The following is a 72,089-nucleotide window of genomic DNA, read 5'->3' as shown; positions in this document are numbered from 1 at the left end:
GAGGATATCGTTCGTCTTAAAATTAGGAAGGAATGCGCTGAAGGCCGGGTGTTGGGGCCGTTCTCGGCCCCTCCAACGCCTAATTTTAGGGTTTCTCCCCTGGGCGTTGTGCCTAAGAAGGCAGCGGGTGAGTTTCGCCTCATCCACCACCTGTCATACCCCAAAGGCGACTCAGTTAACGATGCCATACCCGGGCATCTATGCTCAGTGCGGTACACTTCATTTGACCAGGCGGTCAAGGTGGTGCGCCGGAACGGTGTGGGGGCGGAGATGGCGAAATGCGACATCAAGTCTGCCTTTCGGCTTCTCCCTGTCCATCCTGACGATTTTGAACTCTTAGGGTTCGCTTTTGAGGGGGCATATTATATGGACAGGGCTTTGCCAATGGGGTGTTCTATCTCCTGTTCTGCCTTTGAGCGCTTTAGCTCGTTTCTTGAATGGGAGGTGCGACGTCGGGCGGCTTCCCGCGATACGGCGCATTATTTAGATGACTTCCTGTTCGTTGGGCCAGCGGGGTCTGGACAATGCACCAGGCTCATGGCTACGTTTATGGAAGTGGCAGATGAGCTGGGCGTCCCACTGGCTCACGAAAAAACGGAAGGCCCCTCCTCGGTTTTGACTTTCCTGGGGATTGAGTTGGACTCCGTCCAACAGTCCCTGCGATTGCCGATGGAAAAGGTCGTTGAGATGAGGGCACGGGTGCGAGAGTTCAGGAGCCAGCGTAAGGCCTCCCTTATTGAGCTACAGCAGCTAGCTGGTTACCTGAATTTTGCCTGTAAAGCAGTCGCCCCAAGGCGGGCCTTTTTGCGTCGCCTTTGTGACGCTATGTCGCGCCTACGGGCCCCCCATCACCGTTTGAGGGTGTCCATGGGTATGAAAGAGGACTTGGCTGTTTGGGAAGAGTTTCTTACTGAGTTCAATGGTGTCACCTTGTGGCGGGACGTGTTGTTACTTGAAGCTGAGCTTCAAGTCACGTCGGACGCCTCTGGATCCACTGGTTTCGGGGTCTATTTTCATGGGCACTGGTGTGCTGAGCAGTGGCCTCCCGATTGGAGGGCTTCTGTAGTGGTGCGGGACCTCACGTTTTTAGAGTTCTTTCCCATTTTAGTTGCAGTTCATTTGTGGGGTCCGGAGTTAGCAAACCATACTGTCCACTTCTGGTGTGACAACCAGGCAGTGGTGCAGGTGGTGAACTCCTTGACTTCCAGGTCCCCTAGGGTAATGGTGCTGGTGAGGGAGTTTACTCTGCTTTGCCTCCGGCTGAATATTTTGTTCAGAGCTAAACACGTTCCAGGGATCGATAATGAGGTGGCAGACGCTTTGTCTCGCCTACAGATGGAGCGTTTTTGGCGGCTTGCTCCGGAGGCCGATCGGCAACCGGTCCGGATGCCGGCGGAGCTGTGGCAGCTTGGGAGGTTGAAGCGTCGCGGGCCATTCAACTGGCAATCGCGCCCAGCACACGGAGAGCGTACCGGAGAGCGGTAGGCCAGTTAGGGGTCTTCAGGAAGGCCGCTGGGCTGGCGGGCAGTTGGCCAGTGCCGGTTGAGCACATTATTCAATTTTGTATTTATCAGAGGGGTAGGGGTATGGCAGTTAGGTCCATTCGGGGGCAATTAGCGGCCCTGGCTTTTGCCAGCAAGGCCCGGGGATTGCCTGAGGCCACGGGCGATTTCCGGGTTCGGAAAATGTTGGAAGGATGGGCCAGGGAAAGTTCCGCTCGTGTGGACACTCGGGAGCCCATTTCCCCGGCAGTCCTTCGGGGCCTTAGGTCGTCTTGGAAGGAGGTGTGTAGTTCGCGTTACGAGGCCATACTTTTCCATGCGGCCGCTTTGACGGCCTTTTTTGGGGCTTTACGGGTGAGTGAACTCGTTGTGCAGTCGAGACGGGATGCCTCAGGTCGGGCTCTGATGGTTAGGGATCTGAGGTTTGTCGATGGCTCAGTTGAGCTTACAATCCGTTGGTCTAAGACGGACCAGAGGCGGAGGGGCATAGTGGTTCGGTTGGGGTCTTGCCAAGAGACGGACTTGTGCCCGGTTAAGGCCTTGCGGAGCTACCTGAGGGCACGTGGTGAGGCCGAGGGTTTGTTGTTTTTACACCAGGACGGGGCGCCTTTAACACGCTTTCAGTTCTGGGCGGTGACCAAGCGCGCTTTGGCTAAATTGGGCTTAAAGGGTGTTAATTTTGGGACCCATTCTTTTCGGATTGGGGCCGCATCCACGGCGGCGGCTATGGGATATTCAGCAACAGCCATTCAGAGGATGGGCAGGTGGAAATCTTCGGCTTATCGTTCTTATGTGCGTCCTTTCCCTCATATTTGAATGTTACTAATTGATTGTTTCCTAGGTCCTGTGCGCGGTTGCAAGCAGCGGATCCTGATTTGTGGACACAGTTTTGTTTTCTGGGCTGCCCATCAAGCGAGACGGACGTCTGTGGGGTCTCAGCTCGGGTTAAGTGAAAGGGCTGTTGTTGAATGGCAGGGTCGTCGCGGCCTTCGGTGGTCGGGCCTGTTGCCTTTGCTGTTTGGGGGAGGGCTGACGGAGCCTCCCCATATACTGGTTTTGCATTTAGGGGGCAATGATCTCGGGATGCTGCAAGGAAAGGCCTTGTCTGCGCAGGTGCAGTCAGACTTGCACCTCATCAGGGCGCGCTGGCCTGGGGTGCTGATCATGTGGTCAGCGATGGTTCCCCGCCTCGTATGGAGGGAGGCGGTGAGTCGCCAGGCCATAGAGCGGGCTAGGATGAAGGCTAATCGAGCCATTCAGAAAGCATTAGAGGAGGGGTTGGGCGTCTATTTGCCCCATCCCCGGATCAGGGCCGACTGTCCCGACCTCTACAGAGGTGATGGGGTGCACCTATCTGAGGCGGGCAACCAAATTTTTTTGGAGGATTTGCGGCAGGGGCTTAAGTTGGCCTTAGGCTATCAGTGGGGCGCCAGGGCCTAAGCAGAGGCTTGGCCCTGGCGTTGGCAGGTTTGGGGTTAGTTAAGTGCGGGACGGTGAGCACCCTTGGCGCTTCCCCATAGTGGGAAGAGGGGCCTGCCTGGGGGCCTGGTACTGCTTTGACGGCTGCCAGGGGTAGGGCAGGCTGCCTTTGGAAACCCCCGCTTGTGAGACCTTCCCTCACTGCTATACGGCTGAGGTGGTAGGAGCTTATTAGGGGGGTGACCACGTTGCCTGGCCGGCCGGGTCCGCGCCATCCATTGGATGGGTCGCACCCGGGGCTTCGGGGCTTGCCCAGATGAGTCAAGGCGGTGGTCTGTGGGACCCCGTGGCTTGACTTGTACCGCTGTAGGCCCTTGCCGCTGTTATTAGTATTGTATGTATATAGTTAATAAAGTGGCCCTTAGATCCAACTTGGTGTCTGCCTCTTCATTCCGACTAGGGCGGCAATGCGGCACTTACCTGGCTCGCTGCATGCAGCGTCAGCCGGGTGCCGTTAATTGCCGCGCTGGAAGGAGGGAGGCTGCACCAACACCTCCCCTCCCTTCCTTATCTGGGTTGGCTGGGCGGGGCGGGGCAAGAGCCTTAGAGGCTGCGCCGCCCGTGCCCAGCCGCAGTTGCAACAGTTGCTCGGCCCGCCCTCCGCTCCCTATTGGTGTAGGATTAGCTGGCTGCTGTTACAGAGCCAGGTAGGAATTTTTTCCCCTCTTCCGTAATTGGCCAATGGGAGGAGGGGTTTTTCGCCTACCTTGCACCGATGTATGGGAGTGGTGATTGGCTTAGGGTGAGGCCTCTTAGTGCTGTCCTGGCAGGTTTGGGGTTAGTTAAGTGCGGGACGGTGAGCACCCTTGGCGCTTCCCCATAGTGGGAAGAGGGGCCTGCCTGGGGGCCTGGTACTGCTTTGACGGCTGCCAGGGGTAGGGCAGGCTGCCTTTGGAAACCCCCGCTTGTGAGACCTTCCCTCACTGCTATACGGCTGAGGTGGTAGGAGCTTATTAGGGGGGTGACCACGTTGCCTGGCCGGCCGGGTCCGCACCATCCATTGGATGGGTCGCACCCGGGGCTTCGGGGCTTGCCCAGATGAGTCAAGGCGGTGGTCTGTGGGACCCCGTGGCTTGACTTGTACCGCTGTAGGCCCTTGCCGCTGTTATTAGTATTGTATGTATATAGTTAATAAAGTGGCCCTTAGATCCAACTTGGTGTCTGCCTCTTCATTCCGACTAGGGCGGCAATATTATACAGAGTTTCAGCCGGAAAATGCCTTGATCAGAGGTTATATCTGGTTTCCTCGGTTGTTTCTTTTGATTTATTTGGCAGCCACAGTTTCCCTCCTCCATATTTTTTTCAGTCCTTGATCGTACTCATGCCAGTGATCAACACGTCATGAGAAGTGAGGCTTGAATGAAGAATCTGTTGGCAGTCAGGCCTGTAGAATTTTTAATTTTTATATGTCATCTTGTAGAGCTTTTAAGTTAAAGTGTTTTATTTTTCAGGGTCAAAGGCTGCTGTACTACTGATGCACGGTCTGACTATGGAAGGCAGTGTCTGGTTAGCAAACCTGCCCAATAGTAGCCTGGGATTCATGCTAGCAGATGCAGGATATGATGTGTGGATTGGAAATAACAGGGGCAATTCCTGGTCTAGAAGACACAAATTCCTTACAGTAGACCAAGAGGAATTTTGGGATTTCAGGTAAGTTCATTTGGTGAGAATTAAGTGAAATGTGTCATTCAAGGAACAAATTGGTTTTAATTCAAAATGTATTCTTTGACAAACTTTACTTCTGCTTGTATCCCATTGGTAGCTAGCATAAAATTTAATGTAATCCCTGTGAGTTTATTTTTGAATAATTTTAAATCTCTCTGTGCCTAAAATAGTTCACGGGATCGTAACGGCCTTTCATGGAAAGAGGTTCCCTATTTCCTATTTCTGATTTTGCTTACTTAGAATAAGGCTTGCTGGAAAGTACATTTATAAAACTTAAAAACAGATACATAGTAAATAACAAGTTAGGATCGAGACATGTCAGTAGACTCATATCTGCTAGTCTGTTTCCCATTGCAGAGTTTCCCTGGCCCTTTTTCTTTGTTGATCATCTGAGGAGAAAGAGGTAAATGCAAACAGTTGGAAGAGGAGCGAGCATAGCTGGAAGAGGCATGGCCTCCAGGGAAACTGGACATGAGCTAGGTGACAAGAGATGTGTCATAACTAGAGATGGGCACGATCCGCATTACGATCGAAAAAAAACCACGATAATAGGGATCGCGCTATCGTGAACCGGCGGATCGTGATCGTCCACGGCCAATGATCCAGCGGTCGGGAGAGGCCTGGATTGGGGCGATCGGGCTTGGATTGGGGATCTAGACACTCAGGCACCAGCAATCTATTCCCCTGGCAACGGAGCCAGGGGAATGCCTGAGCTCTGTTTGCCCTCCTTCTGTCACCCTGGAAACCCAAATGGAAGCCCAGCTTTACTTGATCAGCGGGGCTTCCTTCCAACCATGGAGCAGCAAAGCAATCACCAGTTGGGAGAAGACACCCAGGGGAGGGAGGGGTAAGGGGGTGTTCTGTAGCCATGGGCACTCCAATCTCATCCCTGCAAACCCTGATAGGCAGCTCTGATGGCCAAACACAGATGAGCGGCCAGACCCCCCGCCCCCTGAGGGGCGGGAGCTCGTCACCGCCTCCCCATGCCCACCAGGCCCGGCGGCTGCCGGCACCACCCACCTTCCCACATAATACCAGCGTGCCCCGCTATGGTCTCCACGATCCACTGCTCGGGAACGGGAGATGATCGGCGCGGATCGTTATTTCGGGATCGTTGTTGATGCCGATCCACAATCCGCTGGATCATTAAATTTTTTTGGATTGTGCCCATCTCTAGTCATAACTACTGCAGTGGGGGGGGGGAGGGTTAAGGAGTCCTGGTAAACATGTGGGACAGGAAATGTCCTATTAGGTCAACTGAGCTGTTCTTTGTTGGCAAGCCTAGAGGGTTGTGTATATGAAAAGGATCCTTGTCTTACATAAGAACAAATGCTTAGGTATTTGAATCTTGTTAACTTTTCTCTTCACTTACACTAATATCTTTGCTAGTGCATACTGGAGACAGAGCCAGTTTACACAAACTATTAGGAACTCCTTTCACTGAGGCGTGTGTGTTTGTTTGCTTTGTTTTTCAGTTTTCATGAAATGGGTATTTATGACCTTCCTGCCATGACAGACTTTGTTCTTCAGAAGAGCAGACAGGAGAAAATCTATTATGCTGGCCATGCTCAGGGAAGTACCATAGGTACATGGAAAGCATTCAAGTATGCAGAAGAAAAACTTTGGTTCTTGGCTATGTCTATATTCTATTGAAATACAACAAAGGCAGCTGTAATAGAGAGGAAGGGCTGTGAGGTCTGTTCCACTGTGAATATCAGATTTAGTGAGGCACATAGAGTTAGGGCTAACAACCTCCAGGTGGGACCTAGAGATCTACTGAAATTACAACTAATCTGCAGATGACAGAAATCAGTTCCTCTGGACAAAATGGCTGCTTTAGAGAGAGGGCTGTATGGCATGAGATGCCACTATGTTCCCTCTCCTGCCCAAACCAGGCATTCATCAGGCTCCATCTCCAGTCTCCAGAATTTTCTAACCCAGAGTTATTCCTGACTGAGGGCCAAGCTACACATGACGAATGACACTTGAATGGCAAGTTTATTTCTCCCTGTTCACTTGCCCTCCACTCAATCCACTTGCCATTCAAGTGTCATTTGTCATGTGTAGCTTGGCCCTAAGTGCTGAATGCAGATTCTAGCATATGAATAACACCATCCATTGTGTAGTATTCATCTAAGGCCCCTAATTCAGCATAGGCTTCAAATAATGTGACCATAATGAGTTCTCTTCTTCTCCTGCCTTGTTTCCCCTTCCTTACTGAAATAGGTTTCCCTTTCACGACTATTTTCTCCAAAAGATTTTAGAGGTTACAGTTTTGTTTTCTAGAAGCTAATGTGTTTTTGCCTTTCAGATTCCTCTTCAAATTAATTTTGTTAATCATCTGAGGAAAAATCCCACTTTGGTTGCACTTCTTTTGGGGTTCAGAGATGTAGCTCAGCAACTTTGTCCTTTTAGGATATCATGAGGCCATGATGTCTCCAAAACGCAGCCACGTTAACAATGTCTCCAAAATGCAGCCACTTCTCATTTACAGCTTGATTTCTGTAAATAAAAAGTTACATGTGGCATAAAAACACCCCAGAAATATATTGATTTTGCCATTGAGGCACTTTTTTTTTTACCTCAGCTATTGGCATAAAAATAAATATCCCATGAGTTTATATTGAAAGGAAAACTAATCCTGGAAGGCATTGCAGTGAGGGGTCATAGTTGTCATGTTGGCACAAACCATGGGGTTTCCTGAAGAACACTTACCTCATTGCAGAAAGATACGTGCTAGGGTAGAAAAATAACAGGGGTGTTAGTGATTAATCATGACAAATTTCCTTCACATTTTGAATCTTTATGTTTGTTTTTTATTATCTTGGGTTTTTTCTTTGTTTCAAAAAAAAAAATATAACTTTATAAAGTAACATAACTTGTATTAGTTATTCAATATTCAAAGGGGAAGGAGTAAGCATTTACTCAAAGGCAGCATTCCACCTCAGGTAAAAATGCATATTCTTGCTCCGGTGATATGATATTGTTTAACAGTTCTCAGCCATAATCTTGTTTTCGTTCTGTAGTGGATATTATTATTGTTATTTTTGTTTTCAAGAATCTCTCCTCTTTTTCTAGCTCTTGTGGCATTTTCTGAAAAGCCTGAACTAGTTTCAAAAATTAAAATGTTTTTTGCCTTGGGACCTGCATATACATTTCAATATAGTATAAGTCCTATTATACAGCTGGCACGCTTTCCAGAATCATTGCTGAAGGTTTGTGTGAATAACAACATTTTAAAATTAATATTAAAGACAACTTGTATGCAGGGGAGCCATCTTCTCCACTACAGTGGGTGATCTTCTGGCAATTCTCCTCAAACTCCTGAACATTGACAAGCATTAAAAAAAACCCCAAATCACTGCATTTGAAGTTCCATAGACTATACCATCACTAATAGACAACTTTACATGATGGAAGGAGCCTTCAATAGGTGGATAGACTGAGGAGTCACAAGGACCAAGGATACTGTGTTTTGCCAGTTGACAGTCACTTGCTTTATTTGGAGGCATCAGTCAGACATTAGCCTACCAAACAGGTTTACATCAGTTTTTTTGCAAAACTGCACATGCTATTACTCTGTCTAGGGACTACTTAGATGAACACTGATGTATATGATTTGTGACTGACTTAATTGTCTGTATTGCCTGCCTGCTGACAGCAGTTATGTGAGAACATTCTAGCAGCGCTGGATCCAGAGTTGCCCACGCCCGGGGCAACCCTTGGCTTACTGCTTCGCGTGCGTGCGCAGCGTGCGCACGCTCCCCATGCTGCGTGATGACGTCACTTGGTGATGTCATCATGCAGGGTGGACGGAGGCAGCATGTGGGGCTGAGAAGCTGCCCACCCCATTCGCCTCCCCGCAGGCGAATGGCGCGGGCGGCCTTGCAGCCCCCCGCGCTGCTTTCGCCTGCTCTGTAGGACGGGGCAGCTGGCTTGCCACACACACCCTGCCCTCTAGGGCAGGCGAAAGCAGCGCGGGGAGCTGCAAGGCAAGAGGCAGTGCGGCTCCCCACGCTGCTTTCGCCTGCACCGCAGTACAGGGGGCAGCCGGCTTGCTGTGCACCCCCTGTGCTCCAGGGCAGGCGAAAGCAGCACGGGGGGCTGCGAGGCTGCCCGCACCATTTGCCTCCCCGCAGGCGAATGGCGCAGCTGGCCTTGCAGCCCCCCGCGCTGCTTTCACCTGCCCCGCAGGACAGGGGGCGGCCGGCTTGCCAGGCACCCCCTGCCCTCCAGGGCAGGCAAAAGCAGTGCGGGGGGCTGTGAGGCTGCCCGCGGCATTCGCCTCCCCACAGGACAGGGGGCGGCCGGCTTGCCGCGCACCCCCTGCCCTGCAGGGCAGGCAAAAGGCAGACCGGGGATTGCGAGGCTGCCCGCACTGCCACCTGCGCGCTCCGGCAGCTGGGAGCTGCTCCCAGCGCCCCCTCCCTGGCAGCACCGGGGGCAGACTACCCCCCCTGCCCCCCCCCGTAGATCCGGCCCTGCATTCTAGTGCAAAAAGCTAATTGCATGCTGCTGTATAGGTAGGAAGGAATATAGTTAAGCAATATGCAAACAACCATACATCATCTATCATCTCCCTGTTTGTGGCTTGTGAACAGGATATGAGATGAACTGGCATGAGTTTGAGCATTCCTAAGTACTCGAAGGAAGAGAGGACAATTTAAAACTCCTACCCCAACCCTCAAAATCTTCTCAGCTGGTGGTAGGCAAATTAATTTTTCCTCTCTCCCATCCCCTTTAACAGACCATTAACTTGACAGAGAATGAGCAGAAGTGTAATAACAGCCAGGTGCCACTAATAGTTCTGTTAGGGGCAATACAGAGTGTCCTTGAATCACTAGTTCTCTGATAAGTTCAGGACACTGAAATAAGGGCTTCACTTTTCATGTCAATAGCCAGACAGCTTAATGTGTGCAAGGGAGGAGTGTGCTAAAAGTGCACCCAAACACCGGGGGGGGGGGGGCAGCCCTCTTGCATGCAGCTGCATATGTGCCAACATCAGGGAAATAAACCAAATTACTATTTTAAGAAAAAGGCCCTTATGACTCAGCTACAATAATGCATCTACTACTGTATTAAGAAAAGTATTTGAATGATGCAGACTGTGAAGAACGTTTCTTTTTTATGCAGATTATATTTGGCACAAAAGAGTTCTCCCTGTTGAGTCCAAGAATCAGAGCATTTGTGGCCCAAAGCTGCAGCCACCAACTACTTGATGTTCTCTGCAAGCAAGCTCTTCTTATTATTAGTGGATTCAATGAGAAAAATATAAATGAGGTATTTTTGTATGCTTCTAAATCAAATACGTATTTTTAGTGTGTGAAGGAATGGACTCACAAGCGCCACTCCCTTGGGTCCCAGTCACTCAGAAAAGCCCTGCAGCCATGCAAAGCCTCATCTTGGAGGCATCACCCTTTGCCTTGGATCTCTTGTGGGCCTCAGGAAATAGCAGCTGGAACAAGTTGGTTTTCTTTGACTGACATGGCTAAGATTTCTGCAGCTTGTCTTTTCATAGCAAGACACCTAGGCTACATTTCGCCTTGCTAGTACCCAGGTTTAAAACACACTGTGAGCTTGATTCCTGACAGGGAATTCATGTCATTGTCAGGTTTTTGTATTCCTTTAGTTAATGTTAATTCATTTAACAGTTGTTTTTCTAGTCTAGGGACTAGAAATGGGCATAAACCAAAATTCATCACGAACCAGGCCTGTTTGTGGTTCACGAACCAGTGGTTCATCAGAGCCCATTTCTGATGAACTGCCACGAACTTTAGGCTGGCTCGTTGGGTTAGGTTTTTGGTTCGTCACTGCAGACAGCCTGGTGCCAGTCAGTTTCCTAGGCAACAGGGGATGGACTTCCTGCAGACCTTCTGCTGACCCAGAAGTGGCCTTCTGCTGGCCCGGAAGTGACCTTCTGCTGACCTGGACATGACGTTTTGCTAACCTGGACATGACATTTTGCTGACCTGGACATAACGTTTTTGTGAACCAGGGTAGGTTTGTGAAAGTTCATGGTTCGTGGTTCATGAAATGCAATGAACCACGAACTGCATGGTTTGTTTTTTTTCTGGTTCGTGCCCATCCCTACTAGGGACTACTTAGATGAACACTGTGCACAGCACACTTGCTTCTAAGCTAGCAAATCTCCTAGAACTTCTAGAGTTTCTATTCCTCTTACATTTTGTTTATTTATTTAGAAAATTTATATGAGAACTCTCCAGTCCTGCTCAAGGTGGCTCACAACTATAGAAAAAATTCAAGAGTACAAAGAAACCAAGTATACAATAAAAACCAATCAAAACAAGTCATCATAAAAACCTAATAAAACTATCAAGATCAATACTACTACTACTACTACTACTACTACTACTACTACTGCTGCTGCTACAACTCCAAAAATAAAAATCACATGTAATGATATTTAAAAAAACAGTCCTCTGACTAGGAGCAGACCATGGAACAGCTTTAAAAATGGAACCCCTTACTTAAAAGCTCAAGCAAAGTTTTTGGTCCATATTTTGGTCAGGCATCTCAAAGAAAGTAAGGCTAGGTGCTAGGTATCCTTCAAGGGGGAGGACATTCCAATGGGAAATTGCCACCATGGAAAAAAGCCCAGTCACTGGTCACTGCCTTGTATGATTCCCACTTTGCAGTCGCTCCATTGTCCTGACTCACATTCAAAGCCCTTCCTTCCCATATCGGTGCGACTGTCTCTCCCCCTATTTTCTGTCATGGCAGCTTTGCTCATCCAAATAGGGCCTTCTGCAGATACCACCCTGCAGTTGGGCAAAATCACCAGCTGCCTGCAGTCGCGCTTTCTCTGTGGTGGCTCCCACCTTATGGAATGGAATCACCTCCCTGAGGAGGTCAGGAAAGCTCCCATTCTCCTAGCTTTCCACAAACTATGCAACACTGAAATATTCAGGATGGCTTTCTACTCTGGCTATTGGACTGTGTCATAAGATATAGCTCAGAGGGGTGTTTAGTAGGGACAGCGGTTATACGGTATGCTATTGGATACTATATGCTGGTGCAGATATGTGCCCCTAGAGAGTTGGGTTGAGTAATATGCCATGTAAATTGTTTCAGAAAGATTTAATCTCTATGCTTGACTTCGTGCTTAGTTTCACATTTTCTGCTACTGTGGCCCATTGAATCTGTTTTCACTGAATATACTAACTGTTGTTCATTAGTATATCTGCTGTTGTTCATTATTATATCTGCTTGCTAAATGTCCTACCTGATGATTGTGTCGTATATCATTTGCACTGTGCAATCTGCCTTGGATCTCAGTAAGAAAAGCAGACAATTAATACATAAATAAAATTTAAAAAAATACCCAGATTGATGTTCTTTGGCATAGCAGTCTTCCAGTATGTTGTTTTGGTATGTTAAAGAGCTCAAAATGCTAAGTATAGCTCTGTCCCACTGGTCTGCAACGTTTCCCTACTTTTCTGCAGTTCTGAAACAGCAAAATGTGGGGCTTATTGAACAGGTTTCATTGAACAGGTTCCAGATGACCCTGGTGTGCTGTTGCCAGGATGGCTGGCTGGGTGGCTTCTCCTATCTTCAGTTTTCTCCAGGCTCCAATGGAAAGTGTTCTCCGGTCTGGCTAATATTCTCTATGGCATTTACTGCTTAGATTGTTGATACAAAATCTCTGTGAATTACTCTTAAGAAAACTACATAACTCAGTTAATTACCATTCTTTATTTCACACTTTCCAGATTATAGAGGAAGTCTAAATAAACTCCCTGTCATGTCTACTTTGGCACTCATCAATGAAGATGAGATGAGCATTTTACAATTTAGCAGCGAATGCTTCATGGCTACGTTTGACATGCACAACTGCATTCCCTTAGAAAGCCATGCTGTAAGGACCAAAGGTGTGTTGCTTCTCATCTGTCATGGTACAAAAAATGCCTTCTAAATATATCTTTTTCCTTGCAGAGCCGGACCGATGTGTATATGTCACGATTTCCCGATTATACTTCTGTGAAAAATGTGATCCACTGGAGCCAGGTAGAGTTAAGGAAAATGTACTGACTGAATATACTGACTCTGTATTTAATTTATTTATTATTACACAAAAAGTAATACGAACTGACGTATAGAATCATATAGGAGTGGAGCAGTGGCTCAATGATAGACCATCTGCTTCGCATGCAAAAGTCTTAAGTTTGACCTTCAGGCTCTCACGCTAGAAAGATCAGGTAATAGGTGAAGTGGAGACCCTTACCTGAGGTTCTGGAGAGCTGCTGTCAGTCTGAGAAAGACCTTACTCACTTTGATGGACCCGTGCTTGTCTCTGTATAAGACAGCTTCATGTTATGTGTTCATGTGACTTTGGTTGTCAAGAGCTGCTGTAGCATAGTGGTTAAAGCCACTCCTCCCCACCCCAGCTCTCCAGCTGAATTCTGGGGATAATAGTCACACTAAATTTGTTCGCTGCTCTGAGTATGGCACTCTGTTCAGAAGGGTGGTATATAAGCACATGTTGTTATTATTCTTATTCTTATATTTAATTACTGAAGTTTGTTCATTGCACTATATAAGACTGGCATTGGGGGGAGAACCAATGCATAGTTTCTGCTTAAATAGCACCTAAAAGGTCCTGTGACTAGCAGGTATAGTGTGCTAGGCATGACAAGAGTGTGCTTAGGAAACATACACATTAGAAAAGATAATAAGAGGAAGAGCTTGAATCCACCATGGTGTTAAAAAGCGGCTCAGTATTCCATATGTGTCGTTGTCACATTGTTGATTATTGTCAGTTGTCTCACTGCTTCATTTTATGAGAGCCAAATATATCCACCCAGTCCTTGTGTTCTTTCATTTTCTAGTCAGCTAAAATGGGAAAACCCAGAAAGTTTGACTACGGCTCGCGTAATGAAGATATATATAACCAGGTATGAATACAATTGAGTTCACGGTTCATGGGCATTGAAGAGGAATAAATAAATGTTGGAGCCCCTGAATGTATTCTGGGTTTTCTGCTGTTCTGCAAAGATAGCTGCTGTTTGTGGGTCTGCCTGCTGGCTGATGTGACTAACATTATCGCCTTCAGCCCGACTGCTGGGGAGAGGGGACTATGGGATGACAGGACATGGGATTCCACATGGGCAAAACTTTTGCATGGATCCCTCTGTCATATGGGAGTGAGCATGCCCCAGCAGCCTCTGAACTGTGCTTGTCCCTGCAATACATCACCCCCAAGATCCCTTATGGGGAAAACCAAGTATGGGGAACCTGGGTTCATAGGCTCTGTCCCCCCCCCCCAAAGAGATCTGTGCCCAATGCCTAACGGGAATAAATGAATGTGGGGGCCCTTAAAGGTATTCTGGATTTTGTGCTGTTATTCAAAGACTGATACTGTTTCTCTTGGGTTGAATGATTATGAACCATCTGGGGGTCCTGCTCCTCCTTCCGAATCCTGTGTATTTTGTGTTGCTATTGGAAATTTTGAGGATTTCATCAGCACTGTTTCCCAGAACCTGAAAGCAATTTGTCCCAAACACAGCAAGGAGGCTCACTTTGTTTTATAAAGTAAATAAGGAAACAATGGAGCAAGGGAAAGAGAAGCTGCCCTGCAGAACCAAATGCACCTTCTGGCACAGACATATAGGTGTCTCTGGGTCATTTATTGTACTCTCAAAAGTCTAACATTGAAGCAGAAACTTCCATATTTTCTTCAAATGGTTTGGAAGGAATCATTTTGGGGACGTATGGAAGCTCCCTGAGATATTTCGCTGGTTTCTTCAAATCCTTTTTGGCTTCTCCCGAGTTTCCAGATGATTCACCTTTTCTCTAGTTCATTCTTATATTATTTTCTTACACTATTTATCATTTCCCAGACTACTCCCCCCTTGTACAGGATCGAAGAGATCACTGTCCCAGTAGCAATATGGAGTGGAGGTCAAGACTGGGTTTGCCAGCCAAAGGAAACAGAAGACTTAAAGTCTCGGCTGAAAAGTGTCATTCATTACAAACATTTTCCAGACTGGACTCACTGGGATTTCATTTGGGGCCTTGATGCCGCACAGAGACTGTACATGGAAATCCTGAGTTTGATGGAGAAATAACTGAAATAATTAGGGAACTAACTGAAATAATTTGAGATTTCCTGTTGTTTTCAAAATGGTAGTGCTGTGGTTCAACCTCTTTTTCATTTAAAAATGTAAGTTTATTTAAACTGGAAATAGCTTTCATGATTATAACACTAATTTCCTGTCTTTCTAGACTTTAATTGCAAAATACAACATATAAATTAAGCTTTTGTGTGTTCTCCAATATGTTCTGATGTGTATTGCTTCATGAATTCATTTTACTATGTTTTATTTGTAAAAAAAGTCAAGAGTATTTTTCAAACTGTTCTAGGAAGTTCTAGAAAGTAATATTCCTGGGGGTTTGTGGAAAAATTCCCTCCCCACTTTTAAAATTGATTGGGGTATCATTCAGGAAACAGGATTCGGTGAGTACCATCAAGACTAAATCCATATTAAAAAGGCTTGATGAAGGAGGCAGATGAGCCACTCTGGAATCCTACATAGCAATACAGTTAACTACCCTCGCAAATCAGTGCTTTGTGCTTCATTTAGTTCAAAGTGACTACGACAACAGCACCCTGGGTCCATGTCAGAAATCGTTGTGCTGTCAACTGCTGTCACTGCTCCATTCTCTATTCCATCACAATCCTTTGTCAAGTGAAGGTATTGGAAGTTCACATTCTTAACATGTTATTTCCCTAATGTATAAACTTCTGTTGAAATTTGAAATGGAAGAAGAATCTGTGAAAGATTGTATGGTAAAAGGGGTTAAAAATTTTGAGTAAAATATACTCAGGGCCGGCACGTCCATTGAGGCGGTGGGGGCAGCCACCGCGCGTGCTGAACTTAGAAGGAGGTGCTGTCCCGCTTGCCTCTCTGCCCCTGCTGCTCACCTTGGCTCAGGTCCCAGCGAGCCGAGTGCCCCGGCGGCACGGCAGCGAGTGGGGAGGTGAGTGGGGAAGCAGGCCGCCCCGCTCACCTCTTTGCCCCTTTGCCACTGTTGCCCACCTTGGCTCGGCTGCTGGCAAGCCAGGCACCCCGGCAGCACAGCAGCGAGCAGGTATCTTGCCTCAGGAAGTAGAAATGCTGGTGCCAGCCCTGAATATACCAATGGACCAGTGGGAAAATATGTGGGTAAATGGGCTCAAATTTACTTTGAATTCCACGCTGAAAGAAAATTTCTATAAAATGATGTATTGGTGGTATATGTCTCCTGATAAATTAGCAAAAATGAATAAATGTATGTCAAACAAATGGAAATTTGAGCAAAATTTTATCATCTTTGGTGGACTTGCTTTAAAGTAAATAAATTTTGGTCACAAATTCATATGATAATACAAACAACGTTGAAGATCAATATACAATTTAAACCAGAAGCCTTTTTGTTGGGTCTAATGGATAAACAGTTGGAAAATGATTATGGTGTCTTATTTCTATATATGACCACAGCGGCTAGGCTTTTATATGTGCAAAAATGGAAAAGTACAGTATTGCCTTCAATTGAGGACTAGACTGTGAAAATGATGGTTAGCGGAGATGGCTAAATTTACAGCTTTGATCAGACATAAAACATTATCTACTTTTATGGTTAACTGGAAACCCCTTATTGACTTTCTACATGAGATGAGGAAAAAGGAACTGATGATCCATGGTTTTGATTTTTAAGAAGATAAATTTGGGAAAAATAAATAGAAGGGTGGCAGTATTGGAAAAGGAAAATTTTGTAGATATTAAAACTAAAAGTATAATGATAGGTGTTGTAGAGAAAAATGGAAAATGAAACATGTATTATTTTTCTTTGTTATTTTCAAAGAAAAGAATTTTCGTTCTTTTTTTCTTTTCGTATTCTTTTCTCTCTTTGTATTCTTTTTTCTTTACTTTTTTCTTCTCTTTCTGTGCCCTTTTTACCGGGCTTTTAATCTTATTAAGAAAATAAAAATTAAAAAAGAAAAAAGAAAAAAAGAAAAAGAAAAACAAAGGGTTGGATCCCACCAAAGATGCAGCAGTCTTTATGCAAGCAGAAGTGCTAGGCTTTGCAGTCTCCTTGCATTAAGGCCATTTTATCCCTATTGTCTGTTCTTTTGATCATGAAATAGCACAAAGTATTTCTTCTGATAAGGTTGTAAAGATGGAAACATGGTTGCAATTCTCTTGTATTTCCCTGACACATACGTTGCCCGGGGGTCACTTAGCATGACTGTAATGCTCTGGCCTGCCAGAATTTTCAAAACTAAGCTAAATGAAAAGTCATAAACCATGTCCTGCACATTTCATTGCTCCATATGGACTTTATTGTTCCCTTTGAAATTATAGTAGAGGAATCTGTTCAAAAAACCTTCATTGGGGACCAAGGGATGAGGGGGTCAGTTGCAGGAACCAAATCACCTTTCTAGGGCCGTTTCCAGACGGCTTACCTTCTGCCGCTCCATGCCGCAACGTCACAGCTCATGCCGGAGAAAACGCGAAATAGCGCGTTTTCTCGCGCGAGTTTTGCGCAACATCATGCAAAACTCGCGCGATAAAACGCGATATTTCGCGTTCGCCACAGCATGAGCCGCGGCGTTGCGGCATGGAGCGGCAGAAGGTAAGCTGTCTGGAAACGGCCTAGGTAAAGTGATAATATGTGTGGTGGTGGAACAGTTCCAAGGCTTCCTGGATGACACATCTGCCCTTGACTTGTTTTAGTCCAATTTCTGCCCAGGATTTGGTGGCCAGGAGTGGCTTCTATGAGCTGCATCTGGTTCATAAATCTCATTGCCTAGACTTAGCCAATTCGGCCACACTGATACATACTTCTGTATCCTGAGGGTCGCATAACTGCAATGTACCATACGAAGGGCTGCCTTTGAAAACAATCTGGAAACTACAACTGGTGCAGAATATAGCAGCCTGACTATTGTCGGGGATCAGCCGCTGAGAAAGTATGTTTCTTATTTTGAAACAACATCATTGGTTGCCAGTCTGTTTCCAAGTTCATTTGCTTGTTATGACCTTTAAAGCCCTGCCATGGACCATCTCCTGCCATACATCCATGTACACAACTATGTCCTATAGGGAGCCATCTTTTAGTGATCCCACCTCTTAGGCTGGCCCACCTGGCATCAAACAGAGCCCAGGCCTTTTTCATCATGGCAAGGAAGAAAAAAGGGGTGGCGTGGGGTGGAAAACCCCACAAACTCAACCCCAACAAGCAGGGGAACAAAAGGGGTTATGTAAGGACCTAAAAGTATATCTATATATATTAAATATTAAAGAAAAATACTTAAAAAGTATTTATTATAGATGTGCACCAATGTGAATAAAAACAAGTTTAAAACATAAGGCCTGAATGGCAGGCTACATATATATATACTAAAACTTGCTAAAACATCTCAAGATACAGATGATGGTACAGCGCAATGACCAACACAAATAGACCAAGGTACAGTACAAAACTGACCAGATGCGTTTTGGCCCTTAGGCCTTCCTCAGTGATCAATTATAAACAATTTATGATCAAACACACCCACACATATGGAAACCAATCATGCAATGCTCCCGGCGTTTTATCTAGAGCTGTAACAAAAGAAGAAGGGGGAGGGGAATTTTTTTTAATATCATATAGTCCATTCTAAAGTGCTAGAAATATTCTAGGTAAAATACTGGATCAAAATTTACCTCTAGTATTGTGTGATAAACTGCAATGTTGCAGTAGACCCAGGACTGCATTCACACAATGCTCTTCATTTATTGTTGCACTCTAAAGAAAAAATGTATCATATTATAAAATTATTCCCTAACATGCTCTTAATTACCCCCAGGTTCTCCAAACCCAATCACAAACCCACCTGAGGCTTGGTTTCCAGTGTATAGGAGTGTGTTACATCAATCTGCAGTAAAGATACAATGGCACTTTAACCTAAAAAAGTTCAGCTATATGAAAAGGTATAAGGATGATGCAATCTCTCCCATGTGATAAGCAGATGTGCTCTCCAAAGAGGTGGAGGGGAGGAGAGAGAGAAGGAAGGGAACACCGGAGTGGCTGGGAATAATTTTATAATTTAATACATTTTTTCTTTAGAGTGCAACAATAAATAAACTTACTAACGCAGGATGCTCTCCCAGCCAGTGATTACACAGTGGTGGCATAGTTGAGCAAACTAGGGCTTTCAGGTCCCCTTACCTTTCCAGTGGGGAGGGGGAACCGGCACTCACCTCTAGATTATCCTCGTGCATATACAAAGCATGTTCATGGTCCTGGCATGATGCAATGATGTCACTTCCGAGAGTGATGTCACATCATCATGCAGGTCTCTGGAGCGTGCCCTGGGCGGCCCGTTCCTGTGCCTTTTCCCTCTGCCAGCCAGGTGAGTGCTGGGGGTGGGGGTGGAGGCTGAGAGCGTGGGAATTGCCTGTACCCACTGGGGACCAGCTACCCTAGAGCAAACACCAAAACACCTAATAAAAGAAACTTCAAGATAATGGAAATGAATAGTAACTGCAGGGCAGGCAACTTGGCTTGGAAGAAAAATATAATGATAGTTAACTAAAAGCTGTTCTTGTCCACTTGGTCCAAGGTTGTCCTGGCATGGTTCTGAAAAGGTCTTTGGTAGGTCCTGAATTCAGGCAGGCTTCTAGGAGGGAAAGTGAAAGTGTATCCTTCCTACACTTAGGGTTGGCAAGTTCTCTCCCCTCCCACTGGGTGGCTAGAGTTCCTAACATTTACCTTGTGCTGGGCAAAAGGTTCATCTTCACATGCATGCAAAGGGGTTCCCACACTCCTCATGGGGCTGATTCAGTCCATTTGGGGCCTAAGTTGATCCCAAATGAAATGCAGGAACACTCCCGCGGCCAGTGCAGTGACATTTCCAGAAGTGACGTTGCCATGCCTGTTGGCATGTGTACACAGCATGCATTCCTGAGGTGCCTGCTGGTGTGGCAGGCAATTTTTGATGCACTAGCAAGCACAGAAGCCAATATTTGTAGCTGAACTTAACCAGAGAATGCGCTTATAAGCTTCTTAGTTCCTCAATGGATGGCAAACTTAGATAGGAGCTGGGAGTAAATGCTGAAATGATATGATTGTAAGGTTCATGTACATGCACTGAATTCAGCATCCCTTACTATTATTTTCTAAAATAATTCCCCATGCCCTTCCTCCAGTCTTCACCAGGATCCCAGTGGTAGGAAGAACAGAGGGGACAACATTTTAAATGGAAGTTATATGTCACTGTTGGTAAAAGTGGAATGTCACTGTTGATAAAATAGACACCCTTTCTCCTCTCTTTCCACAGAGTGTTAGGGTGACAGTTAAAGTTCCTGAGACTTTCATTCCACTTGGAGTAGGAGGAAGGGAGCTACAATGGAAAGGTGCTGTGCCTTTTGCTCCCTGTAGAATGGAGAGGATTTATTCAAGTTGGTTGAAACTTGGGAAAGACCTCCTTTTGATGACAGTTATACTCCCTGAGAATTCAATGCCAATAGGAAAGTGAAGTAGAAATGTGTTCCCCACTGAAACATGTAGGGAAAACTACCTGATTAATGACTCTGAATGCTTGACAACAATATTAAATAATCAATAAACAATATTAAAGTTTGTTTTTATTATAGTTGTAAGAAAGATTTGGAAATAGGTTTGTCATTGACAGCCAAATTAGGAGATACACTTTTTTGATGACATACTGTGATGGACTGCACGTTTTAAAAAACCTGGAAGTGCTGTACACACAGCTACAGGACTGTTAAGAGTTAATCCTTCTTAGAAAAAGAGAGCTTTGAGTGACAGGCTACTCCAAGGCAGCTGATTGGGTAGCATGAGCGGGGGGGGGGGGGGAAGAGGGTCTGTTTTCAGTCCTCACTGAGAGGAATCCACTGTGAAAAGTTGAGGGAAGACAGAGTCCCAACAGAGAGCAGTTACTATAACACTGACAGAGAACTCTGAAAAAGTTGGCAAGGAAGTTTGGGAAGTAAGTGCAGACTCCAAAGAAAAGAGGATAGATCTTCTAAGGGAAGGAGATTTTTCCTACCCAGTCAAACAGGGAGGTAGCTCTGGAGAGTGAAGAGTTCCCTTAGAAACAGCCTGTGAAGACCTTCAGATTCAGTTAACAACTGAAGGAAGATCTAGAGGAGTTAGCTGTGTTAGTCTGTAGTTGCAAAATGGTAAAGAGTCCAGTAGCAGCTTTAAGACAAACCAACTTTATTGTAGCGTAAGCTTTTGAGAACCACAGTTCTCTTTGTCAGATGCATCTCTTTGTCAGAAGCATCTGACGAAAAGAACTGTGGTTCTTGAAAGCTTATGCTGCAATAAATTTGGTTAGTCTTAAAGGTGCTACTGGACTCTTTACTATTTTGCATCTGATGCGAACTGTGGTTCTCGAAAGCTTATGCTATAGTAAAGTTGGTCAGTCTTAAAGGTGCTACTGGATCTGTACTATTTTGTGACTGAAGGAAAGCACTGGTGTTTGAAGAGAAAGGGATTTGGGTACTAGAAAATGGGTACCAGCATTCCTAACTCCAAAAGAGAAAGAGAATACTGTAAAAAAGTATACTAGAGTGTTTGGGGAAAACTAAGGGAACAAAAGGAGCAAAATATAAGCATTTAAGTATTTGTGAAGAGGATAAGAACTGATGTCTATACATGTTCTGATTATACCTCAGATGTGTGTGTGTGCATGTGTTGAATTGCCTCAGGAATTTTCAACACCTGATTTCAGCTGACCTTTCTCCTCTAAAATAAATTAGTTATTTTTTTAATTTTAAAAATGCCTCTGGTGCCATTTCTGCTGTCTAAAGATGAGTCATACATGCCAAAACTTGTTTACTAGTAATCAAGCATCAGTAAGGGAACATCATTGTGTGAGGTGTCTGAAATAAGAAAAGTAGAAGGAAACCAAGGATTCTCTAGGTGAGTTGTTATTAGTGGATTTTAAAGAATTTTCTGTATTATTTTAACTCTTGGGCAGTAGTTTGATTTCTCAACCCTCTTTTTTCTAGTTTACCTTTGGATTTTACCTTGGAATCACTTCCTTATACAGCAAAGCCAGTTGTACTGGTATAAAGCTTTTTGAATGTTGAAGGAGATGAACTCAAAGATGAACTTTATTGCTATATATTGAGACTTTGCTGTGGGAGACATATTTCCAAACCTTTGATTTTTGGATTAATTTAATTCTTCAACACCCAAAGTAATGTTCCATGATCAAGTATTAATTCCTAAGAGACTTTAGTGACAATGGAAGGATAATGTCTTTGTCCTGAAAATTTGTGGGTGAAATCTTGCATAGAAAAAAAAAAGTCATTTTCAGACTTCCTTCCCGGATTGACACTACCTCCTCCTTTCTATGATCATCACTGTCCCTGTTGCCACCTCCCCCTCCTGTCATGATAGTATCTCATCATCATAGCCCTCCTACAGCCCATCTCCTCTGCTGGCTATGCATAGCATGACTGTGATGTTGCAAGATCTCAGTCAGCATTTTTAAAAAGCAGCAACTATGTGTACCAGCACACTTACTGCTTCTCCAATTTTGTGGACTTTCAAAGCTTCCTGTTTTTTTCTTTTTGTTTTAGTATATTTTATATCCTTGGGGGTCCTCAGTTTGTAAAAGCACCCTCCCTAGATAAACATGGCCCCAGTGTGTGGATTGTTTTGATCTACATTTAGAGAACAGCACTTTTCTGAAAAGGGGAGCTCTTACAGACCCAGTGCAAGAAAAGAGGAATTGTTATCCAAGTAATTTTACAAATTATATATTCCAAAACATTTTCCAGTCATCTTTATTAAAATCTACAAGGAAATAAGGTTTTGGCTTCTGAAAGACAAATATTTTTGAGAGCACTGCAGACAGAATTTTTGCTTTAATACAAAATTCTGAATATTGGATTGAAGAGCAAAAAATATATTTCACACAGCATTTCCAAAGTAATAGTGATTGTAACAAGCATCTCCTATACACATATTAGATTAATGCTTCCTGCACTCCACCGTGGGCCAATTTTTGCCTGTTTGGGGCCAAAATTGAGGCTGTTTGGCACCGAAATTGGCCTGCTGAGCAGTGTGGCAGCACTGTTGGGGCAGTGCGATAAGCCCTGGAGTGCTCCTTTGCTTTACAGCAAGATAATTTCAGCCCAAATGGGCCCATTTCAGCCTGCTGTGGAATTGTGGGAATGCTTCTGAGAGGGCCATGGCAAGCTCCTACATTTCACAGCAGGCCAATTTAGGCCCCAAACAGGCCCAATTTGGCCTGTTTGAGGTGAAATTGGCCTCATGTGGTGCAGGAGCATGCTGCACCACCCATGAACATGCCCAGGGAGGCACATTCCCCCACCTTTTCTTCTGCTGGCCAGGCCTCTACAGGTGGGAGGAGGGGATCCCCCTCCCCCAGTGGGGGATTGGCAACCCTAATACCAGCATATGCTACAACAAAAGAGTTAAAACATAGGTACTTATTTACATGGCAAAACTTAAAATTTTAAACTAAGGTGATACAAAAGAAGTGGAAGAAGGAAGTAGAAAATCCATAAAGAGTACATAAAATTACAGTTTGGCTAAAATCCTTACAGAATTAGCAAAATTTAATGTTTCCTTATGTTAATTGAGAGAAAAATGCCCACTTTAAGAGTAAACAGGGGGGGGGGGAAATCAGCTAATAAAAATGTTATACATTCCTCATCAGAGTAAAAAAAGTTTACAAGAAATTGGTTCAGTAGTTTATTCTGGATGGACTCAGAAGAAACAATGTAGAACATAGTGTACAATGTCCTCCACCTGGTTAAGAAGACCACATGGGCAGAGGTGTTGTTCCACTGGTATTTTTTGAAATCTGGCCAATAGATGTTCAGTTAGCATAGTCTGGAAATGAGTATCCAAGAGTAAAATCTTCCCAGAGTTAAAGAATATCAACAAAACTATCAATTGGTTCTAATGATTTTTTACATTTTTTTATGTTTTAAAGTGCCGAAGTGCGAAAAGTGCTTCTCTACTATATCATTTATTCCTATTTACAATCTAATTAACCGTGTACTATATTAATCTATTCCCAACTATAAATATATCAATAACGTACAAACTAGAGATGGGAACAAACTGCATTACGAACCTCAAAAACCTACGAAAATGATGATCGCACGATCGTGACCCGGCGGTTCGTGATTGTTCGGAAGAAGCCTGGTTTGTTGCATTCGGGCGTGGTTCGGGAAGCCAGGCACCAGCAATCTATTCCCCTGGCAACAGAGCCAGGGGAATGCCTGAGCTCTGTCTGTCCTCCTTCTGTCGCCCTGGAAACCCAAATGGAAGCCCAGCTTTCCTTGATCAGCAGGGCTTCCTTCCAACCACGGAGCTGCAAAGCAGTTACAAGTTGGAAGAAGACACCCAGGGGAGGGAGGGGGAAGGGGGTGTTCTGTAGCCATGGGCACTCCAATCTCATCCCTGCAAACCCTGATAGGCAGCTCTGATGGCCAAACACAGACCTTCTGTGTTGCTGAATGGGACCCATGCTTATAAATAGCCATGGGATCCCAGGCTGGGTTTCACTTTCTGCTAGCAGTGGAGTGGGACAGAGCTCTTGCTTGCCACTTGCTAGCCTTTGGGGAGAGAGACAGAGTACAATTGAGCTTGGCTTTGGGGGATAGGGCTCTATCTCCTCTGGTTCCAGGGCTGCTGCCTGGCTCTGGGGCCAAGCTCAGTGGGCACCTCGGCTGAGGGCTCACATTGATTATTGATCAGAGCCTGATCGGGTCAGGTCTGTGGGAGTGGTGGGCTAGGGCTCTAGTCCCTCCTTCCCTCTGGTGCCAGGGCTGCTGCCAGGCCCTGGGGCCAAGCTCGGTGGGCACCTTGGCTGAGGGCTCACATAAGTGCCTGATCTGTTCAGGTCTGTGGGAGCGGTGGGCTAGGGATCTAGTCCCTCCCTCCCTCTGGTGCCAGGGCTGCTGCCAGGCCCTGGGGCCAAGCTCGGTGGGTACCTCGGCTGAGGGCTCACATTATTATTAATCAGTGCCGGATCTGTTCAGGTCTGTGGGAGTGGTGGGCTACGGCTCTAGTCCCTCCTTCTCTCTGGTGCCAGGGCTGCTGCCAGGCCACGGGGCCAAGCTTGGTGGGCACCTTGGCTGAGGGCTCACATAAGTGCCTGATCTGTTCAGGTCTGTGGGAGTGGTGGGCTAGGGCTCTAGTCCCTCCCTCCCTCTGGTGCCAGAGCTGCTGCCAGGCCCTGGGGCCAAGCTCAGTGGGTACCTCGGCTGAGGGCTCACCAAATGATTCATGTTATTATCACAATCCTAATCATTTTTATTGTGATTCTTATTATTACTATTATTATTCTTAGTCACTGTGCTTGTTCTGCCCAGGCATCTTGGTGTGCTGGGCTATGGCTGTAGCCCCAGCCTGTGGTTCCAGTGCTGCTGCCGAGCCCTGGGGCCAAGCTCAGTGAGCACCTCAACTGAGGGGTCACACTGTGTTATTAGTGCCTGTTCTGTTCAGATCTGTGGGCATGGTGGGCTAGGGCTCTAGTCCCTCCCTCCCTCTGATGCCAGGGCTGCTGCCAGGTTCAGTGGGCACCATGGCGGAGGGCACACAGAGTCATCTCCTTTCCTGTCCTTCTAAAATCTAGTTTGGTGGCACAATGAGTCTTCCTCTCGTGTTTGCTGCCAAGGGTGGTTGTGGGGTGAAGTGTGATTACAGTCCTCCTGGTTCAGTTGTGGAAAGCAGTTTTGGGTGTGGCTCAGGGGACGCAGGGAGTCCTCCCGCTCCCCCCAAATCACCTATGTCGGCTGTGGAGGCCCAAGAGGTCTTTGCGCAGGAGGGAGAGAATCTCTCTCAATATTTTGAGGAGAGGTAGGTGGGCGATGGATCCCTGGAGGAATGGTATGTGTGTTATGAATGATTCCTCCCGTCCCCATCCCAAACTCTTGGTGGTGTCCCTTCCCGCAGTCCATCCCTCACCCTGTCGTCTGTGTCCAGCCCCGCAGCACAGCCTGTAAACGTTTGTCCTCCTTCCCCTGGGACAGTTAGTGGCCGGCGTTACAACGCCTCCATATGGAAGCACTTTTGGGCCCTTCCTGATGACCCCTGTGTGGTGTGGTGCTGTGGCTGTGATGTCCTGGTGCGCAGGAGCAAACCCCCAAAGCATCTGTCTTCGACGGCCCTGACTTGGCATCTGAAGAGGCACCACCTGAGCCTGTCTCCCTCCTCACTCAGTGAAACATCCATTGGGGGGAGAAAGGGAGCCACAAGCTCTTCTGAGCGGGGGTCAGTGGGAGGATCACTTTGCCCTGAGGGTGATGCTAGTGAGAGCAAAGCGCTCTGGCAGGTCACGCTGGCAGAGGTTGTTCTCTCGGGGTCTGGGACAGCGCAGCTTACAACCTCAAGGCTGATGGCTCAGGAGGCAGCTGCCGCTGCACTGTTCCTCAGTGGGACCCTTGGGTGAGGACCCGCAGTGGCTGGGGGATCAGACCCCCGGTCTGAATGACACGTCCTCTCCCTCCCATGCCAGGAATACCAGCACGCTTCCCTTTGGCCTGGCAGTTGTGGGGGGATCTTCCCACTTACCCCCCACATGACAAGTCCTCTCCCTCCCATCCTTTCCGGCAAGGCAGGAAGGTGGGTGATGCTGCTGATGGCAGCCTCCTTTGGGCACTTAAGCAGCAGCTCAGGAACTGTTGCACATATAGTTCAGCTGCATGGTGCCCCCATCCATTGCAAACGCAGAGCCCTCTGAGCAGGGGGGAATGGGTCACTTGAATGATGTCATTCCCACAAAGGCAGGAAGGTGGCCGATGTCAGCTGCTGCTGCTGCTGCTGTCCCATTTCCATCTCCCCCTCTCAGGAACCACTCTGACCCATCCAAACAATGCCTCCAGTCCTGCCCATCCCCTACTTTCCGCAAAGGCAGGAAGGTGGATCAAGTCAGCCCCTGCTTCACGAGGGACTATCCTGTTACTGCTCCCTCCTTGGTTACACAGCTCGGTTGCGCTCGCGCAGTCGATTGTATTGTGCACGGATACAATCTGTTGACAATGTGGCAGCACCCCTGTCAATGGGACTGATGGGACCTCTTTCAGCTGGGTGGGAATGTGTCCTGAAACTCCTGTCCTTTCCATCAAGGGAGAAAGGTGTGTACTGTTGACCGCTGCCACCGCACTGTTCCTCAGTGGGACCCTCAGGTGAGGACCCGTGGTGGCTGGGGGATCAGGCCCCCGGTCCGAATGACACATCCTCTCCCACCCACTCCAGGAATACCAGCACGGTCCTCTTTGGCCTGGTGGCTGGGGTGGGATCTTCCCACTTACCCTCCACATGACAGATCCTCTCCCTCCCATCCTTTCCAGCAAGGCAGGAAGGTGTGAGCTTCTGGCTGCCACCGCCGCACTGTTCCTCAGTGGGACCCTCGGGTGAGGACCCGCGGATGCTGAGGGATATTCTTCCTCCCCCTCCTCATGATGACATGTCCTCTCCCTCCCATCTTTTCCAGCAAGGCAGGAAGTTGTATACTGTTGGCTGCCTCCACAACACTGTTCCTCTGTGGGACTTTTGGGTGAGGACCCACAGTGGCTGGGGGATATTCCCCCTCCCTCTCCTCATGATGACAAGTCCTCTCCCTCCCATGTTTTCTGTCAAGGCAGGAAGGTGTGTACTGTTGGCTGCCTCCGCCACACTGTTTCTCGATGGAACCCTAGGGTGAAGACCCGCAGATGCTGGGGGATATTCTCCCTCTCCCTCCTCATGATGACAGGTCCTCTCCCTCCCATGTTTTCCGTCAAGGCAGGAAGGTGTGTACTGTTGGCTGCCTCCGCCACACTGTTCCTCAGTGGGACCCTTGGGTGAGGACCCTTGGATGCTGGGGGATATTCCCCCTCCCCCTCCTCATGATGACAGGTCCTCTCCCGCCCACTCCGGGAATACCAGCACACTCCTTTTTGGCCTGGCGGGTAGGAACATGGGGGGTGCTGCTGGCGAGCAACCAGACCCCCCGCTCCCTGAGGGGAGGCGGCTCATCGGGCCTGCCTGCCAGGCCCGGCGGCTGCCGTCATCACCCACATTCCTGCCATCGCACGGAATACCAGCATGGGAAGTTGAAGTGATCTTTGGTGTTTGGAACACAGGCACTATACTATAAAGTAAATCTCTTTCACTCTCTAAAATTTTCCATATTTTGTAGGTTCTCCAGGATGTGGCTGTTGCTCATTATGATGGCTTTTCAAAGGACTGTGAGTCCAGAAGTTAAAAGTAAAACAGAAATGAATCCTGAACAATTTATGAATATTGTAAGTACTGTGATATTTTACAGCTCTCAAAGAAATAAACTGTAGTAGTGACAGCTTATCCCTAATTCAAAATTTATTTGATTGTTGTAGTCGTGTGAGCCACTCTACTCCACTGTGGAATGAGAACTGTATCCTCCACAAGAACTTCTAATTATGTAAAGGCGTAGTTCATGTGCTCTGGACTTTCATTCATATACTTTGCTGCTCCCATGGACTGGTGTCAATGCTCCATATTAGATATGAAAATAAATAGTAACTGGATTACATATTTAGGAGTAGTAATTACTTCATAATAACTTTAAAGCACTGATTATAGACATTAAATATAAATTAGATTTATGGCAATTTTTTTAATTTGTCTCTGCTTGGAAGGGTTAACACAAAGTGATGATTATGCCCAAAGTGAGATATCTATTGGCAAATATTTCTGTTGTAATCTTGAACAATACTAAGAGCGGCAGAAATTATTGATGGATTTTGTTTAGAATAAGAAGAAACCTAGGATAAGCCAATTTATCATGCAAAAAAATAAAATAAAAAATGATGGCTTAGCTTTTTCAAACATTGGAAAGTATCATGATGATGCTGTGAACTTAGTGAGGCTGCCCTATTGGTTTTATGATTATAATTGTGGTAAAGATTCAAATGAAATTGTTGTCCAACTATCCTGTGTCAGAATGCTGTTACGTTTTATCTTGTGGGTGAAAAAAGAAGACAGGAAAAAAGTTTGTGATTTATAAATAATCTTTTAGGCTGTTGGGATAAGTATAAAAATAAATGCTCATAATATCTCTCCTTTGGCATCTGCCATTAAGGGACCTTGATAGGACTCAAAGGTATCAGTTTGGTTCTCCTTTTAAGTGTGAAAAAGCTGGGTTAAATGTTTATAATTCTCTTATAATGGCAAACCACTCTGTAAAAAGTCTGCCAAGAAAACGTCGTGATGTGATGTCCCCCCATGGGTCAGTAATGACTCAGTGCTTGCACAGGGGACTCCCTTTACCTTTACCTTTAATGGATAGTAAAATAGTGCTTTTTGTAGTAGTTGTTCTAAAAGTTCAGGTCTAAATCATAATATACTTATGCTACCTGAAATATTTTTGCTAAACAATATTTCTTATGCTGAGAAACAATTTCATATTATTTAGCATCTTATCACTGTTACAAGAATAGTATTTGCAAGATATTGAGAGAATGGTGATGTCCAGAGGTTAAAAAAATAGTCTGATAAAGTTAAATAAATGTTTAGTATAATTAAATGAACCTTATTACAAAGAGGAAAGAATTTAACACACTATTAAACAAAGTGGTCTTTTTGGATAACTTATATTGAACTGTAAGTTTAAAGTATGTTATTCTGTAAATTTTGATTAGTTTGCTACCATATAATTTGTCCTTCCTTGTATAAACCAATAATAAAATAAAATAATTTTTTAAAAAAATTGTTGAACAATTTGGGCCTAACATTTGACTTGGTATCCTTGCAGAGTGAGAAAATCAAGTATTGGGGCTATCCTTCTGAAGAATATGAAGTGCTTACAGTTGATGGGTATTACCTGACTCTGAACAGAATTCCAGGAGGTAAAGATACTGGATAAAAATACACTAAGAGATGCAAAACGTATTAAAGCTCTGCTTTGTGCTAGACCCAAAATATGTTATTAAATATTTTACTAAGAAATAATATTGCAGAAGAACACAGTGAACTCTTTAAATATATGTCGATGGCGGCGAGAGTAGTATGTGCAACAAAATGAAAGGTGGAACTTTGCCCAGACGTGACTCAATGAATGAATAAAGCGGGCTCAGGGAGGGTCACAACATCATAAAACCACAGTCATAAAACAATAAAATCAATACATATCAATCTGGCTAGGCACAACGGATCTCATTAGACAGTGAAGCAGAACAAAACAGGCAAGGGACTGGCAGGATAGTTCACCAGCTCCTCAACCATTCTCATAGACTTGGCAGAACATCGCCATTTTATAGGCCTGGCAGAACTGTAATAAGTCCCACAGGGCCTGGGTCTCAACTAGGAGAGCATTTCACCAGGCCACAGCCAGAGCCAAAAAGGCTCTGGCCCTGGTTGAGGCTAAGTGAACATCCTTGGGGCCAAGGACCACCATCAGATGTTGATCTGCAGAGCATAACACCCTCCGGGAAACACAGAGGGAGAGATGGTCCTCCTGAAGATATGCAGGTCCAAGTCCATTAAGGGCCTTAAAGGTTAACACTAATACCTTGAACTTGACTCAGAATTCAACCAGGAGCCAGTGCAGCTGGTGCAATACAGGTCAAATATCTGTCCTAAATTGGGTTTCTGTGAGGACCCACACCGCTTCATTCTGGACCAGTTGCAGATTCTGGGTCAATTTCAAGGATAGCCCTGCATAAAGTGAGTTACAGTAGTTCATTCTGGAGGTGAGCATTGCATGGATCACTCTAGCTAGGTCATGGGCAGAGAGCAAGTTGCCTGACCTGCCGAAGATAGAAAAACGCAAATCTGGCAACTGAAGAGATCTGTGCCTCCATTGACAAGAAGGCATCCAAAATCACACCCAGGCTCTTTACCATTGATGCAGGCATTGAAAGCACCCATCTAAGGTTGGAAGACAGATTCTTGAGCTCAACAACTCCTGACCCAGATACAGGACCTCTGTCTTCACAGGGTTCAACTTCAGCTTACTCTGCTTCATCCATACAGTCACAGCATCCAAAGCCCTGGCCAAAACATCCAGGGCAGCATCCCAGTCCGAAATTTCAGGCTAAACTGGGCAAGGGGGCCCCTATAGATATTAAATTGCATTGGGGAGAGAATTGACCCTTGAGAAATACCACATACCAGTGAGTTCCTTGGTGACATCTGCTCTCCAAGCACCACCCTCTTTCCCTGATCGTGGAGAAAAGAGACCACCCATTGCAAGGCAACCCCATGTACCCATATCAGCGAGGCAGTGGGTCAGAAGGTCATAACTGACCATGTCAAATGCTGCTGTCAGATCCAATAACACTGATCCACTTTGATTCAGATGTGAAGGTGACCAGCGCTGTCTTCATCCCATGGCCAGACTGAAATGGATCCAGGACCGAGGGATCATTCAGGAGTACCTGCAGCTGCTCCTTCACTGCCCTCTCAATCACCTTATCTAGGAACAGGAGATTTGATGCTGGGTGGTAGAGATGGGCACAAAATGAACCATGGGACAAAATTCTGTATGGAATGGCTGGTTCATTTGCACCAAAACATGTGTTCCATGGGAACACGTGTTTACGGAACAAACGGATTTTTCCAGCCATTCTGTGGCCAGGTTCAGTTTCACAGACCCGTCCCAGTTTCAGCCCATCGGCTGAACCCAGCATGGGGGCTGTGAAACTGACAGCACCTATGGAGGAGAAAGGGGCTGTCAGTTTCACAGACCCTGAGCAGGGTTCAGCTGATGGGCTGAAACTGGCGCGGGGTTTGTGAAACTGACAGCCTCTTTCTCCTGCTGCCCAGGCTGTCAGATTGACAGTTTCACAGACCCTGCGCTGGAACAGTGTGGGGTCAGTGAAATGACAGCTTCTTTCTTCTGCTGCCCTGTGGTGGAACAGTGTGGAGTCTGTAAAACTGACAGCCCCGGCAGCAGGAGAAAGAAGCTGTCATTTCACAGACCCTGCACTGGTTCTAGTGTGGGGTCAGTGAAATGACAGCTTCTTTCTTCTGCTGCCAGGCAGCAGAAGAAAGGGGCTGTCTGTTTCAAACGCCCTGCATCAGCTTCAGCAGTAAGTGCAGGATGATTGAAATGCCACGGAACAATGAACCACGAACTGGGAAAAGGTCCAAAGTTCGTGGTTCAATATTCCATGGAATGCTACGAACCACAAATCATGTGGTTCGGGGTTTTTTTTGTTCCATGCCCATCTCTCCTGAGTGGTAACAGGATGGATTGGTGGGGTCCAAAGATGGCTTCTTCAGAAGGGGCCTTACCACTGCCTCTTTCAGTGCTCCAGGGAACATGCCCGAGCTCAAAGATAAATTAATGATCTTCACCAATGGGACCTGAATTTCATCACCACTGGATTTAACCAGCCATGATGGACAAGGGTCCAAGGGGCAAGTGGTAGGCCTCACAACAGTCAGGGTCCTGTCAACTTCATCCTAGGAGAGGCAGCTGAAGTTATCTAAAACCAAACCAGAAGATGGCCAAGTTCACTGTATCAACCGTGGCCAGAACGTCCTGGCAGAGGGACAAGATTTTACTCACAAAAAAAGCTTCCAAAGGCCTCACAGCTAAGTTCCATATCGACACTTTGTCTTTCTCCCTGTGATAGGGAGAAAGATTGAATTATTCTAAATAAATAAGCAGGGCAGGAACTTGCGGATGCAGTGGAAGCAGCATAAAATTCCTTTTTGATTGCTTTCACTGCCATCTCATAGGCAGTGTTGTATAAGTGTTGTATAAGATGAACTTTCCCCTTCATCCCAAGTATGCTGCCACACTCGATCTAGCTGTCTCAGCTCCCATTTCATCTGTTATACCTCCTCTTTTTTTTTAAAAATTTTTTATTGGGTTAGGATCAATTATTTTCACATTACAATCAATTCTCCCATTTCCCAATTTCTAACCCCCTCCCTTTCCCCCCCTTTTTGTTGACTTCCAATAGTTTTCCAACCCTTTGTCCCTTTTCCCTTACTCCTTTTATATTCCTCTATCTAACAAATATATGTTCTCCCTTTATTCTAAGCAATAATTCTTTAACTATTTTTGATACTCTGTACCCTAACTTTGAGTCCCTTTTTCCATGTTGGATAAACAATTTATCCCCTTTTTCATAATTTCAAATATTTCTATAGATCATAAACCATATAAACCATACATTCATATAAGTCAACCAATTTAACTTATGGTCTATGTGTTACTCATTCTACATATCTTCTTCTTTCTGCTTTAGTTATATTTAATTACATTACTGTTTTTGTTCCCCTTCAATTATAAATCTATATAACTATCATCATATAATATCAATCAATTTGACTCATATATATCTTCAGATAAACTTATTCAGTTTGGTACATTATACAAATTTTACCAAAAATAATATTAATTAGTCAGACCTTATGATTAACCCTTATAGTTAATTATTTTCTATCAATATTCTATATATTATTCTACATATAATCTAATGACATAACTGCTTAGAAATTTTCGTTTACCTCTTCTCCCCCCCGGATAAGTCACCCCCCTCTGCGTTTTATTATATTTCAATAGTTCTCAAACTGCCATAGTTCTCCTCCCACCTCCCAATTCTTCACCAAATATTGTTTCAGCTTCTCCCAGTCTGTGTTGAACTGTCCTGGGTCAAGGTTTCTCAATTTTCTTGTCATTTTGTCCATTTCCGCCATATACAGCAATTTGTAAATCCAGTCTTCAATAGTTGGCACTTCTTGTACTTTCCATTTTTGCGCATACAAAAGTCTAGCTGCTGCTGTCATGTAAAATAACAATGTCCTGTGTTGAGCTGGAATGCCCTCCATTCCCAAGTTCAGTAGCAGGAGTTCTGGGTTCTTATTAATTTGAAATTGTAAAATCTCACTTATTACTCTTATTATTTCCCCCCAGTACTGCCTAGCTACCTCACACGTCCACCACATGTGATACAGGGAACCCTCATGTTTTTTACATTTCCAGCATTTGTTAGAGGTGTTCAAATTACCTAGCGCAATCTTCTTTGGTGTCATGTACCAACGATAAATCATTTTGCAAATGTTCTCTTTGATATTAGTACACGTCGTAGTCTTCATTGTAGTCTTCCACAAGTATTCCCATGCCTCCATTGTTATTTCTTTATTGAAATTTATGGCCCACTTCACCATTTGTACTTTAACTGTTTCATCTTCAGTATACCATTTCAACAGTACTTGGTATACCTTAGAAATTTCCTTCTTGTCATCTTTTAAAAGTGTCTGCTCTAGTTCCGAATTCTCTGTTCTTATACCTCCCTTTGCAGAGTCCGAATTGTAGAGATCTCTGATCTGTCTGTACTGAAACCAGTCATAATTTGGTGATAACTCGTCCTGTGTCTTTATTTTAAGTTTAGAAGATTCTATTCGGGTTATCTCCTTGTAAGTTAAACACTGTTGCTCAGTATCGACAGCTCTCGGATCTATTACCTCATACGGAACCACCCACAGGGGGGTTTCTTCTTGTAAGTAGTCTCTGTACTTCTTCCAGGTTGCATATAGGCTTCTCCGTATATAATGATGTAAGAACATCGAATTCGCTTTTACTTTGTCATACCATAGATATGCATGCCATCCAAATATTTTTTTATATCCCTCTAGGGCCAATAATTTCTTATTCTTCAGCATCATCCAATCTTTCAACCACACTAGGCAGATTGCGTCGTAGTAAAGTCTTAGATTGGGCAGTTGCATTCCGCCTCTTTCTTTTTTTTTTTTTGAAAATTTTTTATTGGGTTAGGATCAATTATTTTCACATTACAATCAATTCTCCCATTTTCCAGTTTCTAACCCCCTCCCTTTCCCCCCTTTTTGTTGACTTCCAACAGTTTTCCAACCCTTTGTCCCTTTTCCCTTACTCCTTTTAAATTCCTCTATCTAACAAATGTATATTCTCCCTTTATTCTAAGCAATACTTCTTTAACTATTTTTAATACTCTGTACCCTAACTGTGAGTCCTTATTTCCATATTGGATAAACAATTTATCCCATTTTTCATAATTCCAATTTCAAATATTTCTATAGATCATAAACCATATAAACCATACATTCATATAAATCAAGCAATTTAACTTATACTCTATGTGTTACTCATTCTATCTTCTTTCTGTTTTAGTTATATTTGATTATATTTGATTACATTAGTATTTCTATTCTCCTTCAATAGTAAATCTATATAACTGTCATCATATGATGTCAATCAATTTGACTCATATATATCTTCAGATAAACATATTCAGTTTGGTACATTATACAAATCTTACCAGAAAGAAAATATTATTAGTTAGTCAATCCTTATAGTTAACCCTTATGGTTAGTTATTTTCTATCAATATTCTATTTGTTATTCTATATATATCAATCTAATAACATAACTGCTTAGAGATTCACGTTTACCTCTTCTCCCCCCCGGGTAAAGTCACCCCCCTCTGCATTTTATTGTACTTCAATAGTTCTCAAACTGCCACAGTTCTCCTCCCACCTCCCAATTCTTCACCAAATATTGTTTCAGCTTCTCCCAGTCTGTGTTAAACTGTCCTGGGTCAAGGTTTCTCAGTTTTCTTGTCATTTTGTCCATTTCTGCCATATACAGCAATTTGTAGATCCAGTCTTCAATAGTTGGCACTTCTTGTACTTTCCATTTTTGCGCATACAAAAGTCTAGCTGCTGCTGTCATATAAAATAACAATGTCCTGTGATGAGCTGGAATGCCCTCCATTCCCAAGTTTAGTAGCAGGAGTTCTGGGTTCTTATTGATTTGAAATTGTAAAATCTCACTTATTACTCTTATTATTTCCCCCCAGTACTGCCTAGCTACCTCACACGTCCACCACATATGATAGAGGGAACCCTCATGTTTTTTGCATTTCCAGCATTTGTTAGAAGTGTTCAAATTCCCTAGTGCAATCTTCTTTGGTGTCATGTACCAACGGTAAATCATTTTGTAAATGTTCTCTTTGATACTAGTGCACGTTGTAATCTTCATTGTGGTCTTCCACAAGTATTCCCATGCCTCCATTGTTATTTCTTTGTTAAAATTTATGGCCCACTTCACCAGCATTCCGCCTCTTTCTTTTGCATCTTGTAGAACTTTCATTTTCACTCGAGGCTTCTTGCCTGCCCAGACAAAATCTGATATTTTCCTCTGCCATTTTTCAAACTGCATCTGTTATACCTCCTCAGTATACCACGGGGCTAGTCTGGTACAGGGGCAGAGAATGCAACAGGGAGCAACTTCATCAATGGCTTCAGAGAGACAAGCATATCAGTCCTCTACCAGCACATCCAATGAGCCACCAGGGGGCATCGGCTCCCACAGAGCATTCCAGAACCTGAGCGGATCCATAAGTCTTCACCGGCGAGCATAAATCAACTCACTGCCTATGCAGGGTGGGGGAGTTGGTGCACCCAAATGGGCCTTCAGTACAAAGTGGTCTGACCATGGCACTGCTTCAGTTACATCTAGGTCCATATGTATCCCCATCCCAAAGATCAAATCAAGCATGTGGCTTGCCTGATGCATGGGAGCTGCCACAATTTTTGAGAGTCCTAGTGCTGCCATGGAAGACACTAAGATTGCAGCCTGTGAGGAAGTGTTGTCATCAGCATGGACATTGAAGTCACCAAAAACTAATAGCTTGGGATACTTCAAAGCGCAGCCAGCCACTGCCTCCAGCAGGCTCAACAGGGTAGCTGCTGGTGTGCTAGGTGGCAGATACACCAGACAGCCAAACTCTTCACAGCACCCCCACCAGGACTACACAATCAATGCCAGTGATCTTTGGTGTGAGGAGCAGCCTGAAGGGGAAAAAAACTCATGTGAGTATTGCTACCCCTCCTGGCCAGCGATCCAGGACTGATGAAGAATCAAGAAGCCTGGGGTGTGTGTGTAGCTCAATCATGTTTCACCCTGTCTCACCCAAGTTTTAGTCACACATACCAAGTCCACCTTAGTTGCTGCAAAATAGTCCTGCAGCATATGGGTCTTATTATTAATGGACCTGGCACTACACAACATCAGTGTCAGGGAGAAGCATGGAATCCTAACCCACTACTAACATATCTCAGAATAGGAAGAAGGTTGGAAGGGCTCCGAGCTGACCTGTATCTCCGTGTCCTTCCCTTATAACACCTAGTCCTACTGCCATACCTTCCTCGTCCCAGGACTGCTGGAATCCCTGACTCCACACTGGTCCCTTACCAAAGTCTACTCCACTCTGCCCCAGACGGAGCAGCTTTCCTAGTAAGCAGCAGCACAGGCAGCTTCAGCAGGCAGTTCCTGGCAGCAACTCCTTTCAATCCAGAGCAGTCAGGGAGCGGGACTGAGCAGGTGGAGAAACTGAGCCCTTGATGGAGCAGCTTCCCTGCTAAGTAGAGCCCAGGCAGTTTGCATAACACGCCAATTTCAGAATTTCAGGAAAAATGGAAAGTCTTTTTTGATTATATGGCTGAAAGATAAGTTTTTTCTTAATATGTTGAATATAAAACAGCGCGTATAATATATTTTAACATAAATAAGTGGGGAGGGGGGTTGAGAAGAGAAATATGTAGTTTTAATAACCTGCTATATAATCTGGTTTTGATATATCTATCCTTTAATGTTACTTTTTGTGATATTATTATGTAGTTTTAATAGTTTGTGACATACTTTGTTTTTGATATTATGTTTACTATCTAATGTTACTTTCTGTTATATAGTCTGCTTTTGATATTTTTTATGCAGTCCAATGCTAATTTCTATATTGATCGATATAGATATAGATATAGATATAGATATAGATATAGATATAGATATAGATATAGATATAGATATAGATATAGATATAGATATAGATATAAAGAACTGATATATTTGGCTTTTTTCACGCCCCAGATACGCCCCAGCATATCTGCCATATTTCATGCTTTCTGTTTCATGTGTGTTTTACTCCAGTACCTCTGAGGGAGTGCAGAGGGAACTAGAGTTGTGTAGACCTGTTGCTAACTGTTTCTTTTTCAGGCACAGTGTTTTGATTCCTAGTTCCTGCTGAGCCTGGGAATGTGTCCTTGAAGCTACTACAGAGACTGAGTAGTGCTCCTCTCCTTCCTCTCTCCCTGCTTCCCAGGCGAAGGGCACCTAAACTCCTAACGGACTTTCTTCCTCCTGGGGGAGGGGACACTAACCTATAATTGAACTGACTTTCCCGTTTTTAGGCATTCCATAGAATCATAGAATCATAGAGTTGGAAGGGGCCATACAGACCCTCTAGTCCAACCCCCTGCCCATTCCAGTCAATGTTACAGTATCTTGAAACTAGTATCTTTCCTTAATAAAATCATCTTTAACTTATGCACTGGAGTGATGCAGTGAAGTGACTGGGGAAATACCTGGCAAGACCTGACAGTTGGCCCTACATGTGCAAATGCAAGCTGTTCTTTTCAAAGGAGTGGGGGCAGGAAAACGAGGCTCCAGGGAAGCTATTTTTGCACTTAACCAGAAGCAGCATCAATAATTAATCCACCACCTAGTCTAAACCACTGAGTTTTTTTTGTTAAGCACAATATAACACACAAAAACACAACAATGGACCTGTAGAAGGCAAGTGTTTTTGGGTAGGACAGCAGCAGAGGGTCACTCCCAAGTAGGAGATTGCTTTAACCAGAGCACTGCAGTAACATTGAAAACAATCCTGCTTCATGTTCACCTCTTCTTTTTCTATAGTGCTAGTAACTTATTACCTTTGCATTCTGCTATCGCCGGTTGCTGCTAAGTTTCCTCGTTCTGTAGTTTTGTTCTCACAATGAAGGGCATTTTCATACTCAATGTACTGCTGGAAAATGGGGCATTCTTGCTGCCAAATTTCTCCATCATCCAAGTACAAGCAAGCAAGCAGAATGATTAACTGAATTCCTCTCCTGACCTGCCCCCAAAGACCTATGTTTTCCCCATAAGTTTTCCTTTTGCTATGTGGGCAGGCAGTATTATTTTGAAAGGTTGGTGTAGGTATGTTTGCCATATGATTCAGAAAAAGAGAGAGCCCTGAAAGACCATGGAAGCAATCCTAAACAGATCTACTCAGATTTAAGTCCCATGTTATTCAATTATGCTTGCTCCCAGGGAAGTGTCTTTAAAATTGCAGCCTATGATTGAAGTCTCCCTTCCAAATGTTTCCAAAACTGATAGGAGGGGAGCAGTCTCCTCTTGTGAGGATGCAATTAACAGGGAAGTGGAGAATGCCATTTTCCAGGTAGTGGTGAGGGATGGGGGAGATCACTCATGCACATTGGTCTCATTCTTTTTTTCAGCCAAGAGAATTACTTAATAGCATAAAGTCTCTCTCCCCTTGGACTCTGACTGTTGAATGCTATTCAGAAAAAACAAGATAACTACCCTGCGAGACAAGCTCAGTGCCTGCCAGTACTCAATGTACTGCTGGAAGATATGAATAGAAACGAACACACACACTTTTTGGTGGGAGGAACTCGTTACAATTTAGTTTCCCAGATTTGGTTCAGGGTTCCAGAAGTTGCTTTAATGAGCTGAACCTGCAATTTCTGTGTGTATTTTTGGCTCTTTTTTCCCATTATGCACACCCCTAAGTATCTAAGTGTACATGTGTCTCCATGACACACTTTAACAAGAGGTGAGACCTGGGTTTCTCCTTTACAGACTGCCTCCTCCTGTAGTGTCTCCTGAAGAAAATTTTTAAAAGGGGAAAGAAATGTCAGGATTTGATTATGTCCGTTGTTTTGGGAATGAGTATTCTACTCTGAGCTTCCTAGACAAGACGTGATTTGAATGTTACTTCCTCACATTCAAACCCAACATTCTAGCTGCTGTGGTTCATGTTGTAGAATTCTTAATCTCATGGTGTGTTACAGCTTTTTAACTTAAAGTTTTCTGCTTTTAAGGATCAAAGGCAGCTATACTGTTGATGCATTGCCTGTTAATGGAAGGCAGTGTCTGGGTAGCAAACTTACCCAACAATAGCCTGGGCTTCATGCTAGCTGATGCTGGATATGATGTGTGGATTGGAAATAACAGAGGTAATTCCTGGTCTAGAAGACACCAACACCTTACAATTGACCAAGAAGAATTCTGGGATTTCAGGTAATTTCATTTGACTACTACAGTACGGAACATTCAATTTTATTTTTTTTTAGTTCAAACCCTTACAGAGTTTGAGTGTCTTATTAGAAATACAGATGGTAATATAAAAGGTCTTATATTCCATATTTATAAAATCCTGGTGAAGCAGGAAACAGAAAAAAGGAAGAATTGCCAAGTGCTTTTGCAAATGGACTGCCAACACAGAATCCAGGAAACTGAATGGCCAAAAATTACAAATGCTCCAAATTATAAATCAAAAATTTTCAGCATGCGTTTTAATCCATTAAAGGTTTTAAACAGATGGTACTTAGCCCCAACCAGGCTTCATGGAATCCATCCAACTATTAGCCCTAAATGTTTTAAGGACTGTGGTCAGGTGGATAATTTTTTACATTGCTGGTGGCACTGTCCAATTATCCAACTATTTTGGGGACAAATTTTTAATGGAGATAAAGAAAATAATGAGGTGTAATTTGCCAGCCATACCTGAAATGGTTTTGCTATCTGACTCTCCAATGTTGAATTGCTCCAAAATAAAGCCAAATTAATTACAACTCTCCTAGCCATTGCTAGAACTACAGTTGCGAAAAAACAGGAGAAACAGAGCCCGACACTACAAATGCGGCATAATGGCTTGTGGGAGCATTTCATTCAAAATAGAATTATGATTCATTCAACTAGGCCAAATTTGGAAACATATCAAAGATCTTTCCAAGAATTTTGGCTCTAAGTGGTGGATTATCTTGTTCAACAAGAAGTGGTTCCAGCAAATCCATACTTTAGAGATCTGATTTTTTTTGACATCTGGGGATTCCCTAAATGCCTGTCCAATGTTTATTTAGCAACTATGAGAGTCTGAAGGGATTCAGTAGGTTGTACAAGTCGCTTATTTTGTCATTGTCAGTTTTTGTATCCAGCAGGTATCAGTGTTGACACCATGTCAAACACACCATGTTGTACAATTTTTATTAATAATTTTTTTGGGAAAAAAAAGAATTTTGGGATCTCAGGTAATTTCATTTGGCATGACTGCAGTGAGACATTCAATTTTATTCTCTCTGAGTTCAAATCATGTTCTTCTTCAACAAAGTTTAGTGCTATTTTGACACCTTTGTTACTTGGCATAAATGTTAATATCTTTGAGGGATGGGTACTGAGAAAATTTCCATTTCAGTTTTGTATCCAGGGTTTTTGAACAAACTTAGTTCTGTTATTGGTTTGTTTCTGGTGGGACATTGCCAATTTGGATCAGATCTGTTTGGATTTTTTGTTATCATGAGTTTTGGTTTGTTGTGTGCAGGCAAGGCAAGTGTTGGCTGCACATGCACACCTGCACGCTGTTCTTTTCAAGGGGGTTTGGGGAAATGGCTGCTTTTGTACTTCATGGCACAAAAATCACACAGAACACTAAACTGCCAACCTACTGCACTTTTTCTCAAGTACACCATATAGCAGAAAAGCACCCTAAATGTTTAAGCACCCCCCCCCCCCGGCTCTTCAGATCAGTGGATAGATAAATCCACAATTACACCCAGCATTACAGTGGCCCTGACTCCCTCTCAACTCCCCCAGCACCAGGCATATTGGACCATAAGGTACAATGACAAGCAACTGTGTACTCATGTCTTGTTGGGTCCAGCTTAGGCCAGCCAAGGAAAAAATGTCTGGCTGCAGTGGCTGGAGGGAGAAGAGTGTGCAGGAGGATGCAGAATTAGCAGCAACAGTCACAGCCAAAGAAAGAGCTACAGGAGGCAGATTGGCATGGGCTGAGGAGAAGGAGGATGAAGAAGAGAAACATGACTCTTCAAGACTCTTCCTGCCAGAGGAGCTCTGCACTGGGAGAAAGGAGGATCTTCAGAATTTCAGGATGATGCTGGACCTGCTCATAGTAGAAGAGTGTTGGGACCATCCACGTGGTAAGAAGTTACTAAAGTGACACATTCCCCAATGACATCTTCCCCTCAATGGGCTGCTTGCTGGTGGGTGGAGTAAATGAATCCTCCCCTTCCAAAAATGGAAGACAGAACCACCCCCTCAATGAACCACCCCTCCTTCTCCAGTTTCCTCCCGTTGGTGTATGCATGCTGAAATTGGTTTGTTTGTTCGTTCCAGCAGGGGAAAGGCAGAGGGGACTTGTCCTGCTGATAGTCCATGAGAGGGTGCTTAGAGCCAGAAAACGGCTGTAGAGTAAGTTCCTTCCTTCCTTCCTTCCTTCAAAGGAAACCCTTTCACTCAAAATTTCCTTGTTCACTCTGAGTGGTGTGTGGGTTAAGGAGAAAGGAGGGGGCTCCTCACTAGTTTGTAAAGCCTATGAAAACCTTTGCCCTTTGCCACTTTTACCTTCCTGCTACCTCTGGTTATGACAGTCTGTGTGAAAACAGAGTGTGCTGGAAGTTTATGCTGTGCTTTTCTTTAACAGGTACCTCTCTTGTCTTGCACACAGCACCTCCAGAGCACCTAGAAGAGGATGAAGCTGAGGTTGAGTGGACCTTGGGGAGTGCTGCCTTGCTGCCTGGAGGCACCCCTCCAGGAAGCAGTGCATTCATTGATGCCTCTGGGGCAAGCGGTGAGAATGGTTACCAACAGCACAGGCTGAGGCCTGCTAGGCCCACCCTCTTCCACATCCTCATCGACTTTTCAACTGAAACATGGAGCAGAGACTGAGTGATGGTTCAGGTTTATTGTGGTTGGTCTTGTGCAGTTTTGTTTATTAAAAGTGTTTGTTTCTTGTTTGCAAAGGTTTTGCAGCGTGACATCATGAGGTTTAGAAACTTGTCATGGTGGCCTGATTACCTTGATATATGAAAGGCTTGAAGTGGGAGCCAAGCCTCCTTTTAGTGTGATATTTCTGGAGTAAATTAGTTGGTGTAACACGCCGCAGTCTGAGGTGCCAGACCCTTTCCCTTACCAATGCAGAGTCAGCACAAAATTAAACATTTAAACATTCAGTAATGGTTTATGTAACATTTTAAAAACTACATATGAACTTCCTTGAGAACAGGCATATGAGACACATAGTTTGGAATAAAACAACAACATCAAATCAAAAAATCCCACCCTGCCCCTCTTCAATATCCACCTGCAGTTCTGCAGAGTATTTCACTGCCAATCAGAGTATTTCACTGCTGTTTACTGTACAGAAGAACTGAAAATGAGTAAAGCAGCATTCTGGATACAATCAAAAGATAGGCTACATTCCCTTTAAGGATGCTTCTTCAGGGCACTTGTTGAGGAAACAAACTATGAGTCCAGTGCTATACCTTCAGCAGGAAATCCTTATCCTGCCTTTTTTTTGCAGTCCAGTTCTGTACTGGAGGTATACTTCCAAGCTGGGTGATGGGGAAGTGTTACTTTAATGACTTGGAGGAATGAGGTGGTCCACCAGTTTTGGGATGTTCTTACTGGCTGAGTGACTACAATTACCTCCAAACCCAAACATCAGGCCAACATGACTTCTTGTTTTTAATTATTTATTATTTATTTATCATTTATTTTATTTTTAACCCGCCCTTCTCGCAAGCGGGCTCAGGGTGAGGTACAACATTGATTAAACTACAACTTAAAAGCAATCGTAAAAACAGCAACAGATAAAATACTGTACCCCTTTCGGGGCAACCAGCGTGAATGGACTCTCCATACCTCTTGTAGAGGGAGATCGGTGGAAGGCTTGGCAATGATGGGCTAAAATTAGCCTCCAACATATGCCTGGTGGAACATCTCTGTCTTACAGGCCCGCCTAAATGATACAAGATTCTGGCGGGCCCGAGTGTCCTCAGACAGAGAGTTTCACCAGGTTGGGGCCAGGACTGAAAAGGCCCTGACCCTGGTAGAGGCCAGCCGAGCCTCCCTAGGGCCAGGGACCACCAGTAGATGTTTTACGGTTGAACGAAGTGCTCTCTGGGGCACATACAGGGAGAGATGGTCCCTTAGGTATGCTAGTCCCAGTCTGTTTAGGGCTTTATAGGTCAAAACCAAAACCAGTCTGGATTGAACTGCTGCAGGAATGAAGTTCCACCTGAAATATGAAAAGGAGCTTGGTCAACAGATATGTCAGTCACTTGCCATTCAACACAAGTCATCTGCCTGTGTCTCCTTCCAGAGTGAGGGGAAGTTTTAGAGAAATTATACTGTATGAGGGAAACACACATAGCAAACCTCTCTGGGATGTACAATAGTGGTGAAGCAGATGGACAAGGGCAGCCACTGGATGGTCTGTCTGGAAATAGACCAACAGAAATTTATTACCACTGGGACATCCAGGAGCCTTCTCTCAGCAGCAGCAGAACAACAATGAAAATGGAGGTGATGGTGATCAGAAAGCCCCCCTTACCTGTTTCTCTAGAAGAAGGGATGTTTCTCTTGCCACTGACATGGGATCTGCAGTGGGAAGAAAAGTTGCAAGTTAGTGTAAACAGAACACAACATGTGGAACAGGAAACGTTTAGCAGCAGGGCAGGTTTGTTTAATGAATTGGTGCGCATCATATAATTTTTGAACCAGCTTGGAATATGTGCAATAAGGTTAGTGAAACTGTAACCATAACTGGGGGAAAAAAACAGAAAATCCCCTTCTTTTGGGTGAGCTGGAGTGCATTTCCAACCTGTCTGATTGGCCCACCAGCCCCATTAGCATTTGTTTTTTCATGTCCCCACCACTGGAGCTCCTGCCATCTGACAGGTTCAGCCAAATACTGTGAAGGCAAATACATGCGTATGTACTCAGAAGTAAGTTCCACTGGACTCAATGGGCCACTTCATTCAATCAGCAAAATCTAGAGGTAAAACTATTTCTGTGCTGCAGGACCTCAAGGAACTGGTTAAATGAGATATTGTCTGGGCCTAAAAAAGCAGTGTGTTAAAGAGAGAGGTTCATATTAGCCTATGAACAGATAAATCTGTGAACTCGGTAATGTGTGAATTTGCTATTTAAGTATTTTCCTTTGTTGAGCATATTAATATACTAGTGCAGCACAAAGATCATGATGAACACACTTCACAAGCATTTTTTTTTTTACATTTTCAGTATCCATGAAATGGGCATCTACGATCTTTCAGCCATAACAAACTTTGTTCTGCAGAAAAGTAAACAGGAGAAAATATATTATGCTGGCCATGCTCAGGGGAGCAGCATAGGTATGTACATTTACCAGTGCAGAAAAGGTATCTTTTATCTGTTGTTGGTACATCTGCACTCTAGTCTCTATTACCATAGAGACTTCCTGTTTCTTCCTGTTTTTCTCCCCAGTTCTTTTGAGACGACGTTTATCCCAATCTTTTTCTGAAAGTTGAACCACTTCTCCCCCATTCATCTTCTTTCCCCTCCTCTCTTGATTTCATTTTCCATCATTTTAAAATCATCACTTTCATATTGCTATATTCATATATTTTTGTAATAATAGATGCAGCTTGTTCTCTGAATTCCCGGCTTTCATTTTTAAAAAAAACTAAGAGCCAAGCTACAACTGATGAATTACACTTGAATGGCAATTGGCAAGTGAACAGACTCGTGTATTCCTCCCTGTTCACTTGCCATTCACTTGCACTCCACTTGATCATTATGTGGTCAAGTGGAGCGCAAGTGAATGGCAAGTGAACAGGGAGGAATACACGTGAGTCTGTTCACTTGTCATTCAAGTGTGATTCATCACTTGTAGCTTGGCTCTAGGGGCCAAGCTTCAAGTGACAAATGACACTTGCCTGGCAAGTGAACAGACTCACGTGTATTCCTCCCTGTTCACTTGCCGTTCACTTGTTCTCCACTTGATCAAGAGGAGTGCATGTGAATGGCAAGTGAACAGGGAGGAATACACGTGAGTCTGTTCACTTGCCAGGCAAGTGTCATTTGTCACTTGTAGCTTGACCCTAAGTCTCTACTAGCCCCTTCCATTTTGGAGATATGCCTTTTCCCTTTTATCTCTGCAAAGGAAGAGGCTAGAGACTTTTTTTTAAAAAAAGCTGGGAATTCAAAGAACCTGTTGCACCTATTGTTATAATGGTATATTGATCTAGCAATGTGAAAGTGATGGGGTTTTTTTAATTGCAAAAGCCTTGGTGGCTCACAGTGCAATCCTGTGCAGAGTTACTCCAGTCTAAGACAATTGATTTCAGTGGGCTTATATTGGAGTAACTCAGCATAGGATTGCATTGTCAGGAGAGAAGGGATGGCTGCTTCTGCTGCCAGAAAAAGTGGTGCAGTTTGGAAGAGCCCGGAGCTGCTGCTCTAGGCTCCATCTCTCCAGAGTTCTGTTTGCCCTGCTGCTGCTGGCCTCTGTCTCCTTACTGTAGATTGGCCCAAGTAGGGTGCTCTGGTGTGGACCATGGTTGGGGGACTTAGGGATGAGTAGTGGAGTTGCTCACCTTTGTACTCCCTGTGCGAAGACAGGCAGTATCTTTAATTTTTTTAAAAATTCAGCCTTTACATAGACATAGATGTAGATGTAGACATAGACATAGATAAAAGCATGCACAAAAATAAAAAAGGTGTTTGTATGTTGTGATGTTACCTGTGATGCCACTGATGACACAATCACCTTCACTTGAAAATCTTAATTGTTTAAAACAAGTGAGGAAGAAAATAAACCAACTCCATAAATGCAAAAATGCAGAGGAAGGGTAGATGTGTGGAAGAACCATGCCTAACCCAGTTCCAATGCTTAGGAATCTACTGCTAAGAAAATCAGGAATAAGTCAAGCATGTGAAAAGCCCAGTGCCTGCTATACACTGCTGACACCAGCTCCTTCCAGGACTCCCAAACCTCAGCCTTGAGCAGGACATTAGATTAGATTCATATCCCACATATGATATTTCCTATTGTACCCATAAATGGTTTATGTACACTTGCTCTTAGAATTTTTGGCTCTTAACATTTTTTTTCTAAACACTTGTCTTGCAATCAGAATATTTTCATGTATTTTATCACCATCTAGAGCCTTAAGCTGACACCGAGAGGCTTTCAATAATCCCAAATTGCTTTACCTGAAGGGTTGCCAACCTCCAGGTGGGGCCTGGAGATCTCCTGAGATTACAACTGATTTCAAGAAGACTATAGAGATCAGTTCTTCTGGAGAAAATGGCTGCTCAGCAGAGTAGACTCTATGGCATCCTACTGAGGTTCCAAATCCTGCCTTCCCTAGACTCCACACTTGGGTTGCTAGGACTTCCCAAGTCAAAACTGGAGTCAAGGGGGTTGGGGAGATGACAGGTACTTACCTGCAGTTGCACATGTGCCCATGTCCCCCAGTGATCACATCATTTCCAGAGCAACCCAGAAGTGATGGGTTACACCAGGGGCTGATACCGTTAAACATCACCCCTGGCACGGCCGATCGCTTCTGAAGTTGTTCTGGAAATGACATAATTGCTGGGGACGTGCACATAAACACCTATTTCAGCCACATGGCTGTCAGCCTATCTCCTGTTCCTGGATACCTTTCTCCCTACTGCCAGGTATGCAGTGGTGAGGGGTGACAGCTGGGGATGGGGTGGGGAATCCTCTGCCTCCAGTGCGATTCAGGCAACTCTAGTCCACACCCAAATCTCCAGGAATTTCCTAACCCAGAATTGGCCACCTATTTGACTACAGTCTTTTTCTAGTGTTCTTATTTTCTCTATATAGTCTCCTCAGTTGGTACTTTTTTAAAAAAAAGAAATGAGGCCTATCTTCTAAATAGGCCTGTTACAAAGGCCTTGCCAGTTTGAGATGATAAAATCCGAGGTTGAATGTCTTGTATTAATTTAAAAAAAACCCCTCATCTCAATTTTCTTACCAAATTCCTTACTGTCATAAAAATTATTTAGCTGTTACTTGTTTAGCTATTACCTGGATTTTCACTGAGCTAAATATCTAATGGCAGAACGGTATAATCTGAATACTTAGAAAGACCAATTTTAGAAGATTTAACCCATTTTACCATCCGTTTTGAAATGAGAAACTTCAGTTTGAGAGTGTGCTTTATGAACACTAAAGAAGTCAGTTGGATGAAGTTTACACCAGATATTAATTAATTTAAAGCCTGTTGATCATTCTTTGATTTTTTTTTCTTTGGTTCTTCCTTTCTGCATTACTGGTGGGCCCAGCCATTTGGTCTATAAAATCTGAATGCAAAGTAGCTTTGTATTTTATATCCCCCATAAACACAGGGTATTTTTTAGGCAATGTGTGTAAACATTACAAAATGAGTTTTTAAACAAATATACTATTATTAATATTTTTTAAAGATGCTAAATGGAATCTCTCTTGTTTTTCAGCCTTTGTTGGATTTTCAGTATTGCCTGAATTGGCTTCAAAAATTAAGATGTTCTTTACCTTGGCACCTTTATATACACTTCAATATGCTATAAGTCCCATTTTACAGTTGAAATGTTTGCCTGAAATAGTGTTACAGGTTTGTATGCAATAACACTTTATTGTTGTTGTTATTACTTGATATCAATTTTGCTACCTTCTCCCATTACGGGTCTTATGTAGGATTACCAGTTGCCCACCTCTGGCGGGCAATCTCCTGAGAGTTTGCCCAGTTGCCTGCTGACCACTGGCAATTTGCAAGAGATGGCAAACCTCCTGGAGTTTGCCCACCACCAGCAGACAACTTGCAAAAGCATGCACTGGGTGCATTCCCAGCAGGGTGTGACAACAATGTCACTTCCTGAAGTGATATCCTTGCACTAGCAGTGGGTATCCTCCTGTTCTTTGCTGGGGCCCTTTTTGGCCCAAACAGGCTGGAAATAGCCCTGTGTGAAGCACGGGAGCATGCCCATGGCCGGTATGTTGATGTCACTTCCAGGAAGTGACATCATCACACTACTCTGGGAATGCACGCACACAAGAAAGCTTCCTCAGATAAGTCCTAGGTCGTCCCCCCCCCCCGAAAGGACCTGGGACCTGGGAACCGTAGTCATATGAGTGAGATCACACATGTACGCACACAGGCCCCAACTTGGATACTGTTGGTAAGCATTTCCCCCTGCTTTCCTCATAGCATAGTGGTGCTTCTGTACACCTCTCATCATCATTTTTTCCCCATACCTACTTCCCACAATGTTTTGGGAATGTTTGCAACAAAGCTGAGGCAGCCCGCATGTGTAAGGGAAAGTCTAAATCTCCCTGGTCCCACTCACATTGGTGCCATTTTCTCTGTCCCAGTTTCCCATAGCAATCAGATTGTCAGTTCAGATTTGTTAGAACATTTAGAAAGAGAGGAGGGAGATTTTCTGGGGTTGTAATAGAAGCAGCAGGAACCGCTAGCTGCTGACAACTGTTATATTGTATCACTGTACCATTATGAGAGGTTGGGATTATGAGTTCACATGTTAAAAACAGTATATCCCTGTGTTTGACTCACTCCTATGTTGTTACACTTGTAAATAAAAATTAACTCTTTCCCCCCCTCTGTATAAACCTGGCTATCTGAATGCATGTTGGCCCAGGCAAAACAACTCACACACAAAAATTATTTTGGTCATGACCAATGTATCTACTTAACTAAATGGTGGCAGCGTGTCAAAGAAATAAATACTATGTTCCCTTATACCAATAGCCCTGAGCAGTAGCTGTGTAAGGGGTAGGGAACTGGCTGCCCTGTCTGGTGGACTCTCTGGGAAGAGGAGAGAGGGAGCCCTGTGTGGAGTAGAGTCAGGGTCCAGGCTCTCAACCTTATATACAGAGATGAGACAGGTGGTGCATTTCTGATTGCCTTACCTGCCTGAATTCCTGAACCTGAGGAAGATAGCTTTTGTACAGGAGGCACTGTGAAGGAGTCACAACACCTTCAAACATGCATTGACACTAGGTTGTCAACTCTGGGGTAGGAAATTACTGGAGATTTTGGGATGGAGCCTGGAGAGTGCAAAGTTTAGGGGAGAGACCTCAGCAGGGCATAATGCTATAGAGTCCACCTTCCAAAACAGTCTTTTGCTCCACAGGAACTAAAGATTAGTAGTAATTCTGGGAATTACAATTGGTACTTTTGAAATCACTGTGCTACAGTTCTGTAGAATAAGAAAATCATCATAAATGATAAATATTGAAAGAGATGAGGAGTTTTTTAATAGTGAATATATAGTCTAAATGAAGAAAACCAAAGTCTACAAACTTTGGCAGTTTGAATGAAGAGTAAAAACAAGAAAAGCCAGTAAGGACATTTAGGCACTTATTCCAACTGTTTTAAAAAATAAATAAATCAGAAAGCATGATAGTCAATTAGTTGGACTCACACCACTCTCTGATGAGGGAGAGAAGAGAAGACAGGGTTTGCTGGTGGACTACAGAGGAGATTTGGTGGGGGTAGGCTACGTGGGCAGGTACAAGTTGTGAGGGATAGTGCAAGTGAAACCTTATTTAAAGTACTGTTGCATGACCCCACCACTGACTCTTTGACCCACTTCCAATATGACAAAAAGTATCCTTCCCAGCCTGGATGAGAAGGCAAACTGTGTGCTTGGGCAGCAAGGCTAAGAAATGGTGGTACATCCCAGAGGTTTCCCACACTCTTGAAAAGGCAATCCCTTTTCCCTGTAACTGCACATGTGCATTGCAATGCCAAAATTGTGCATAAGGAGGAAAAACCCAATAGTTATTATAAGCAAGAAAGCCCTTATGACTCAGCTAGAAAAATGCATCTTCTACTGCACTAAAACATGTATTTAAGAGAGTCAGAGACTGCATTTTTTGAAAATTCAGATCATATTTGGCACCAAAGAATTATCCCTGTTAAGTCCAAGACTGAGAGCATTTGTGGCTCAAAAATGCAGCCAACAACTGATAGACGTCCTCTGCAAGCAAGCTCTTTTCCTGTTTAGTGGATTCAATGAGAAAAATCTAAATGAGGTATGTTTGTGCATGTTTAATATTGTACTTAAAGTTTGAGTTTGAAGAGTGTAGATGTTAGCTTGTTGGAAAGTAATATCCTTTTCAAGACAGTGTCAGATTTCACTTTTGTGCAATCAAGATGTGTATGAAGCAAAATGTGAAGAGAGTAAGTACGTACCTTAGAGGAATAGAGCATTTTCTTTTGGCTCTGACTTTCAACTCCCTTGATCCCATACCTTGTTCTCTTTGACTGTTCTGTACCCACTTATGAACTAATGGGCCCTTGGCCCTGCCCATACCCCACCCCTTGTAATTTGGCTACCCTATCTCCTTCTCACACTTATGCAGTTGCTGAGGACACTTACATCTAGGTTGACTTGGGCTGTCATGTCTCCTATTATTCCAGGACACTTCCTGCTGGTAACCCTTGCTGCCTGCTGGTGGGCAACAGGAGAATTTTTTTAAAAAAAATCATGGACGTGATGACATTACTTCATTTCTGAAAAAAACCTGGAAGTGACATCACTCTACTCTAGGAATCACCCAAAATTCCATAGATCCAGAGGAGTTAGCCGTGTTAGTCTGTAGTAGCAAAATCAAAAAGAGTCCAGTAGCACTTTTAATACTAACCAATTTTATTGTAGCATAAGCTTTCGAGAATCAAGTTCTCTTCGTCAGATGCATGATCCCAACTGGTCAAATACAGCAGAGGAGGGGAGATAGGGGAGAGAAGGAGACATATATCAGAAGGAGACAGGATGCAATTAGCGGGGAGGCAACCAAAACATTCCTTTGCTAGTAAATGTAAACATCTCCTTTTGGTGTGGTCAGTTTGCCGTGTTAGTTTGCTGCAGTAAAAGCCTCCAATTCCTATGTAGTATAAGCCTTCGATAACCACAGCTCTTCCTGCCAGATGCATCTGACAAAGAGAACTGTGGTCCCCGAAAGCCCACACCAGGCGTCACTGGGCTCCCCCAGACCACGCCTCTGTAAAGGAAATCTGTTACCTGTGATAATGTGATAACCATTCATAGTCTCTATTCAGTCCCAGCTTGACAGAGTCAAATTTGCATATGAATTCCAATTCAGCAGCCTCCCGTTGGATTTTGTTTTTGAAAGGTTTCTGTTGAACCACAGCGACCTTTAAGTCTTTGGTGGAACGTCCTGGTAGATTGAAGTGTTCTCCCACTGGTTTTTGGACATCTTAAAGGTGCTACTGGACTCTTTTTGATCTTCCAAAATTCCATAGTAACCATAGAGTTTCCAGTGATTTCTAGAACAGAGTGACATCACTTCCAGGACTTCCCTTGATGTAAATAAATGCTATTTCACTAATGGTGCTTCCATGTTCCTGCCTGCTTGTTGCTGGCTACAGGCTGCCAATCCTAAATTTGGCTCTTGGTAAAGATACCCATTGCATGTTATTTCATGTTATTAGGCTGTATTAAACTTTATTAGGCTGCAGAGAATTGGGGGATTTATTCTTTGATATTTTAAATTCTGTTATGGAAACCACCTTGAAACATGGTGAAAGGCTGGATACAAATCAATCAATCAATCAATCAATCAATCAATCAATCAATCAATCAATCAATCAATCAATCAATCAATCAATCAATCAATCAATCAATCAATCAATCAATCAATCAATCAAAATTGCTAGGGATTCTATGTCACTGTTTCTTGAAAAATTGTTTTTTCTTTTTAGTCCCAAATATCTTGGGACTTCTGGTCTGAATATCACAGCTCTCTGACTGGCTTCTGTCAGGAATCCATGCCAAAGAGACCAAAATATCTGAGATGCTGCTTTTCATTTGTCCTGGCATCAAAAGCTCATGTGAATTGAAATGCCTTCTAAATAACCTTTTTCTAATAGAGCCGGGCTGATGTATATGTATCACGATTTCCAGACTACACTTCTGTGAAAACTCTAATCCACTGGACACAGGTAGAGCTACTTATTGTATACTGATTACATCTCATACTGTGTGTTCTTATAAAACTAATTTATTACATTTCCTCCCCAAGGAATCGCTTCAAAGAATTCATGGCTGTGTATATGGGCTTTCCCCCCCATTTAATCATTTTAGTGACCTGTGAGGTAGTTAATCTGAGAGACAAGAGCTGTGGCTCAGTGATATGACATCTGCTTAGTATGCAGAGGGGAGCAGTTTCAATTCCCAACATCTCCAGTTAAAAAGATCAGGTGGCAGATAATGTGAAAGACTTTTTTCTGAAATTCTGGAAAGCCAACTGCTAGTCAGGGTAGACTATACTGACCTTAATAGTTCAATGATCTGATTCAGCATAAGGCAGATCCATGCATTCATGAGTATGAGAGTAATTAGCCCAAAGTAATGCTTTATGAATAAAATGGAGGAAGGGAGCCACTTAGGGTCTCCAATGGAAAGAAAAGCAGCTAACTCCTCTGGATCTACTTCTCATGAAGGAAACCAAGGATCCATCCGACCCTTTCTGTGCACTTTTACGTACAATGCAAGGAAATTGTGGCAGCAGGCAGCAAACAACAACTATGTGGGGCACGAATATCTTTTGCATGGGTTTAAAGAAAGAGGGGTGCTCTGAGTCCCTGGCTGCTGCAAAGGCTCATGTTATGCAGATCAGGTGAAAATTAGAAATAATAAAGAATTATTAAGGGAGAGTTGCACTGAGGAGGACCCAGGCATGTGGACCAGGTTGCTGTCCATTTAGTGGCCTTCTGCTGCTGCTGTCCTTCACTTAGGTGCCACCACAAGCCAACAGTGACTGCAGAAGTCAACCAAAAATAATGGAACAAGGGGCACAAGGAGATACTTCATCTTGCCCCAAAAATACTTAATCTTTTCTGGAATGATTAAAACTGTTAACTCGATGTTAAATGACCAGAGATAACAAGGCTGTGCACTGTACACAGTTCCGACATCTTTCCAGATCAGTATTCCATGTGGGACCACAGGTCTTCTAAGACTGGTCTGCCTAGGGAGCTTTGACTCTCAAAAGCTCATACCCTCCACCTGAGACCTGTTGTGTACTGACAGAAACCAAGGCCTAAAGTCTCTTAATATAGTTGTGGTCACCTAGCAACCCAACCATGGCAACTGAGATCTCATTCTTAAAGGTACAGGCATTGCTTATATTGTTTGGGAGTGTTTTAACTTCACCTTGCTTTTTAGATGGCAGACTTTTCTGCAAACTTTACTCAGGTTTGAAGAAAGATCTATCCTCTTTACTCATGGCTCCAGTTTCTGGATTGAAGTATCCACAGGGACATGTTGATAATTGGATATATTAATAAATTTGGAAAGAAAAAGGGAAAAGGGTGAATCCATCAGGGAGACAAAGAACTGCACAGAATTCCACGTGTTATTAGTACTTCCTTGATCATTATCAGTCTCAGTGTTTTGTTTTTTATGAGAATCTAATATTTCAACTCATGCTTTGTGTTTCTTCATTTTCTAGGTAGCTAAAGCAGGAAAACCCAGGTACTTTGACTATGGTCCAGAGAACTTAGATAAGTATAATCAGGTAGGGATGCACTAGAGTTTTATGATTATATTTCTGGATGGTATTCTATCCATTTATTTATGACATTTATATACTGCTTCTTCAAATGTGGCTTATAAGGTAAATACAATGCAACAATAAAATCAATAAACAGCAAGTACAATAATTAACAATATTAAAACAAGCAATAAAACTAGCAAAGTGCCAGCCAGGGGACATAGAAGTAGCATAAAATCAATAGATCCAGAGCAGAAAACAATTTAGCAGGGAATATTTATTTAAAAAATCATAAACAGCCTTTAGGCTAGAAGCAGGCAACCCCTGCCCCAATGTAAATCATGTCTCTAAGCCATTTAAAACTTTAAAGGTAAGAAACAGCATTTTGAATCGTCCCTGGAAACAAACAGGCAGCCAGTGTAGATGCTTCAGGATGGTGGTGATACAATCCTTGGATCCAGTCTTGACAGTAGCCTGGCCACTGCATTTTGGACCAATATAAGTTTTTGTTTAGTTTTCAAAGCATTACCATAATCTAATCTGCCTGTGATCAGAACATGATTCAATGTGACCAGGTTGTGCTTTTCAAGAACCACTGTAGCTTGCTTATCTGGCAGTACATGCTATACTGGACACTTGAGCTCTCCAACTATAAGTACGGTTATGAATGTGGCCTGGGAAATTCTTCGAGATTTGGGGTTGGAGCTTGTGGAGGGGGGAATTTGGGGAGGGATTTCACCTAGAATCTATGGTATACCATAAAGTCCACCCTGTGACGTTTCCATTTTCTTCAGGAGAACTTATCTCTGTAGTCTGAGGGTCAGTTGTAATTCTATGCCCCACCTTGAGGCTGGCAACTCCTACTGTATGTCAGCAGAATTTAGCAATTCCCCCAAACAATAATTGCTCTAGGGGTGTGCACAAAAAAATCTGGGATTTGGGGATCCCAAAAAAACCTGTGATTTCCCCAATTTTGGGAAATGTTCTCTGATCCGGCTTGGACAGATGAGAGAAATCCAGGTTAATACAGCCATTATTCCCTATGGGGAAAACTATCCAGGGGCTATCTGGGCAGCTGGGGAGGGGGTAGTTTTTCAAACTTCACCAGATTTTCCAGGAGCTTACTCCTGTATGTCCTCTAACAACCCCCTTCCAGTTTCAAGAATGTTGGACCCCAGGGTCCAATTCTATGGGACCTGAAAGAAGGTGCCTCCTGCCACTCCATTGTTTCCAAGGGGAAAAAAGTAAAAACTGATTCCCACTGCAGAAGCACACTGGGGCAAGGCTGTCATGGCTCAGGCACACTCCCACATGCAGGTTCAACACACAGAAAGCCCAACAGAACCAAACTCAACCTCCCTCACTACTGAAGTGCCCCGTAAGAAAACTGCCCACAGCCACATTGTTTCCTTCTAACAAAACCAGAGAGTCATCATGAGGAACAATAGCACGAAGAGAAATCGTGACGTCCTAACAAATAAAGTCCTTAACACCAATTACAAAACTATTTTGTTATTATTTCATATACAAAATGCCAGTCAATGTAAATCAATATACACAGTCTTCCTATACAGCCCCATACGTAAAGTCCTAATACCTTATTACAAAGATGGAATTAACCATGAACAGTGCAACATAACCATTCAACAATTTGGTAATTGATAGTTCATTCAGCCAGTCCATGGAGTCCTTAGCCACATATAGGTCTGAGAGTACAGGTGGAAAAGACTATCTAACGGGTTGACTGGTTTGTTTATGATATCCCATTTCTGTGTCTTTATCAAAAATGGTTAACACACCGATGTGAATTCCATCATTTTAGAAACTCCCATTCAATTAGCCCTTTCACAGACATTGGATGTTGCTCCTGAAGAAGGCTGCGTACAATCAAGAGTCAGAACTGGTACCCCCTCAGCAATCTGTCCATTGATCCCTATGACTGGAAAGTTTCCAAGCTGGTTCTCAGGGGCACAAGCACACTGGGGCAAGGCTGCCATGGCCAAGGGACACGCCAAATACATTATCCCAGAAAAAGCCCAACAGAACCAAACTAAGCAAGGGAATGGAATCCCCCTCAGAACCAAAGTGAAACCAAGGGACCAATATCAAACTACAGAATCACATCCATTCCACTCAAACCAAACTGAAGCAAGGGAAAGTGTTGCAACTTAGCCCAACAGAACCAGTATCATTTACAGCAGCCAGGAAAAACACAGACCTGGTGGGGGAACACCACAAAACAGAACAAAGCAAGAACCCAGCCTCAAACAGAGGCCAATCGCAAGCAAACACAGTTCTTGTATAAGTTGGATCCCACTTGGGCTCTGGCTGAAATTGAGAGAGGGGTAATTTTGGGAAACCAGAGGTCTCCTCTCTCTGTGCAGCCACTCTATCTGGCTCAGGGGATCCTCAAGCTGAACACTGCAGCAGGCTTTCATTATTGGCCATCTCCCCCATCCCTGCAATGAGGAAAATTAACATTAGAACAACAGATTACATACATAACACAATAGCGTTCTGTAGCTTCATTGGAGTGTTTCTGTGGGTTTGCCTCTGCTGGTTTGTGATACGTGGTGTGTCACTCACATTGTCTCCCCCAGAAGAACCACCACGTAAAATGAACAGCAACTGTATAACTCCAACACCAAGTTCAAAAGACAAAGAACCTCAGTCCACAACAGCAAACGCAGTTTTTGAAAAGTAAACTTTAACACCAAACTTGTCCCTGTCCAGAATCCGCAAAATGCAGCTTTCCTCCCTGAATCCCAGAGTTGATTAACATATTCCTAAATTGTTCAATTAACAGAACTGCAACTCCCTACAGGATAGCTTGACTGACTCCTAAATCCACAAGCAGCTTTGTCACTAACCAATACTATCTCAGTCTTGTCTTCAGCCATCCTCTTACCTTTTTTGAACATTTGTTCAGAACTTTCACAGACTTAGCTGAGTGTCCCTGGATGATCTCTTCTAATAGTTTCATGAAAATGTTAAACAGCAAGATTCCCCAGCATGAATGTTATGGACTCTAGCAGCAGCTCCACAGCATTGAAGCTGCATAACCACAGCCCCCTTAAGCACTTGCCCCAAAATGGAGTGTTGGCATCTCAGCCATAATTATTTTGGTCCAGTTAATTATTTTGGTCCAATTAATTTGGTCCAGAGACACCATTTTCAGAAGGGCTCTCTCAACGATTACTACTTTCAGAACATCCAGGATGACACCCTCCCTCCGAGAGGGTTTTTAAAAACTTCCTCAACCAACCCACTTGACCAGTCCATGCTGACTGGATACTATCATCCCTGAAGGGCCAATGGAGTGCTAATCCCATCCATAGAACGTATAAGCAGGGTACCTGCAAGGACTAGTGAGGGTCATCTCATTTTCCCCTTCCCCACTATTTCTCTTCCCTGGAAGACCCCATAGCCTCTTCTTTTTTTTTCCTGCCTCCTCCTCTCCTTCCTACTCACCACCAGTCAACTTACATTTATCTATTCTTCAGTCCTCAGTTTCCCCTCCTTCTCTCCCTCCCCCCCGGCAACTTCTGCCCAGAAACTGGTTTGTTAAGGCTGCTTCCAAGAATCTGAACCTGATTTCTCCTAAACTAAAAAAAATCTGCTATAGATAGATAAACAAAAGATTTCTGGAAACACACTATGTGATAGTATGTTTGGAAAAGAGCTGTGAGAAAGAGATGCGATCCCATAAAATAAGAAAAAAATATCATGCTGCAAACATGCAGCTTCTTGTGGGTACACATATAAATGTCTCATTTTGTCTAAGAAGTCCTATCAAAAGTCTTTTGACATCCCTTGAAATTCCATCCAAATTTACTTCTAATTTTGCTTTAGAATGAATAATCATGAGCTGTGTGGAGTAGAGATGGGCACAAACAACAATACAAACAAAAAAAAGCCACGAACAGCCCAATCTGCTGTTTGAGAACAAGCTGTTCATGAGGACCCATGCTAAATGAACAGGTGGTCATTGCAAGCCTCGTTTATTGCTGTTCGTCAAGCCAGACAGTCTGCCACCTGCAATCAATTCCCTTGGCAACTTAGGCAAGGATTGTCAGAACTCTGTCTGCACTCCTGCTATTGCCCTGGAAACCCCAATCTAAGGCCAATTTAGCTTGATAGGCAGGTCTTCCTTTCAAGTGTGGAGCTCCAAATTTGTTACAAGGGAGCAAAGAGCAGGAAGGAGGGGGGCTCCCAGCTCTGGCTTTGCAGGCAGTGGAGAGGGAGAAAGTTGCTGTTGGCATTTTGATAGAGTGCATTGGATCTTGAATTTTCTTTGTGTGTGGTAGGATAGGGCTGTACCCCTTCAGGTTCCAGGGCTGCTGCCAGGCTCTGGGGCCAAGCTATTATCTGTTATTGGTACCTTTCCTGGTGCCTGATCAGGTCAGGTTTCTGGGAGCGGTGCAGTAGGGATCTTGACCAAACTTGGATGATGGCTGGAGAAGAGCCTGCTGGCCCCCACAAACATCCAACCATGAACATGTTCATGAACAGGTCATGCTTGTAAGTGTTCGTGAGTCCCTGTTCATGGATGGCAACAATCAACGAACATCATGTTCGGGTTTTTTTTATGTTCATGCCATCTCTAGTATGGAACCTCTTTTACATTTAAATGAGTATTTTGCTAGTCTTTTCAAACTTAATTTGGTTTATCTTAAAATTCACCAGATGTTTCACCTTGGTAAGCAGTGTCTCTATTTCATTCTTATATTATTTACCTTTTCCCAGACCACCCCTCCCTTGTACAGGATAGAAGATATCACTGTTCCAATAGCAATGTGGAGTGGAGGTCAGGACTGGGTTTGCCAACTAAAGGAAACAGAAGAGTTAAAGTCTCGGCTGAAAAGTGTCATTCATTATAAGCATTTTCCTGACTGGAATCACTGGGATTTCATTTGGGGCCTTGATGCCCCACAGAGACTATACATGGAAATCCTGAATTTGATGGAGAACTAACTGAAATAATCTGAGATTGTGACCTCAATTTTGTTTTTGTTTTTTTCTGTTTGTTTCAAAATGGTAATGTTGTGGTTAGCCTTTGCACTGGGGAGAGCTTTCATAGAATACTAATTTCCTCTCTCTTTAAAAAATATAAATAAAGAATTGCTACGTTCCCTAATCTGTTCTAACTAATGGGTATTTTGTGTAATGAATTAATTGTATTATTTGCAAAAAATGTTTCTGAATGTGTTTCTATGAATTTCTGAAGTCCTTTTCAGAGTCCCTGTCTCTCTCCTTGTACCAAGGGGGCTGGGGAATAATTCTGCTAGGAGACAGAATTACATGGGTGTCTACTTGCTCCAGTTTTACTAAATTCACCCTAAAACTTTCAGAAAATTAGTAGCATCTGCTCCTGAATTAAAAAAAAAACACATGACTCTTAATTATAAGTGGAAGAGTCTGGCAGGGTGCCAAGTAATTACTGTATATTTCTGTTCTTTAACCATACAACTTCCCTAAAGGGTAATAGATCCAGAGGATCCAGGTGCTACTGGACTCTTTTTGATTTTCCTAAAGGGTAAATTATATATACCTGAAAAATAGTTTATAGTCACTACCTCTCCCCCAAATTATCCATAATGACAGCCTAGAAAGAAAGGATATTAACTAAAAAGGTATAACCTACCAGAGGTCAACACTGGAGGCATAAACTACAGGAATTAAACCACTTAGGCAGTGAAACTGGAAAAAAGTATCTGCAGATAGAAATCGCCCTGGTGTGATGGCTGACATGGAACAAAACCTATCTTCTCTCAGCTGCTGGTATTGGCTGCTTGGTAAGGTTGATGGGTAGGATCCAACCAGTGTATCCACTGGTGAAAAAGGGAGGAACCCCTTTGACCATTCAAAAAGTCTAGGCTGCAGATTATGGAGCTTGCATGGTGTTCTGCATAACTATGGTCAGGTCTGATTCAGATATAAGTATTCACTTAAGAAGCCCTTAGTGTCTAGTTAGCTTTCCAATATCAGATCATTAATCTCCTGGCAAGAGTTATGCCTCAACAATGTTTTTTGTATGTTATGGGTATAAGCAGGCCACAAGCAAGAAGTATCTTCAAACATGAGGCCGATAATCAATACAGCCTCCCAGTGATTTCTTTCTGGGTTAAAAAAGGAGGTAATACTCATATATAAATTTGTATCAATTTCCACCAGTTTCACCCCCACCCCTGCAGATCCCAACTAAGCTTTTCCTGAGGGTCCACACTAGAGATGGGCACGATCCACATTACAATAGAAAAAAACCCATGATAATGGCGATCATGCGATCATGAATTGGCGGATCGTGTTCGTCCACAGCCAACGATCCAGCGATTGGGAGAGGCCTGGATCATTGCATTCGGGCTCGGATCGGGGATCCAGACACTCAGGCGCCAGCAATCTATTCCCCTGGCAATGGAGCCAGGGGAAAGCCTGAGCTCTGTTTGCCCTCCTTCTGTCACCCTGGAAACCCGAATGGAAGCCCAGCTTTCCTTGATCAGCAGGGCTTCCTTCCGACCATGGAGCAGCAAAGCAGTCACCAGTTGGGAGAAGACACCCAGGAGAGGGAGGGGGAAGGGGGTGTTCTGTAGCCATGGGCACTCCAATCTCATCCCTGCAAACCCTGATAGGCAGCTCTGACAGCCAAACACAGACCTCCTGCCCCCTGAGGGGAGGCGGCTTGTCGCCATCTCTCCATGCCCGCCAGGCCCAGTGGCCACCACCAGCACACACCTTCCGGCCTGCGCCAAGAATACCAGCGCCTCTGATTGGCCTCTGTTTGAGGCTGGGTTCTTGCTTCAAACATGAGGCCGATAATCAATACAGCCTCCCAGTGATTTCTTTCTGGGTTAAAAAAGGAGGTAATACTCATATATAAATTTGTATCAATTTCCACCAGTTTCACCCCCACTCCTGCAGATCCCAACTAAGCTTTTCCTGAGGGTCCACACTAGAGATGGGCACGATCCACATTACAATAGAAAAAAACCCATGATAATGGCGATCATGCGATCGTGAATCGGCGGATCGTGTTCGTCCACAGCCAACGATCCAGCGATTGGGAGAGGCCTGGATCATTGCATTCGGGCTCGGATCAGGGATCCAGACACTCAGGCGCCAGCAATCTATTCCCCTGGCAATGGAGCCAGGGGAAAGCCTGAGCTCTGTTTGCCCTCCTTCTGTCACCCTGGAAACCCGAATGGAAGCCCAGCTTTCCTTGATCAGCAGGGCTTCCTTCCGACCATGGAGCAGCAAAGCAGTCACCAGTTGGGAGAAGACACCCAGGAGAGGGAGGGGGAAGGGGGTGTTCTGTAGCCATGGGCACTCCAATCTCATCCCTGCAAACCCTGATAGGCAGCTCTGACAGCCAAACACAGACCTCCTGCCCCCTGAGGGGAGGCGGCTTGTCGCCATCTCTCCATGCCCGCCAGGCCCAGTGGCCACCGCCAGCACACACCTTCCGGCCTGCGCCAAGAATACCAGCGCGCTCCTTTTTGGCCAGATGGACAAAAAGGTACATGGAGGGTGCTGCCAGCGAGTGGCCAGACTCCCTGCCCCCTGAGGGGAGGCGGCTCATTGCCATCTCCTCGTGCCCACTAGGCCCGGTGGCCACCGCCACCACCCACCTTCCCACATATCTAGGAATAGCGCGTGCCCCAGTTTGGCCTCTATGATCCACGATCCATGGATCGGGCACGGGAGATGATCGGTGTGGATCGTTAATTCAGGATCGTCGCCGGCGCCGATCCACGATCAGCTGGATCGTTAATATTTTTTGGATCGTGCCCACCTCTAGTCCACACTCTCTTTCTCCAGCAGAGTGGGGTGGACCAGTGCTTGAGAGAGCCTGGAAAAAAGGTGCCAGTCCAGTACTTAATTGGTACTGATAAGTAAAAAGGTAAAGGTAGTCCCCTGTGCAAGCACCAAGTCATTACTGACCCATGGGGGGATGTCACATCACGACGTTTTCTTGGCAGACTTTTGTTACTTTTCTTGGCAGACTTTTTGTTTGCCATTGTCTTCCCCAGTCATCTACACTTTACCCCCAGGAAACTGGGTACTCATTTTACTGACCTCGGAAGTATGGAAGGCTGAGTCAACCTTGAGCCAGCTACCTGAACCTGGCTTCCACTGGGATCGAACTCAGGTCGTGAGCAGAGTTTGGGCTGCAGTACTGGGGCACAGAGTGGTAAGCTGCAGTACTGCAGTCCAAGCTCTGCTCATGACCTGAGCTCGATCCCGGCGGAAGCTGGGTTCAAGTAGCCAGCTCAAGGTTAACTCAGCCTTCCATTCTTCTGAGGTCGGTAAAATGAGTACCCAGTTTCCTCGGGGTAAAGTGTAGATGACTGGGGAAGGCAATGGCAAACCACCCCATAAAAAGTCTGCCAAGAAAATGTCGTGATGTGACATCCCCCCATGGGTCAGTAATGAATCGGTGCTTGCACAGGGGACTACCTTTACCTTTACTGATAAGTACCATCATTAAAAAAAACCTCTTCAGAATCCCATATATATATAGATTACCAAAATTATCTTCCAACAATATTTAGCTGTCCCAGCTGTCAGACCTCATGTTCTTGGCTAACTATAATTACTGTATAACTTTAAACACCATATAAAGTTAGCTGGACTAAAATATCTTCTAAAATGCATCGTATGTGTCAATACTGTGTTAGTTCATTCCTGCTTCTTTTTATCATAACCAAGAACATAAAAAATAGTGATTAAAGTTTTTTCATGCATATGACTATTTGCTGGACCCCATCTTTGAACTGTATCTTCACTTCTGGATTTAGCTGAACATTCTTACCCTTCTCAGATGCTTCTTACACCTGGAAGCAGACACATATCTATTGATATTATTTCTACTATTTCTAATCAATTAGAGGCCATATTAGTCTCACTCTTTTGTACTTGACCCCTCTCCAAATCTTCTATTCTGGGTCTCTGTGCTCCCTGTTTGGCATGTGAAACTGGGAGACCAGGACAGCCCTGTTTCTGGCCTGCATAAGCATTATCCAAGACCAGTAATTGCTCCCCTATATGTCTGGTTATGTCTGTCACAACAGACAAAAGCTGTGTGGGAGAAGGTTGTAGTAAGAAAAAGAATTAGGTGAGATTGAGCAAAAAAGGTGGCTGAACCCTCCCCTATGAGTGCCTCTTGGGGTAGGGCAGCAGTAGAGAGACTCCCATTTTTCAAACTATGGTGAGGTGTCTCGGCTTGCTTCAGGTATGTTGTATTTCAATTGGCTATAAAGGATCTGTGACAAAAGGTAGTAGTTGAAGTAAATCAACAACAACATAAACTGTCTCTAATCTCCTGGTAGAAGATTAGGATTGTCAACTCTGAGTAGGGAAATCCTTGGAGATTTGGGGGTGGAACCTGGGGAGGGGGGAGCTTGGGGAAAGGAGGGAGTTCAACAGGGATGCGATACCACAGAGTTCACCACCCGAAGTTGCCATTTTCTCCAAGGGAATTGATTGCTGTGGTCTGGAGATCAGTTGTAATTCCAGGAGAACTTCAGGCTCCAGTTGGAGGTTGGCAATCTTAGGAATTTAATTTGCATATTTTTGCTAATGGCAGGCTGAAGATATTTAACAAAAGACTTGAATTTCTATTATAAGAGATATGGATGTGAAAACTGATGTTGGGGGGGGGTGTCTACTTTAGGAATGTACCCTGGTATAACTTACAGTAGAATATAAATCAAGGCTTGTTAAGGTAAGTGTAAGTCTCATTTTATCCTAGTCCAGGAAATGTATATATACAATCTTGTCCTATAAAACTGAAGGGAATATGATCTATTCTAACGCATATTATATACAATGCTTAGCACTAGGCCTATGAATATTTCTTTTCATTTACTCTTAGCTTTTGAAAAAAAATGAGAAAATACAAAAGAATAGTATAGGTTTATTATTTTCTAGATACTGGCCAACAGGTATTGTCCTGTTGTTATAGCTGTTGGAGTTAGGATTGCCAGTCTCCAGGTGGGACTTGGAATTCTCCCAGAACTTCTCCTTGCGGGGATATGCTCTTCAAAAATACTTAGATCATTTTGTCAGCGCCCTTCCTCTAATAACCATGTCTCCAGTTAATAGAGTTGGAATTTCCTTTTTTGTGCCGAGATGTGAAAACATGCCAAAACCTAATCCTGCCCAGTGGCCATTCTCTGCAGAAGTGATGATCATAAACAGCCCAACAGGGTAGTAGCCCAGAGGTGTCACCTTATTCAACCCATTTAAAAACATATTCAACCAGAATTCCTGTGTACATATTAATGGAGCATGCATAGAGGCAGGAGGCTGTTTGTCGAAGCCCCTACCAAGACAGCTGTTTCTGAGGCTTGGAAGCGTGGATCTCTACATTCATCTGAGCTAATGTGAGTTCTGGGACTGTATAACTGGAATGGTGTTAGGATTTGTTTATTTGAAACTGTTTGCAACTGATAAATAAATCGCTATGTAGGCCTCAGAAACCTAATTAAAGGATTCCATGTTTGGGCTGTTAGCAGAGTCTATCGTTTGGCATAGGAAGCATGATTATAGGTGGTTGTGAGTTTATTTTGCTGGCTGGTGTGTGTGCAGGAGTGAAAATAACAAAAGCATACACTTGGTTTATATTTAGAAAAGAAATAAGAGTTCTTTATTGCAGGAACTCCATACTCTGATAGGAAAGGAGGATAGATAGATCCTAACTACTTATCTAGTCTAAGGATGGATATGGATGGTAGGGCAAGGCCTGCATCCATGCTGCCAAGATGGAGGGAGGAGAAGGAGAGAGGTGTTGCCTGGAACAAAGCCAGGAAGAGAAGGAGTGAGAGGGAGGAAGTCAGGAGGAAGAAATCCAGAGAATAGCAATCTGCATATTAAAGGATAATCAGAGCAGTAAGTAAACAGAGTACCCTGACCTCTGTATCTTTCTAACTCTTTGGTTTGTCCCCCTCTGAAACCTGAGAAGAGGGACAGCACTGGATCCTCCTCTTCCAACACCCCCACTCGCTATTGCTCAGATCAGTCTATGAGATTCACCTTGTCTCGTAGATTCTGAAAGTGAAATCTTGGTTGCAGCTTGATTAGGATGTCGGAAATCATCTCTCTGGATGGACAGTAGATCATCTTCACGATGCCTTTCTGTTGTAGTTCTTTCATGAGGCAGTACTTCGGATCAATGTGTCTTGTACGATGGTGGATGTCTTCTCTCTGTGAGAGCTTGATACAACTTTGATTGTCTTCATAGATTGTCACAGGTTGTGAGATCTGTATTCCAAGATCTTCCTGTAGTCTCTTTAGCCATGTTATCTCTTGGCAACATAGTCCAGCTGAAATGTATCCAGCTTCTGTTGAAAATTGAGCAACTCTTTCTTGCTTCTTGTTTGTCCAACTTATAATTCCTTTTCCATAGAAGAAAGTATGTATCTGGCATTCAAGTCTTCTCCATAGTTGGCGTCTGTGTACATGACTAATGTAGAGCAGCTTGCCTATGGCAGCACGGTACGTTGTCTGTTGGTAGCTTCTCGGTGTCATCGAGATCCTTTACATAACTTGGTTCCATAGGAGTAGCAACTGTGTATGCATCTGCCATGTTTATGAAGGTTATAAGGTGTTTGATCTTTTGCTCTTGATTAATAAGGAAATTTCCATCTTGTTGTCTGTAAAGTTGCATGCCGAGGTAGTGAGTGACATTACCTCGCTGCTTGATCTCAACAGGTTTGCTTAAGTGTTGTACAACTTCTTTGCTGTTGTCTGGATTTTCATAAGACAGAATAAAATCTTCCATATAAATGAGCAGATAAATCCGTTTGCCATTCTTCTACTTGGTGTATAGGCAAAGGTTGTTTTCATTTCTTTTGATTCCTGCTTGGATGAGTAGATCATGCAGTTTTACGTTCCAAAAGTGAGCAGCTTGATTAAGTCCATAGATGCTCTTCTGTAGTTTGCATACAAGGTGTTCTTGTCCTGTTTTCTCAAAGCCAGGGGGTTGGAGCATGATATCTTCTTCTAGTTTGCCATGTAGAAATGCTGTCTTGACATCAATATGTTCCACTTGCATGTTCTTGCTTGCAGCAACACTTAGTAGTGTCCTCACCATGGTGTGTCCCACAAAAGGTGCAAAAGTTTCATCAAAATCCTCTCCATATTTCTGAGAGTAGCCTTTAGCAACTAGTCTTGCTTTGTATCTCTGGATTAAGCCATATTAATCATGCTTGACTTTGAAGACCCATTTGCACTCCACTTCTTTCCTCATCCGAGGTAGCGGTGTGAGTGTCCATGTCACACTTGGTACATAGCCATGCCAAAGTTCAAATGGGGTAGCTTCAGTAGCTTTTTTTTTTTAATTACTAAACTCAAAAAACTACAAAAGGGAAAAAGGGAGAACAAGGGGAAAGGGAAGGAACAACATATAAAAGCATACACTACAACTACAACTACAAGTCTTGCATTCCCTTCATAATACAGTTATTTAAAGTTAAACTTTCTAATATGCCATTAGATTGGTAGAACTTATAAAATACGAACTACAGTCAGGATCAGGTCTTCTCCCCCCCCCCCCCCCCGGCGTCTCGGTCGCAGGTCTCTCTGAACAGCTATAGTAGCTGCGCTCACTGCCTCCCCCCCCCCCTTCAGATTCTGGATCTTCTCCTTGCTGAAACTCTTGATGATTAAACACAAAGTCCCTCAGCTGTGCTTCTGATGTTATCTTGTAGGCTTGATCTTTATAACTAAACCAGATGCCTTCCGGAAATAACCATTTGTATTTTATTTCATGCTTCCTCAGAAGAGCTGCAAACCTTTTGTATTTGAATCTTCTTTTCTGAGCTAGAAATGGAACGTCCTTCAATATCTTAACCTTGTTACCCAGAATGTCCAAGTCCACATTATACGAATTATATAAGATGATGTCCCGAGTCTTCTTAGATGAAAAGTCAATAATAATCTCGCGAGGCAGCTGACGCTTCGTTGCATATTTTGAAGATGTCCGGCGGACTTCCAAAATATCGCTTTTTAACTCTTCTTTAGTTGCCTTTGCGAATGACGCCAAAAGTTCCGACACCAAATCCTTTAAATTTTCATTTTCCTCCTCCTTTACATTCTGAAGACGCAATACTGTCTGAGCACGCTCCACTTGTAGCCCTATCAGTTGATTCTCCAAAAGCTTTACTTCTTTGTTTGTAGTTTTCATGAGTGCTGCGTTTTCCCAAGCAGATTGCTCTGCCCCAGACGCTACGTCTTTTATGGTTTTCACTTCGTTCTCAATTGTGTCAACCCTTTGACCAATTTCATTTAGCTTATCAACAAAGGGCTTCATAGCTTCAATGATCGACCGTTTAACCACCTCTTCAAGAGACTCTCCTTTCCCCTGCAATACAGCCGAGACCGATTTGCCCACGGCCGGGCTCTGCTTTTTCGTCGCCATCTTGGGGGGGGGGGAGTCCGCCAACTAAGTTTCAAAACTCAATGAAGGGGAAGATATCCGAGCCTTCTTAGCTTCAACTCTCACCAATCCTTCGCATACGCTTGGAATAACAGAAGAGATTCGCTTACTTACAGGTTTTCACCTTAAATCTGCTTGTTGCCATTCTCCATGGCCTGGCAGCACGCGATCTGCTGCATAAGTCTGCCAGCCTCCGTTGGAGCAAACGGGCAATTTACCCCCTGCATCAACTTCAGGGGGCTCTTCCTGCAGCGCTCTGGACCCTGACCTCCTCACTGGGAGTCCTGGGGGTTAACCCTCGCAGGTCAACCACCCGGTCAGGCTGCTCGGGCGCTTCCTCCCGGACCTGCGGAGAGGAGCGTCCGACATGGCCGGGAAAACGAATCCGAATCGCTTCAGTTGCTTTTTTTGGCAGTCTGTTCTGAGTATATGTGGCAGTCATGACTGCTTCTCCCCAAAATTGATTTGGTAGTTGAACATCACGCAACATACATCTCACCTTGTCCACCAGTGTCCTGTTCTTTCTCTCTGCAACTCAGGAGTGTGGGCAACTGTGGTCTGGTGTTCTATGCCTTCCCATCTCAGGAATTACTGCGTGGCATTAGATATGTATTCTGTGCCATTATCTGAGCACAGAATCTGTGGTTTCCTTCCAAATGTATTCTGGACCATTGCTACAAAGTCTTTAAGGCAGTCCAACATCTGGGATTTCTGTACCTTGTACTACTTGTACTTGTACTACTGTGTATCTTGAAAAGTCATCAAGGAATGTAACAAAGTACTTATTCTTTCCCAGATTTTTTACAGGTAGAGGGCCACATATATCTGAATGAATGAAATCAAGTGGCTTCCTTGGTTTATGCTCACTTTGCTTTTGAAAAGGCGGTTTGACAGACAGAAATTATGCAGCATTCACATCTCTGGTTGGGTACATGACAATTTTCTAGATCAAGTCTATTTGCTAGGCCTCCCCTTTGCATTTGCAAAATACGTTCATAACTTGCATGTGAACATCTTTTATGCCATTGATGAAGACAAAGTTTTCCTGCACAGGGATGAATAAGATTGGCTTGCTCCTTGGCAGATATTGAATTACTGCGGTCTCTTTCTTGCAGTTTATAGAGACCTCTTTCTAATGTAGCCATAGCATAAACTTCTCCATCTAAGGAGATTGTACATATTCCATCTTTGCATTTAAATTTATAGCCTTCCAAATCAAGCTTTGATCGGGATATTAAATTTGAATTCAGATCAGGTACATAAAGTACATCCTTCAGAAGCAGTTCATGTGTTCCCCCTTCTGGGAGTTTACAGTCTAAAACAACAATCCCTATTTTATAAGCTAGGTAAGTTTTTCCTTCAGCAGTTTCAAAAGGAATCTCATCAATTTCCTTCCATTCTTCAAACAACCATGCATCTTTTATGAAATGGGAGCTTGATCCTGAGTCCAAAAGGAATTTGTTACTTTTAAATTCATCACTCGTTACAACCAAACGAACCTGATGAGCAGCAGCAACCTTTATTGGCATTACATCCATGTTAACAAAAACACTTGACACAACCAGAACTCAGTCTACAAATACACAACTCGCCTCATAGATTCAAGATACAAAAATTTAGCTACAGTTTTGATAACTTTTTGGTTCTGAGTAGCCAATAGGAAGATAACTTTACATTTATCAGATTTTCCAATTTGCTCTCTCAACAGCAGGTCAATGAGTGTGGGACGTATATCACAGTAACAAGTACAATACAAAAAAACATGTTCCAGGGTTTCTATGTCTCATTGAGCACAAGTGCATGACCTGTTAGCATATGGCGTTTTATGGAATCTCACATAAAGTATTGCAGAAGGTAGCACATTAACCAAGCTAACGAATAAGCTCTGCGATAATGTGGGGCCACTAAACAAGTGAGATATTCTGCCCTATACCCATGGGGTAAACCCCCCAAACCTAGGAGTGAACATCTGCCTGTTGCAAGACTCCTGAGATTCAAATCTCGATGTCAAGGAGTCTTTGTCTGATCAGTGCATAAGCTGATTTTTCTGTGAGGGAAAACAAATCTTCAATATTAATCCCTATTGAGTTAATTTTTTTTCTATGTCGTTAAGCCACATGGATGACTGAGACTCCATCAGCATGTAAAAGATGAGGCTATCCTCATTATTCTTAAAATGTAGATGTAACCAAAATTTGATAGTATTAATCCATGCTTTAGTCTCAAGGAGTCTTTGGTTTCAAGGCAGATGGTCGCATAAGACACACACATGGGAAGGCCCAATATTTTCCATAGGAAGGTGGATTGTACTCTTTCTACTTCCTTGTTGAAAGCCATAATCCATATCGGTACACCATAAAACAGTCCTGCACTAATTTTGTGGTTGAATACCCTGATAGCTGCAGGCACAAATTGATTTCCCTTGGTGAAAAAGAAGCGAGTGAGTGCAAGTACATTGCAGTTCACAGATTTTATCAATTCCCTCCTATGCGGAACCCAACTAGCTCTGTAATTGAAATAGATTCCTAGGTAATGGAAACTTTTGACCTGCTCAATACTGTTACCTCTTATGTTCCATTTTAAAGGTTTCCATGTTTTTGCGAAAACCATGATTTTCAATTTCTTAAAATTCAGGGTCAGTTTGTTTATTTCGCAAAAATCATGAAAGTGTGATAATAATCTTTTCAAACTGATTGGGGAGAGAGAAAGTAAAACTGCATCATCTGCGTATAAAAGCAGTGGAACATGGATTGGCCCGAGTCTTGGAGCATGGCCATCTATATCCTCCAGAAAGGGAGCCGGATCATTTATAAAGAGATTGAATAATAGTGGGGCTAAAATACAGCCCTGTTTTACACCAGTATTTATTGGAATTTTGGGGGTTAGATCTCCTTTGCGAGAGCATCTAACCTGACACGTAGTGTTTTGATGTAACTTTTTAATAAAAAATAACAATCTCTTATCAATCCCAGCACTTATAAGCATCTTCCAAAGTAGTTTTCTTGAAACAGAATCAAAAGCACCCTTGAGATCTAGAAAGGCTACAAACAGTTTGGAGCCCCTCACTTCCTTATATTTATTCACAAGATGGTTTAGCACTACACAGTGATCTAGAGTAGATTTCCCATGACAGAATCCAACTTGTTCTGGTCCCAAAATTTCCCCCTCTGACACCCAAGCACTTAGTTTTTTCGCTAATTGTCCTGCATAAAGTTTCTCTGCAATTGACAGGAGGCGAATGGGTCTGTAATTACTCGGAAGTTGGTAATTCCCTTTTTTGAATATTGGCACCAATATTGTGTTTGTCCAGGCGTCCGACATTAACCCTGTCCTGTTTATTTCAGTGAACAGACTGGCCAAAAAGGGAGCCCACCACTCTAGGAATGCCTTGAACAATTCCCTAGCTTCAGGTGCTCAATCAGGGATTCTACCTCCTCAGCCTGTACCAGAGGCCATTCAGGGCAATCACCCAGATTGAGAGGAGTTTCCTCTGATAAGCTAACTCCACTTTTATAGAAGATTGACAGGAAGTAATCATGCAACTTATTTGCAGTAACAGGACTATTTAAGGCCACCTTCTTATCCAGCGAGTCTGAGACCAAAGCCCAGAATTTCTTTGTGTCATTATTTACTGTGGCTTGAAGAAGATCCCAACGTTTCTGTATGAAAGCTCTTTGCTTGTTTCTAAGGGTTTGATTTAATTGATACTTTAGCTCAAAATAGATTGGTGGTGGTCTTGATAAATTTGATTCTCTATACTGCTTGTATATGGCATGCACCTGGGCTTTCATTTTTAAGCATTCATTATTAAATCACCCTGGTGTACCTAACTCCTTATGACCTTGCTGTTGTGCTGATTGCGCCCCAAGGGCATCCACAAGCTGACTCATGATTCTATCATATAAATAAACTAACTCTGAAGTGTGGGATGACTTCCTTGACAGAGCCATGGATTCTGCTAGAATGTTTGAATTAAGAAATCTTACAGCCTTGCAAGCCACTTTTTGTGACCAGTGAATTCTAGGAATCCTGTTTTCTTCCTTCCCATAATCAGCCCCATCAGTGTCCTGACTCCTGGGGGAAAGAAACTGGCCAAGAGCCAGTATCAGGGGGAAATTATCACTTTCTGAACCAAATGAACCAGTACACCAGTTCGTGGAAATTCGTGGAAATGCGCTTCCATGAACCACTGGTTCGTGAACCACAAACTGGCCTGGTTTGTGCATTTTTTGGTTCATATTTAGGTTCATGCCAATCTCTAATTATGATCACAACCTCAGGCTATGAGTTGCTTTAGGTATGCTGGTATTGCTTGTATTTCTTCATCATACTCTGCTATTGAAAATCTTTCTGATTTAGAAGTTGACTTGCTTTGAGTCAAGGTGGAAATTTGTTTGCAAAACAATCCCAAAGCACATTTGTGGGCAGGAAACTAGTTATATATTGCTTTAGAGCCACCCAAATTCTAGCATGTAACAATAACTCTTCAAGAAAACAACTTTCTACAGAAAGCATCTCTTTTCAAATGTCAGATTAAGGTTAACCCTGATTGCGGCTGTACTGGCATGTGTAAGACTAGTGTTGCCAGCAAATAACATACCTA

General features: G+C 43.8%; 2 protein-coding genes across 3 annotated transcripts in view; both read left to right on the top strand.

Moving 5' to 3' along the window:
* Nucleotides 1-14,920, top strand: part of LOC129332105 (lipase member M-like) — a 25,711-nt gene extending 10,791 nt beyond the window's left edge. For both annotated transcript variants that reach the window (XM_054982951.1, XM_054982950.1), the window contains exons 4-10: nt 4,433-4,631; nt 6,122-6,231; nt 7,725-7,861; nt 9,780-9,926; nt 12,600-12,671; nt 13,493-13,558; nt 14,504-14,920. In XM_054982951.1, the coding sequence (XP_054838926.1) occupies nt 4,433-4,631; nt 6,122-6,231; nt 7,725-7,861; nt 9,780-9,926; nt 12,600-12,671; nt 13,493-13,558; nt 14,504-14,731 (959 nt within the window). In that variant the 3' untranslated portion in view covers nt 14,732-14,920. The remainder of the gene's footprint in view (nt 1-4,432; nt 4,632-6,121; nt 6,232-7,724; nt 7,862-9,779; nt 9,927-12,599; nt 12,672-13,492; nt 13,559-14,503) is intronic.
* Nucleotides 14,921-27,835: 12,915 nt separating this feature from the next.
* LOC129332715 (lipase member M-like) lies at nt 27,836-59,025 on the top strand. The gene is made up of 10 exons (XM_054983941.1): nt 27,836-27,874; nt 29,419-29,512; nt 30,202-30,216; nt 36,078-36,086; nt 39,545-39,743; nt 44,766-44,875; nt 50,441-50,568; nt 52,427-52,498; nt 54,010-54,075; nt 58,798-59,025. Exons 1-10 carry the CDS (start codon nt 27,836-27,838, stop codon nt 59,023-59,025), a joined length of 960 nt encoding a protein of 319 aa, XP_054839916.1.
* The last annotated feature ends 13,064 nt before the right edge of the window (nt 59,026-72,089 follow it).

The sequence above is a fragment of the Eublepharis macularius genome, chromosome 6 (assembly GCF_028583425.1).
Source record: "Eublepharis macularius isolate TG4126 chromosome 6, MPM_Emac_v1.0, whole genome shotgun sequence".
Classification (NCBI taxonomy): domain Eukaryota; kingdom Metazoa; phylum Chordata; class Lepidosauria; order Squamata; family Eublepharidae; genus Eublepharis; species Eublepharis macularius.
This window is presented reverse-complemented; position numbering and strand designations above follow the sequence as displayed.

Bases quoted from the DNA above. Each gene is read 5' to 3' on its own strand.
- LOC129332715 (XM_054983941.1), top strand. From the start codon at position 27,836: ATGTGGCTGTTGCTCATTATGATGGCTTTTCAAAGGACT. The intron at 50,569-52,426 runs GTATGTTTGTGC...TTTTTCTAATAG, and splicing joins ATGAGAAAAATCTAAATGAG to AGCCGGGCTGATGTATATGT. The intron at 54,076-58,797 runs GTAGGGATGCAC...ACCTTTTCCCAG, and splicing joins ACTTAGATAAGTATAATCAG to ACCACCCCTCCCTTGTACAG.